This window comes from Nycticebus coucang, chromosome 15 (assembly GCF_027406575.1).
Source record: "Nycticebus coucang isolate mNycCou1 chromosome 15, mNycCou1.pri, whole genome shotgun sequence".
In the NCBI taxonomy this organism is placed as follows: Eukaryota; Metazoa; Chordata; class Mammalia; order Primates; family Lorisidae; genus Nycticebus; species Nycticebus coucang.
The window spans coordinates 89120395-89192483 of record NC_069794.1 but is presented as its reverse complement, the minus strand read 5'-3'; the positions used below and the strand labels follow the sequence as shown (position 1 = coordinate 89192483).

At 34.7% G+C, this 72089-nt stretch overlaps 1 protein-coding gene and 1 non-coding gene across 8 annotated transcripts; both read left to right on the top strand.

The window, feature by feature from the left end:
- The first annotated feature begins 14487 nt into the window (after nucleotides 1–14487).
- Nucleotides 14488–14592, top strand: LOC128567063 (U6 spliceosomal RNA). Its single transcript, XR_008374737.1, has one exon. It is a non-coding gene; the product is annotated as a U6 spliceosomal RNA (small nuclear RNA).
- Nucleotides 14593–24976: 10384 nt separating this feature from the next.
- On the top strand, nucleotides 24977–60621 carry POSTN (periostin). 7 transcript variants are annotated; one of them, XM_053563509.1, is made up of 23 exons: nucleotides 24977–25212; nucleotides 26490–26588; nucleotides 32634–32698; nucleotides 34302–34459; nucleotides 36817–36981; nucleotides 37928–38074; nucleotides 38585–38726; nucleotides 39846–40058; nucleotides 40321–40455; nucleotides 41577–41725; nucleotides 42861–42997; nucleotides 43572–43702; nucleotides 44199–44329; nucleotides 44435–44537; nucleotides 44645–44712; nucleotides 45427–45472; nucleotides 48714–48794; nucleotides 51878–51967; nucleotides 52661–52750; nucleotides 53471–53548; nucleotides 53905–53988; nucleotides 58663–58704; nucleotides 59809–60621. In XM_053563509.1, exons 1-23 carry the CDS (start codon nucleotides 25091–25093, stop codon nucleotides 59844–59846), a joined length of 2514 nt encoding a protein of 837 aa, XP_053419484.1. In that variant the 5' UTR covers nucleotides 24977–25090; the 3' UTR covers nucleotides 59847–60621. The 7 variants fall into 7 exon arrangements, with proteins under 7 accessions (XP_053419484.1, XP_053419485.1, XP_053419486.1 ...); XM_053563510.1 differs by lacking the exon at nucleotides 48714–48794; XM_053563511.1 differs by lacking the exon at nucleotides 53905–53988.
- Nucleotides 60622–72089: the final 11468 nt, after the last annotated feature.

Here is a 72089-nt window from a genome sequence, read left to right as displayed (position 1 = left end):
CAATTCACAGGTCATTTTGAGATGATTTTTCTAACAGTACAAGATATCTTTATGTGTTGAAAAGAATTCAAACTTACCCTTCTACAAATGTTCGAACTAGAAAGTCCATGAAAAAAAAATATATAGCAATACCTACAGACCCAAAATGACACTCCATAGGGTAAAGATGAGAGCCATATACAGAAAGATAAGCAGAACTCCAAATACTTTACAATAAGTAAAGAAATAAAGAGTGAGAATAAAGATAAAGGATTTTTTGCCTGTATGGTTAGACTATATTTAGGCCAATGATCAGATACCAAAATGTCATTTAGCATTAAACTGCACAGTGGCAAGAAAAAACTGTATGTGCCTTAGAATCACAGAAAAATTCTTTAGTTTTTACCAACGGAAGAAGCAGTTGTTAGCAAATCAAAGTCCCGCCAAACCACTTCCAAATATGTTGTCAGACTCTACTGTTTATAGTAGACACATCAGTCTAACACTCCAAGATAGAACAGGAAATTTGAATTAAAATTTCATATGCCTATTTGTAAACCCTTCTTAAGATTTGGAAATTTCAGGAGTTTATACCATTTTCTCATAATAAAGAAAACCTCATTAATCTGGATAATTCTTAAGAATTTAGTAATAAGAAACAATTGAAAGCCTGACTAACATAAGCCCTTTAAAAACCACTTTGACCTCTAAGATCTTTTCATCAGTGGGATTTTCAACAAATATGCGACCAAATTCGTGGGTGCTACCAACCCCAGTCATGGACACATGAGAAGGGACTCCAGTGCCTTAAATACTTACTTATTGGACTCTAAAGTGCCTCCTGAGCCATTCTCTTACACAGTCTAAACACATTCCTCATAAATTGCTTATGCTCTTTGCATAATCTGTAAAGATGAATCAGTCTTCAAAGTACTTTTTTATAATTGCAACTGAGGCTTTGGCATCCATAACTTGGCAATTATGGCACCGGCCATATACACAGGGGCTGGCGGGTTCTAACCCAGCCTGGGCCTGCTAAACAATAACAACTACAAGGAAAAAATAGCCAGGCATTGTGCAGATGCCTGTAGTCCCATCTACTTGGGAGGCTGAGGCAAGAGAAAAAAATCACTTAAGCCCGTGAGTTTGAGGTTCCTGTGAGCTGTGATGCCACAGCACTCTACTGAGGGTAACATAGTGAGACTCCTGTCTCAAAAAAAGAAAACAAAAATATTTGCTGGTGTAAATTTATCTTGACTTCCACAGAAAGCAAGGCAAATGTTAAAAAAAAAGAAAAGAAAAATATAATTGCAACTGAAATTAAAATATTATAAATTCAAAAGAAAAAATTTATTCTGTAAATGTAATGTAAACATGTAAAAATGTAAATGTAATATAAACATTTACTCTGTAAATCTGTATCATAGTATGAAATCTTACTCTGATGTAGAGAAGAAGCTTGAGTAAAATGTTCCTAGAATTAAGGAGTGAGTAATTCCAGGTGAATAAGTTATTTAAGAAGATACTTATAGAATTTGAACACGCATGCTGCATTAGTTTTGCTTTAACGGGCAGAAAAAAACATATTAATATGTGACTATTAGTCTTAGGCAAATGCTGTTTCTTTGCAAATCTTAAAGCCCTGCTTAAAACAAAATTCCAAGATAAATGAGATTACCTTAAATGGGGCACATGGGCCATTTGGCAACATATTTGCAGTGGAAATGCTTTTTGCTTTATTGTTTTCAAATCCTGTCTCACTAATGATACTGAAGTTAAATGTTCTATGTGTTTAATATATGTCCTTTTCTAGAATTTCACATACCCAAATGCATTAGATGACACAGTTAACTACATGATTTTCTTCATATTCTCACTGAAAAAAGAAGTAAAAATAAAATTCATCACGGATTTCCTTTAACACACATTAGGAATCGGTAACACAAAGGTCTTTGTCAATTAATTGCAACAAAAAATTCTCCAAAAGTATATTTAAAAATGCTTTTCATGAATAACTAAAATTTTTGCTTTTCTATCTAGAATATATGTGAATAAAATACTAAATTTTAGATGATTTTCAAAGTTCATATTACTCTGCCATTATATTTCATACATATGTTATTTTACTTGTCTTATGAGTTTGTAATAATACAACACCCAGTAAATAGACATCATACCTAGAATTATCACCACCTTATGTTTGAATCACCTACAGTTTGTTTGAATCACTTACAATTTAAAGAGTTTTAGACTTAACTTGCTGAGTTTCAAGTGAAGTTCAGATGCCAAAGCCAAGATCAGTTCCAGCTCTAACTCCAAATCCAAGATTATCACCCTGGGCTGAAACACCAACATTTCTTAGAGGAACTACTGAAAATGCCTCCTAGATCCATGCAATGAGGTTTTGTAATTTAAATACGAAATAGAACAAAAGTAAACTGATTTTATTTTGTTTGGAGTAGGGGAAGAGGAAAGAAATGGTTCCCTTTCTCCATCTGTCTAAATTTTGTCTTATCCCTGGGCAGCTAGCTCTGTTACAGAACTGTACAGCTAATATTCAAACAATTTAAGTAAGTAGCAGAATGAACTATTCATTGATGATCCACGTTGAAAAAAGTTCTAGAAAATGGAAATTCAGGATCACTTGAAGAACTGTTTGTATTCACTAATTTCCTCTTTGGTAGCACTCTCACTCTCTCCAACATTGGCAAAGCTGAAGAATGGTTATGGAACTGGGCAAGAGAGAGGCAGAAGAAAAATCTCCTGACTGGGGCAGCGCCTGTGGCTCAAAGGGTTGGGCGCTGACCCCATATACCGGAGGTAGTGGGTTCAAGCCCGGCCCCGGCCAAAAAAAAACTGAAAAAAAAAAAAAAAAAGAAACATTTGGGCGGCGCCTGAGGCTCAGTGGGTAGGGCGCCGGTCCCATATGCCAGAGGTGGCGGGTTCAAACCCAGCCCCGGCCAAATTAAAAAAAAAAAAAAAAAAAAATCTCCTGACTATTTCTGCAGTTCAGATGCAAGTGATTTTAAGAATGCATTGTTTCATTATAATCAATCCATGGTAAAATGCTTTCAGAACAGTGCAACAGGAATTACTTCAGATAAGAATACTCAGAAACAAATCAACATTAATAAATTCCTAATAAACATGAAGAGGCCTTTAGTTAGCTAATATTTTCACCTTTTCTTCGAGTTTCATGTGCACATAGCAAAATCTACAAAACTGCGAATCAGAGGATATCCCTGGAAAATGAGAAAGGACCAGTATTTAAGGGTAAGTAGCATTCTGAATTCATCTGTTAAGAAAGAAACTTTAAATAAAATTTCTATTATAGACCTTTTTCAAATTTTCAAGCTAGTAGAACATTTACTTCTGAAAAGATGGAAATTTTTTTCAACTTAGTATTTGTCTGAAAATTCAACTGAAGTAAAATACTGTGTACCTACTCTCCTATACATTCTGATATTTTTCCATAGTTTTCTTTTTTCCTTTTTGCCTCAACATAAGCTCTGATGTCCCAAAGATATCCATCAAAGGCTCCCTACTTGTAAACTTCCAACTGACTTACTCGTCTGACTTGTCACAGCCAGCATCTTCATTCCCATCAAGTTTGGTGTGTTCTTCTGATGTACTTTAACCACAAACAAATGCAAAAATATATCATTAGATGTTTGCTACTTGAAACAGTGATGTGACCAATTTACTTAAATAGCAAGAATTCCCTGAATCTAAAGAAAACAAGATACATACTTGGCTCCCTGGAAGATCTATCTTTTTAGAGAGAATTGTAGAATCATTGACCAGAAAACTCTTTCCTCATAGATACTTTCAACAATGAATTTGCATATTTCGCTCTTCTTCTTAATCTCTGCTTCTGTGTGTATGTGTATTTGTGGGTATAATGTAAAAGGATATATAAAAACTATATAAAGGATACATATTAAGGCATCTCTCAAAGATATTGTAAGTTCAATTCCAGAGCACTGTGATGAAGTACATATTGCCTTAAGAGAGTCACACAAAATTTTCTGTTTACCTGTGCATACAAAAGTTATATTTAAACAATATAGCAGTTTATTAAGAGTACAATAGGATTGTAAGGGAATAATGTATATACTTTAATTTAAAGAACTTTAGAGGTTGGGCACAGTGTCTCATGCCTATAATCCTAGCACTCTGGGAGGCCAAGACAGATGTATAGCTTGAGCTCAGGAGTTTGACACCAGTCTGAGAAAGAGTGAGATCCTCTCTCTACTAAAAATAGAAAAACTATCTTGATGTGGTAGCACACCCTTTCAGTTCCAGCTACCCAGGGAGGCTGAGGCAAGAGGATTGCTTGAGCCCAGGAGTTTGAGGTTGCTGTGACTCTAGCACTCTAGCCTGCGGCAACAGAGTGAGACTCTGTCTTAAAAAAAAAAAAAAAAAAGTATTGCTAAAAAATACTAAGAATGTTTTTCTTTATACCATAATTCAAAAGACAAAGAATATTACACATAGAAGCTTACTATGACAAGACATTAGAAATGGCTAGCAAAATTCTGTATCTCAATGCCCCTAATAGTGACCATCCTAAATCTCAATCTCTTTATAAGTTGTGTGGGTATGAATGCAGGTATGTGTGGGTATACAGAAGACATACGCATGTAGTAATTGATTTATATCTTATCTTACACTGGTGACTCCACTCAAGCCCTCTTATTTTAATTTACAAGAGAGATACTAAAAGGTCAAGAAGTTACACAATGAGACATCATATGACTTCCTGTTTTAGTCCAAATTGGTTATTCTTCAACTTATATATTGACCCTTAAATATTTCACATGTAAGCCAGGCATTTGGAATCTACTATGTCATATTCCCTAGAAATGATGCTTCAAAATATGTTTATTCTAAGTATTTTATACCTCTCCAGAAAGTTAATGACTCAAGATTTAAAACTGTTTCTTAATAATGAATCTGAACCAATGTATGAAAGGTTTTTATGGTGAAATTTATTTTAAATCTAACTTCATTTCATAGGAACCCATAACTCTTTTCCATCCATTTTTTGTTTCTTAAGTCTCTCTACCATCTCTTTCCTTTTTCCCACCATGGCTGTCTTTTCTATCTCCCAGATAGGGTCAAGTAGCTATAAGCCTAAGTGAGTGCTCTCTCCAATATAATGTTGCTTTTGGGTTTGGGGCAACAGTTTCTGTGGTGGCAGAGATCTGGCCACACGTGAGACACATCTAGGCTCTATTAACTATGTTAAATTTTAATGAATACTCACTTACACTCTGTCTCCTGAATACTCACTTACACTCTGTCTCCTGCTACCTTCTCCTTGCTTCAAATAGGATTATCTCCTCCCCTCACACATCTAGTAAAGTAGTGGTTCTCAACCTTCCTAATGCCACAACCCTTTAATACAGTTCCTCATGTTGTGGTGACCCCCAACCATAAAATTATTTTCATACACCTGTATTTGTGCAGGGCATATGTGATGGTTTTAGGTGACCCTTGTGAAAGGGTCATTTGGCCCCTAAAGGGGTCACAATCCACAGGTGGAGAACTGTAGTAAAGTCTCATACACAGGAATTCTGAAAATTTCCTAAGAATTTTGGTGATTACTTAGGGTGTCAAACACACGCTAAGATCCATAAAAGATAGAAAGGCAGTTATACATTCTACAGTGTGATGCCTGAGAAACAGGGTTAAGACACTGTGGATTGCCATGGACACTCTCAACAATGAACTTCTGAATCTCAATTCTTTTCTTTCTCTGTGTTTAAGTATATATGTGCACATATATGACTGTAAAGACATATATAAATAGTATATCGATATAGATGCCTATGTAATCTACTCAGATATTAGTATTGGTTTAATAATATCTCATATTTCTCTGACAGATTCACCATAGGGTGCTGGTGTGTACTCATGGGAGGCAGAGCTATAAGATTTAAGAATAAATATAGTCAGACAACATGTTACTTTCTAGAACTTTCAGCACTATGTTGAATAGTAGTGGTGATAGAGGACAACCTTGTCTTGTTCCAGTTCTAAGTGGAAAAGCTTTCAGTTTTACTCCATTTGTGCATTTGTCATAGATGGCTTCAATCAGATTAGCAAATGTGCAGCCTATGCCTACATTCTTCAGAGTTCTAATTAGAAAAGGATGTTGAATTTTATCAAGTGCTTTTTCTGCTTCTATTGAGAGCATCATTTGGTCTTTGTTTTCGCTTCTCTTGATATGGTGGATTATGTTTATGTTAAACCCACCTTATATCCCTGGGATGAAACCTAGGATGTAACACATTTTTAATGATAAGCTGTAACCTATTGGCTAGGATTTTATTGATAATTTTTGCATCTATATTCATTAGTGAAATTTGGCTGTAGTTCTCCTTTTTAGTTGGGTCTTTTCCTGGTTTTGGTATCAAGGTGATGTTTCCTTCAGAGAAACTGTTGGGGAAGATTCCTTCCTTCTCAATTTTTTGGAATAATTTCTACAGTATAAGTATAAGCTCTTCTTTGAAGGGGTGATAAATTCTGGTGTGAAGCCATTGGACCAGTGCATTTTTTTGTTGTTGTTGTCGGGAGTATTTTTGTTTTGTTTTGTTTTTGAAACAGAGTCTCACTATGCTGCCCTCAGTAGAGTGGCATGGTGTCATAGCTCACACTAACCTCAAACTCTTGGGCTTAGTATATCAATTAGGTGATTCTCTTGCCTAATCGATATTAGGCGATTCTCTTGCCTCAGCCTCCCAAGTGTCATAGCTCACAGTAACCTCAAACTCTTGGGCTTAGTATATCGATTAGGCGATTCTCTTGCCTAATCGATGTTAGGCGATTCTCTTGCCTCAGCCTCCCAAATAGCTGGGACTACAGGGGCCTGCCACAATGCCTGGCTATTTTTTTCTTGCAATTACCATTGTTGTTTAGCTGGCCCAGGCCGTGTTCAAGCCTGCCAGCCTTGGTGTATGTGGCAAACACCGTAACCACTGTGCTACGGGCGCCAAGCCAGTTGGGAGATTTTTTTATTGTTTCTTTGATCCCAGTGCTTGTAATTGGTCTGTTCGGGAAATCTATTTCTTCTTTATTTAATCTAGAGAGAGAGTGTGAATCCAGGCATTGATCTATTTCCTCCACATTGTCAAATTTCTGGGCATAGGGTCTCTTGTAGTACACAGATGATCTCTGTGTCTCTATGGCATCTATTATTATTTCCCCTTTATCATTTCTGATTGAGGTTATTAGAGATTTTACTTTTCTGTTTCTAGTTGATCTGGCCAAAGGTTTAGCAATTTTATTTATTTTTCAAAAAACAAATTTTTTTTTTTCCGAGATAGATTCTCACTATGTTGCCTTCAGTAGAGTGCCGTAGCATCACAGCTCACAGCAACCTCAAACTCTTGGGCTTACGCAGTTGTCTTGCCTCAGCCTCCCAGGAGCTGAGATTACAGATGCCTGCCACAACACCCAGCTATTTTCTGTTGCAGTTGTTATTGTTTTAGCTGGCCTGGGCTGGATTTGAACCTGCCAACCTTGGTGTATGTGGCTGGCACTGTAACCACTGTGCTATGGGTCCCGAGCCCAACTTTTTGTTCCATTATTTTTCTGAATGATTCTTTTGTTTTCAATTTCATTAACCTCTGATTTAATTTTGCCTATTCTTTTTCTGCTGTTTTTCGGATAAGGTCGTTCTTCTTTTTCCAACTTCATAAGATGGTTCATGAGTTTGTTGATGCATTCTTTTTTTTTTTCTCATATGCGGGCATTCCATGTGATAAATTTCCCTCTTAAGACTACCTGTGCTGTATCCCACAGGTTTTGTGTCTTCATTGTTATCATGCCAGAGGAATTTAATTATTTCCTCTCTTATGTCTTCCTGAACCCAACTATCATTAAACATAAGTTTATTTAGTATCCAAGACTTTGTGTGGGGATGAACATTTTTGTCAGAGTTGAGCTTCACCTTTATAGCCTTGTGGTCTGAGAAGAGACATGGTATAACTTCTATTCCTTTAATTTTGCTGAAGTTTGATTTGTGTCCTAGGATGTGATTTATTTTGGAATATATGCCAAGAACTGACAATAAAAAGTATATTCTTTTGCTTTAGTATGGTGTGTTCTGTATGTCTATTAATCCCATTTGTTCTAGCGTTACATTTAATTCCTTTGCATCCTTGTTTAGTTTCTGTTTAGAGGATCTTTCCAGTTCTGTCAGAGGTAGTTGAAGTCCCCAATTATTATGGTGTTATGGGATATCATATTTCTCAGACCCCTCAAGGTCTGTTTCATAAATCTGGGACCATTTAATTTAGTCCATAATTGTTTAAAATTGAGATGTCTTCTTGTTGTATTGTTCCCTTGACCTGTATGAAGTGTCCGTCTTTGTCTTTCTTAACTAAAGTTGCTTTGAATCTGCTTATATCTGAAAATAAGATTGCAACTCCTCCTTTCTTCTGATTTCTATTTACTTGAAATACTGTTTTCCATCCCTTAACCCTGAGTATTTGTCCTTCAGGGCTAGGTCTGTCTCCTGGAAACAGCATATGGATGGCGCGTGTCCTTTTTAATCCAATCAGCCAGCCTGTGCGTCTTCAGTGGGGAATTCAATCCATTGACATTTATTGAGAATATTAATAAGTGTGGTGGAATTCTATACGTCTTATTATGAGATAGTCTGTTGTGTAGTTTTATCCTTTGTGTCATTGTGGAAGCTAAGATCTGGCCTTTGGCTTCTAGGTGTTCACTTTGGTGGTGATCCATTGTGGTGGTCAGTATTGAGAATAGGTCTAAGTATTTCCTGTAGAGCTGGTCTTGTTGTGGCGAATTTCCTCAGTACTTATATATCCCCAGAAGATTTGATTTCTCCATCAATTTTCAAGTTAAGTTTAGCAGGATACAGGATTCTGGGCTGAAAATTATTTTGTTTAAGGATGTTGAAGATGGATGACCATGCTCTTCTGGTGTGGAAATTTTCATTTGAAAAGTCTCCTGTCATCCAAATGGCTCTGCCCCTGAAGGTCAGTTGGTGCTTACTCCTAGCTGCCTGAAGAATTTTCTCCTTCATCTTGACTTGGACAAGTTCATTACAATGTGTCTTGGAGGGACTCTGTTAGAGTTGAGATAACCCCAGCGTTTGATATCCATCTGAAAGGAGTGTGCCAGGATCTTTAGTAAGATGTGGGATGTTTTCATTTATGATAGTCTCCAGTAGGGCTTCAATGCCTTTGGGACAATCTTCTTCCCCTTCAGGTATTCCTGTTATCTGTATGTTTGAACATTTCATGGACTCCCATAGTTCTATAAGTGTCTGCTCTGATTTCTCTCCTTTTCTGACTCTGTGACTACCTGTGTTAACTCGAAGACTTTATCCTCTAACTCTGATGTTCTTTCTTCTCTGTGGTCTAATCTATTTTTGATACTTTCTACTGTATCTTTACATTCCCTGATTGCCCTTCATTTCCTTAAGCTCAGCCATGTCCTTTCTATATTCTACATATCTCTCATCTGACTTTTGGTTCTATCTTTCTATTTTCTCATCCATTCCCTTTATTGTCTAAAGCATCCATATTTTAAACTCTCTTTCTGTCAGATCCATTAATTCTTTATAGGAGAGTCTTATGTAAAAACTGCCTTGTGGTCCCTTGGAGGAGTTGCTCTATTTTGGTTTTACATGGTGCCTGAATTTTTCTGCTGGATCTTCCCCATGTGTGCTTTCTTCTTGTTCACCTCTTTGTGCACCTTTTTCCTTCTAAGTTCCTCCTTTGCTTCAAATGACCTTTTCTGGGAGTTTATGTGATGAAGAGGCCTCTTGGTGTGAGGCCAAAATGAGGAGAAAAGTAGGGAGTAGGCAGGGAGAAACAGGGGAAAAAGAAAAAAAGAATAAAAAGAAGGAAAGAGAAAGGGAAGGAGGAATAACAGAAGAAAAAAAAACCTTGGAGAACAGGAGGTCAGGAGGAGAGGCTGAGAATGATGGAAGATATGGTATTGGTCAGCACAGTGATAAAACTGCACTTGTAATTCAAGGGCTTTGAGAGGGCTGGTCTGGGAGAGTTCCTCAAAATCAGGAGGTCCTTACCAGCATATTGAAAGGCAAGGACCAATGATAGAAAAATTACTTATTCTCCTGGTGTGAAGGAAATAGCAGATAAAATATCTAAAGAGGAGATGGTAAGATGGTTAAAGATAAGTAAAATTAAGTATGTTATTTTGGACATCTACTTAAGGCAGAGTGTTCCTGTAGAAATCACATATGGCTCCACATTTTATAGCAACTTGAAAAAGCACAACAGCAAATGGCAAAGAATGGATTTAATGGAGTAGAGTAGGTGAGGAACAGTAGGGATTCCTTGGCTATTGCTCATGGGAGAGTAATTAGAAAGGTGAAGCTTAGATTTTCTAGGACTTCATATACTTCAATATAAAGAACAAGTCCATACTGCTCTCAGATTTCTTTTATTGGTACAAACATTTCTCTTTCCTTTTATATCTCGTTTCATTTTTTTTCTAGAGAAAACCTTTTTATTCTGAGAAAGGAAAATTGAAGTCTTGGTACTGAGTACTCAGGCTATCTGTTAATTTCTTGTAAGTTATTTTGAGAGGAGATTAAAAAGCTTGACTATTAACTTCTCTCTCTGCTGCTGCCATGTAGCCATGCAGTGAACTTCCATACATGAGTTAGTCATTATATAGTGAGGATAACTTTATATGTATTTGAAAATGTTTCATCTTTTCCTTCAGGGCTGTGATGGTCCCTCTGATTGTTAAAATGGTTAAAGGAGCATAGTGGCTATGGAGAATGTGAAACTGATTTATCATTCAGTTTAGATGGTCTTTATTTGGGGGCATTTTTTTCCTTCTAGGTTACATCTACCTAGATATTTATGTTGCTTGACATATTATTATTTACCTGGATGTGAGGGCTGTAAAACTTTCCTAAATTAATCATTGAAAGCTTAGGAAGTTTAAAACAAAGTACTATTATATATTGCTGCATAGCATATTTTTATAAGGGAAAAAAAGATGCTGGAAGTATTATAAATTTCATATTAAGTCATTACATTAAGTATTTGGATGTCAGGTATCAGATATTTATTATTCAGAAGGAAAGATATCTTGGAACAGATTAAATTTACTAATAGGTGGATATTTTATTAAGTTGTGAACTTATATGTATATGTTTATTAAAAACAAACTCCTGCTGTATCTAACTTATTTCATTTTATATGTTTATCTTCTCCTGACCTATTAAATTTTTAGAGAGCTACTACATTTATTGCCTCAGATTTGTTTATGTATTCCAAGAGTATTAGGTAAACATCTCTGTTGTTTGCTAAAAAACTAATTTTGTCCTCAGAACCTACATTTAAATTCTAATCATCATTTAGTTTCTTTTAGAGATATTATTTTCTCAGAGATCTTTGTTCATTTGGAGGACTCATGAATTATTAGTTTTAACTACCATATGAGTAGTAGACAGTAGTAAGGAACTTTTACTATCTATACTTTGAGAAAATTTAGTGTTTAGTCTTGGTGGAATGATTTCCATAGTACAAATATAGCATTTGTAGTACGCTTTCATTATTTTGTAGACATTTATACCTGGCAGTAATCTGGTTATACTTTTTCCTCACTTAATTTCATAATTTAAACTCCCAACTTTCCATGCACTTAGTTCTCTTCTTTTCTCTTTGTGTCTTTTTGTAAATATATATGTAGTCAAAGCATTCATCTTAAAAGTAATAAAATTTAAAAGTTAGAAGAATAGCCCTGAACACATATTCTTAGACTAACTTAGTACTTGACTGGAAGGAGTAGTCTACTGTTGGTTCTGGCATCTTGTGTAATAGAAATAAGGGGGTGATTTGTGAGAAAACGTTTCCATGGCTGATCTGAGAATTTAGTATGAAATTGAACCACGTCTTATTCAGTCATCAAGCTCTACAGCAAGAGGATATCCTTGCAGCATAAAGGACCAAAGCATAGACTTTGATCCTTAGTGGCCAGCCCTACTTGTTGCTTAGTATTTACAGCACCACCTAGTGCTCAGTGGTCACATTTCCCCTGGAATTGTATTTATTTATTTTTTAATTTTAATTTAATTTAATTTTTACTTATTTATTTATTTTTTATTAAATCATAGCTGTGTACATTAATGTAATCATGGGCAGCTTGCACTGGTTTTATATACAATTTGAAATATTTTCATCAAACTGGTTAACATAGCCTTCCTGGCATTTTCTTAGTTATTGTGTTAAGACATTTATAGTCTACATTTAGTAAGTTTTACATGTACCCTTGTAAGATGCACCACCGTAGGTGTGGTCCCACCAATTACCCTCCCTCCAACCATCCTCTCCCCTCCTGTCCCTCCTCCCCTCCCTCTTCCACTTCCCTCCCTTTCTCCTTTCCCCATATTCTTAGGTTATAGCTTTCATATGAAAGCTATAAATTAGTTTCATAGTAGAGCTGAGTACATTGGATACTTTTTCTTACATTTTTGAGATACTTCGCTAAGAAGAATATGTTCCAGCTCCATCCATGTAAACATGAAAGAGGTAAAGTCTCCATCTTTCTTTAAGGCTGCATAATATTCCATGGTGTACATATACCACAAATTATTAATCCATTCTTGGGTCAATGAGCATTGGGCTTCTTCCATGATTTAGCAATTATGAATTGGGCTGCAATAAACATTCTGGTACAAATATCTTTTTTATAATGTGATTTTTGGTCTTCTGGATATATACCTAGTAGAGGAATTGTAGGGTTGAATGGCAGGTCTATTTTTAGATCTCTAAGTATTCTCCAAACATCTTTCCAAAAGGAACGTATTAGTTTTCATTCCCACCGGCAGAGTGGAAGTGTTCCCTTTTCTCCACATCCACACCAACATCTCTGGTTTTGGGATTAATTTTAATTTTTATTTATTTATTTATTATCATTATTTTTTGGCCGGGGCTGGGTTTGAACCCGCCACCTCTGGCATATGGGGCCGGCGCCCTACTCCTTTGAGCCACAGGTGCCACCCCGATCTTCACTTTTTTTTTTTTTGAGACATAGTCCCACTGTGTTGCCCTCAGTAGAGTGCCGTGGCATCACAGCCCACAACAACCTCAAACTCTTGGGCTTAAGCAATTCTCTTGCCTTAGCCTCCCAAGTAGCTAGAACTACAGGTGCCTGCTACAATGCCCAACTATTTTTTGTTGCAGTTGTCATTATTAGAGAAAGCACAGAAGTGCTTCATTCTATACTATTTGTCACTATTTTGTTTTTACCTCCCTTTTTAGGTACATAACTTTTTGAAAAAGGAACCCTTTCCTGTACCTTCCTTCTGCTCACCACACACATGCCATTGAAGCAGTGACCTATCTATATATATTCTCTTTTACTGTGGCACAAGAACTGTTTTGTCGGATGTTATTGTTGTCATGTTGTTGTAGCTTTTCACAATGTTGAGGGATGCATCTATGACATCCTTTCTTGAATCTGTTTATACTTTTTAATTGACTATCTAAAACTATGTGAATGGAGTGGTTTAATGGCTCAGATGGAACACTAAATTGTCAACCATCCAAGAGTTTTCCTTAGGCAGATACTTTTTGTCCTAATGATTAGTCTGGTTGTACAAGTGAGACCAGAAGTTTCAACACATATTCTATTAGATTCTTCCAATAATGACCATTACATCAGGCTGGATAGGTTTTAGTTTGTTTTTCAATTTGAAACCTCATTTGTAGGAGGGGCCTCTACATTTGACCAAACTTCTGAGATGTATTTTTCATGTGTGTATGGGGAGGTATTGCTTTAATGTAATTAGAGATGATTAGAGCATTTATGAAGACAGTTAATTTTCTGAAAAATATAGTGAACATTTTGTGTAATCTTTCATGTGCAGTTCATGCAAGGTTTTCTGTAGATTTGAAGGAAATGGGAAAGCATGGGGAAAAGTGGGTAGCCTTATTCTGAATATGTTCTTAATGGTTTTAAAGCTGTGGTTGTGTTTTTAATTTTAGAGCATTGATAATGAGGAACATCTATAAGTTGTTAAACTACTGGCTAAAATGTTTGGAGCAAAGGATTCAGAATTGGCTTCTCAAGCAAACCATTTTGGCAGTGCTATCTGGGTAGGTATACGATTTGGGTTTCTTTTTCGAAAGTAAAATATGTTTATATCCACTTACTGTTCTTTAAACCGGAATTCACATTTAAGATGTTTTCTCTGAAATTATAAAAATGAAAGGTTTTTTATATATTAAAAGTTTTGAATGTTGGTAATGATTAACTGTATTTGCAATTGCCCTTGTTTCTTTTATCCTCAATGATTTTTAAAGATGGTACATTTTAAAAGCTACCTCACACAATATTACAACTGTGAAATTAAAATGTATTATTTGAAAGTAGTGATTAATTCCACCTGAAAATACCACTTATAGCTCCTCCATAAAACATTATGATGAGATTATTTGGAAATAGTAAAGGATAAGGGTATTCACAGAATGAATAAAGAAATGACTCGTGCTCACTTTAGCAACACATATAATAAAAGAGGAACAATAGAGAAGGTTAGCATGGCCCCTGTGCAAGGATGACATGCAAATTTGTGAAGCATTCCATATTTTTTGGTGGATTAAAATAAAAAAAGAAAGTAATGACTACATATGTTTCTCCTCTTAACCTTTCTTCTTTATTTCTCAGTTAAAGGAAAAGACTTGGGTTCTTTATGTGCTTTAAATGATGAACAAAATTCTTTAGATGGTTCTGGAATTTTGAGCGTGTTTGAGTACATCACTTGTCTCTGAGAGGGATTCATTTCTTTACCTTTTCTAAAGGGAACCCTGACCTTGAAAATATTAAAAACACTACAGATTCCTTTCCTGAAATCTGCTTTGATTCTGAGAATGAAGTATGAAAGATTGAGCACCTGGATTCAAAACACTCAGGAGATTATATGGGCCAGTGGGTTAAATTTTATAGCTTATATGGGGAGGGGTGTATTTCATAGAGCAAATGCTTTTTCTCTAATAGGAGACCTGTATGAGTAGTTTGGTGCTGATTTTGAAGATTTTTTTCTCCTCTTCTATAATGATAAATTTTTCTTCTTATGGTGTTGGATGATGGAAGATTCGGAACCTTTTAATTTCACAGAATTGGGACATGAAAATATTGAATGAAAACTCCTGGTTTTACTTTAATGTTTTGATATTTTAAAAGAATTTTTAAATTACTATTTTGTGTAAAACACACTAAGCATCTGTCAACTTCATAAAGTCATGCTGAATATTCACCATTTCTTAAACAGTGGTATTTAAACAATCTGCCCCTTAGGCCAGGGTAGGTTGTCTGGCAAAGAGGGAAGATTGTCTAAACGTTATGCAACAAAATCTGTTTGTAACAACAATATAAACTGATATGTAAGTGTGTGTGTGGTTGCAAATAAATAAAATATTCTCATTACAGAAATTTCTGTGAAGCCCAGAAAAATTGTGGATTCCCTTCAACCGACAGATTCAGTGCAGTCCCTATGAAAATACCAATGACATTCTTCACAGAAATAGATAAGAACAATCCTAAGATTCATATGGAACCAAACAAGTCCCCAAATAACCAAGGCACTCCTGAGCAAAAAGAACAAAGCTGGAGGCATCACATTTCCTGATTTCAGATTACACCACAGTTACCCTAAATTACTCTTCATTATTCACTAACTGAATCTTCTCTCTCCCACCTCAAAGGTATCTAAAAGTAGGTTTAGACATTCAATTTGGCCTTCCTAGTGACAGTGGAAATGTTCAGCGATTCCATTTTTTTTTTATCATTGTCATTTGTAAGGCTCTTTTTAAAAGTTGTTTTTTGCACCTAAAACATTCTTCAAATTAACTTTTGTACACAACACCTGCGAGTAAATGTTCAACATGTAAGGCATGAATCGATAAATTTCACAAGTGCTTTCTCCAAGACACATTTCACACAAGCACACCAGCATTAGCTCCTGTGGCAGCCTTGGGTCATAGGAACTGTTTCATTAAGTCACCATTTCCTAAAGTGTGTGTGTGTGTACATACATACATATATACATATTTACATATATATATAATAAAATGCTAATTGGGGGAATATTTGCAGAAATTAGCAATAATAGCAGCACCTATGTGCTAGGTGCTGTTCTAAATTAAACATATTAATTTGTTTAAACATATGTTTAAATTAAAACATATGTTCTAATTAAACATATTAATTCATCAACTCTCAGAACAATCCTGTGAGGCCCATAGTATTATTATGTCCATTTCTCAGATTAGAGAAATGAGCCACAGAGAAGGTGAATACCTCTCCCATTGTCACCAGCCTGGTATGAGGAATACCTCATTTGCATCAATCTGAGTTAAGAATCCATGTTCTTAGCCATGACAATTTCCTAAATTTCAAATATTAAATACATTTCAGAAAATGATTGCACACATTTCTCTGCTGCCGGTAAGCACTGGGAAACTCTGGGGGAGAGACAGGCTGACAGGCTGTAGTGAGGTTCCTAAACTTATCTCTCCAAAGAACCTCTTTCTCATACTGGAAATGTCTGAGGAACACATTTTGGAAAGATGTGTTAAATGGTATTTCTTTATGTCTTGAAGTAAAAGATCTCCCCTTAAGCCAATTGTAGACTGATCAATAGCTCAAAACTGTAAGCACAGATACACATTAATATTATGCTATTCTTTCAGCCTGTCTGCAAAGAAGGGTTGGAGTTTGGATTATGAAATTCTCTTGTCCTGGGCTGAGGATTTACTAACAGGAACCTCTCAAGTTCTGGGCGGGAGTTCTGATGTCCTTGAAGAGTGGCTCTTGGAAGTCCACCTAGGACTGAGAACAAAAGAGACACTTTTACAGGAAGAGAGGCATCTGTAGGTATCCGCTGCTTTGGAACAGGAAAAGGGGCCCCAAACATCCACAGATGTTACCTGAACTCCTTTCAGAAAGAGTATTACATGAAGCCTGAACTAGTACTTTGAAAAGCTGTTTGCAAATAAATAAAATATTCTCATTACAGAAATACAATACCATAAAACCCAGAGAAATTGTTTGGGGGCACAGATATACTTTCCCATTGAACATGCATTAAGTAGATAGCTGAACTGCCTTCCGAGGAAGGTGGGTGTTGTGAACTAACTTTGTCATGCACAATTCTTATGTGCTTTTTGGTAGTTAAGAGTTACCACCATAGAAGTTTGGGAGAGGAGTAGGTTAACTATTACCTTTGTAATCATGCCGCCAAGTTATAAGAAAAGTAGGTCTCAGACTAAATCTGCTCCATATACAGAAATTTATTTAACAAAATAGGAGCAAGCACATTTCTGAACAGTTTATAAACTCCTGTAAGTACAGGAGTAACTTCTGTTAGGTGCTCCAAGCATTATCTTACATGAAAGTTTCATTCCCAACAGAGATCAAAATACTCCTAAATCCATGGCTAGAGACAGGACCATATAGGGACCAAGGCTTGGGTGTCATTCCTATGTGTACACTACAGGCCTCACTCATATTCTTATATTCCATTTATGCAAGGATGGGCTGTCTCTAAAACATTTCAGCTGATTCACAGATCTTAAATTTTCATACAGTTCTAACATGCATCATGCTGATTTGTAAGCACTAATCTCACTGTAAAAGTCCACTTAGGATCTCCTTCACTGTGGTATTAACAGTTGTTTCAGCTGTTAAGATTGGGTAACTAGAGTCCTTGTGGATACCATCTCAATGGGCTGACTTCCTAGGTAGACACTAGCTCACCATTAGGGCAACACGCCATCCCTGTAGGAAACCTTAAAGGGTCTGGCATATGCGTGTCATCACTGCTTAAAATGTACTATATGTAAGGATATTAACAGATAGAATGAGGTCCTTAAATTGTGAGTTTGCCATATTTCATTTGCATATAGTTTTATTATGGAAGAAGGAACACATATTCCCTATTTCATTAACAAAGGCTAAGAATTGTGTTTAGAAATCTGTACATTTGGGTCCTGTGACTTACCTGTTTTTCCCATAGTGTACTAGTGAGAGAGATAAAGAATTCCTGAATCTTTTCATGACATGGTTGGTTATCTTAACCCACAGTTAATCTAAGAAAAGAAAAAGCACACATGAATTTTATATACAAATTGTAAAGTCATATATAGAACTCACACATGAATTTTATATACAAATCATAAAGTCATACATAGAACTCACTAAGTATAGATCACATTTCTAAATCCTTGATTCCACAAAATTTACAATGTCATGCAATTTTTTCAATCCTGTGAAACACACATTCTGTATTTTCTCTTGGTATCTTAGGTCCAGAAATGGGAAATAGAGGAAAACTTCTTTGAACAATCAATAAAACTTAAGTTTGGCTCAAGTACAAGATATTTTTAAGGTTATCTACTTACTACAAAAAAATTGAAAAGTGAAACAAAATCCATTTCAACCTAGTTTTATGTCATAATAAAAACTCATTTTTTTCTTTCTATTTAAAATATCTCAAGAATGGGTGGCACCTGTGGCTCAAAGGAGTAGGGCGCTGGCCCCATATATCGGAGGTGGCGGGTTCAAACCCAGTCCCAGCCAAAGACTGCAAAAAAGAAAAGTTAAAAAAATAAATTATCTCAAGAACAACAAAACTACTACTGCGTGTACTCACATGTGGGAACTGAATGATGAGTATACATGTCACGCAGGGTAGTATAACGGACTTTAGAAACTCAGAAGTGGGGAAGAGGTTAAGGGATTAGAAAACTACCTATGAGCTACAAAGTATATTATTCAGGTGACAGGTGCACTAAAAGCCCTGACTTACCACTGTACAATTCATTCATGGAGCAAAACATCAATGGTACCCCTAAATCTATTGAAATTATAAAAGGAAGAAAATAATTAAGGACAATTTAGTAATTTATTAGCTGTTTATATTTCACTGAAAAACCAGCTCTACGTAAAACCAAGAAAAAGTAAATAATATGACTTCTCTAGTGAAAAAAAGTAAAGTTAAAGACATATCATCCCCTGAGCCAGCCAACTATATTTTCCCGTTTACCCAATCTCACTATGTACTCTGTTCTCTTTAGATTATTATTATTTGAATTTTAAATGAAACAGTCACAACCTACATTGTGCCCACATGTTTCTGTAACATGAATGACAGAGAAAATTTTCACTAATAACTGGAAAGTAATTAAAAATATGTTCTGTGATCTTCACCAAGGATAGCCTAATGTGGGGGAGTAAAGGAAGAAGTGACCTTCTGGGGGATATTTAGAAAATAATAAAAAGCCCCTACAGCCAGGCTGTCTGCCAGTCTTACAGAGCTCTTTACTCCTCCCAGGGTGACACCTGTGTCACAGCAACCTCAAAGTCTTGGGCTCAAGCGATCCTCTTGCCTCAGCCTGCCAAGTAGCTGGGACTACAGGCACCCACCACAAGGCCCAGCTAGTTTTAGAGACCGGATCTTACTCATCAGGCTGGTCTAGGACTCTTGAGCGCTAATGATCCACCCACTTTGGTCTCCGAGAGTGCCAGGATTAGAGGCATGAGCCGCCACACCTAGCCAGAAAATTATTGAAAAAGGAGAAATAACTCAACTTTCATTGGCACTTTTCTAGGAAAGAAGCACATAAAGCTTTCCAGATGTAGAGAGAAAGCATATATAGTCCATGCATTGTGAAGACTGGAAATAGATGAAGAGAATTTGAGGACAGTGTTGCACATAGAAAAGCCAGCACAGAGAATATATTAACACAGAGAAGGAGGTCTAAGCATGGGACCTGAGAGTATTTCTATTTCAGAGGGAAAGGATCCAAGGAAAATAATAAGTGGATGAATACAAAGTATGGAGTTATCGTATTTTAGACCATTCTCTCACAAACAAAATGCACCAGATGGGATGATGAAATTCTAGTACTATAAAAGAGAGATGGCTATAGAGGTCTTTTAATTGCATCTACATCTTACATCTAAGCTGATCATCTTACATCTAAGCTGAAGGAACTATTAGAAGATATTTGTGGGGGCAGGAGACAGCTGATGACTATGACTATGCTCTCAATTGTCTCTCAACAAAAATCATCCAGATCCAAATGAGAGATAAGATGAAAGTCATAATGTCAACAGTATCAAAGTGTCAGAAGTGAGAAATAACAGGTACATAGATGTGGATGAGAACTAAGGAGCGAAATCAGAAATGATTATTTTCAATCACTTGTTTGAAATAGAAAAAATTCAGCCATAATTTCTTATCCACAGGTCACTATTCCATGTCAACATAGAAAAAAAAACATAAAAAATGAAGAAATTCACTTTTCAGCACATGCATGCAAAAAATATAGGACCAGATTTTTCCATTTTTATCCAGATTTGAGATCACTTATTGGCCCAATCTGTACCAACTTTAAAAGATTTTATTTAAGAGATCACTATTAATCCTCAGTTTTTTGACATTTTTAAATACAGGTAAAATGTTTAACTTTTTATATGAATTCCATATTGATCATTTTAATCGAAATTTAGTTTACAGCTTCTGCACTTCTACATAAAGTGTATACTACACTTTCTCCACTAGATGTCTCCAGAGAAATACAAGTAAATAATTACTGCTCATACGCATCCATTTTTAAAATTGCAAAAGTACCCAACTCAATTAGGGTCAAATAGTTACATTGATTGAGTTCTTAAAATAAGAGGGAAACTTGTCACTTGATAGGCTTTTAAAATAAGCGAAAATATAAATTTCTACAGGGGAGATGACATACCAACCACATTCATTATAGAAAATCTTTTGTTTCTAAATGAATTAACAGTCACTTCAAGGTGTGGTTAATCATTTGTTTCTCTGACTATGATTTCATTATCTTAGAGGCGTTGGGCCAGAACTTGCTTTGAAGAATATGTCTGGTCACAAATATATGAGCTGATGTATTGTTGCTTTCGTATCCTCTTCAAGTTGGGCCTTGGTGTTCAATTTTATTTTGACAATATGCATATTTTAAAAAAAGAAAAATCATTTACAGGGCTGCTAACCCTAGGAAAGAATGAATTCTCACTAGCGGAGATGGTTGGACACTGGGGAGAGCTATACCATGTTTTATAAATAAATTCAATTACATGTTGCTTATAAATAGATCAGAAAGAAAGCAAAGTGATAAGGTTTTCAAGATCCCATGAACCATAGGTTGAAAAGCAGAGGGTTAGAAATATTTTGGTGCAAAAACTACCCTGGATCATTCAAAACCAAGGAAATAGTGATTTTTTTAAAAATCCACTATCAGCTTACATATCCAAGTTTGTTGAATCCTTGGCCCATGCTTCATCCTACACAGTTCAGGACAAGGTTAAGACTGGATATATTAAGACTGAGGCTGGGAACAGTAAACATGATGTTATAATGACTTCATAGTCTCTAGAGGCTGCAAGCCTTATTACAAAGATCTACTAGATAATGTGCAAACTGCCAGTAAGTTAGCATCCTGGTAGCTAGAAACAAATGTCCCTGTCTTTTAGAGTCATTATTTAACTTCAGTTACATAATAAACCATTTCTTTTTCATTAATGACTTACATTTTTGGGTCAGACATTGTAACCCTGCAAGTCAGACTTAATTATCATGATTTAACTGCTAGAAAAGTACGTGGCCAACCCAGAGTCAGCATCCCTTCATGGGGCAGAAGAATAAGGGTCCTGTGTGGAGGAGAGGAAGCAGAGGAGAGAGGGCAAGGGAGAGAGAGAGACAGCAAATTTTATACTTCGCAAGTGCTCCAAAAGGGATGGATTATGTTCTCCCCAAGATGTGTCAATATGTTCTCTAAACTTGGACTATCTTTTCTCCCCATTCTCTGGAACTGTTTGCTCCCCTCACTCTATCCCAAACCATCAGCTATGGAGTAGGGCTCAATCACCAGCCTTTCTGGATGAAGTATTTGCGTAGACTCTCTCTCACTATTAAGCATATAATATTGCACTTCAGGACTAGCTTCAGTTTTTTCAGTTATGCTATAAACTTTTCATATTTACCTTAAAATTTTCTTTCTCTTGGGATGTTCTCCAACCCTTAAATTTTCAGGTAGTTTATATGCACAGCCAGGCCCTCATTTTCAAGATCCTTCTGGATATCCTTACTAATCCTAACCATAAATATTTGTTGAGGGCTAAAATTTGTTGACTTCTATGTGACTTGCACAAGTCCCAAACATGATCCTCAGAAAAGATAGATTTAAGATATCCATTATTTGAAATTTTGAAAAGAAAGGTTTAACATTCCTTTTTTAATTTTTTAAGCATATCTCACACTTTCCACAACAATGTTAAACCTGTCTCATTTGTCAGAAGGAAGCAGTTATCTTTTGAAATATGAATGCATTTCCATCTTCACCACCCAATCCTTGCAATTATTTCTCCATTTAGGCCAATGAAAGAGTCAAGATAAATAGAAGTCATTGATCCCAATGGATAAAATTATAATCACAAGAAATAAGTAGATTAAAATTGTTCTTGAAAATAATCAGTATGTTTTCAATTCATTGTAGGCAGGTAATGTGGCAGGAATTTTTTTTTTTTTTTGCAGTTTTTGGCCAGGGCTGGGTTTGAACCCACCACCTATGACATATGGGGCCAGCGCCCTACTCCTTTGAGCCACAGGCATCGCCCAAAAGGTGTTTGTTTGTTTGTTTGTTTGTGTTTGTCAGACAGAGTCTCACTGTATTGATCAGGAAGGAGTGCCATGGCTTCAGCATAGCTCACAGCAACCTCAAACTTCTGGGCTCAAGCAATCCTTCTGCCTCAGTCTCAGGAATAGCTGGGACAACAGGCACCCACCACAACGCCTGGCTAATTATTCTATTTTTAGTAGATAGAGTCTTGCTCTTCCTCAGGCTGGTCTTAAAATCCTGCTTTCAAGTGATTCACCCACCTTGGCCTCCCAGAGTGCTAGGATTACAGCACCTGGCCTGTGGCTGGAATTTTCCATTCTGCCTTCACCCCTTATAATCACAATCAAATCTATTAGCATTCTGAATTATATTTTTATTTAGCTCTTGTTACATATTAGCCAAGTCTATATCTCTTTCTCTGAATGCTTCATTCTTCACTTCTGATAAAATCTCATTGGATTTTTAAAAATTTCAGCTTCCTACCAGAAAAAATTTTAAATAGTTGCAGTTGTCTAAATTTGAAAAGAGTTGCATTAATAGCAGTGAGCATACCATAAAAAGTAATGTTATGGTGTAATTCCAAAATTCTATTAATATGTTTTACAAAGTAAATAGTATATATTATAATGTATAGCAGTCAAGAATTGAAGGCTGTTATCAAACTATATTAACAAGAATGTTCTAGCAGCTAATTAATGATATTAAGTAGAATAATTTTCATAAAATGGTCCTTCGGTCCTGCCCAATAAATTACTGACTGCCTACCATTTGCACAAGTACAAATAATAGAAAGCCATTACATAAAGCAGACCAGAAACATACAGATGAAGTTAGAATGATTCCACTCCGAGAAATATAAATGATTGTAGATTAATACACTTCTTTGCACAAGGGACCAGGGAAGGAATCTAATTTAACTTTTATGCTATCTTTTCTCCATCTCTCCTTTTAAATTGTCCCTTGCTTTTCTATACCTTAACACTAAGTTTGCAAAATTGGAGGGGACTCTGAATCATATTTCAGTATTTCTTGTTTCATTGTGTGCTTTGTTAACAAACTAAGCAGTGATTTGCAGAAGTATTTTGACACCGTAAGGCAGAATCCCAAGGCAAACTTAAATGTAACTCTTCTGACATCAAGGATCCCCTCTGGCCTAACCTAGTCTCCCCTGAAAGCCTTTTCAAGCTAGACAACATGGGGAGTTCAGAAGAAATGTCTCTGAACATAGTGACAATCAAGTGATGTCTCCATATATTACCAGTGGGAATATACTGATGACGTGCCATACAAAGGGAACATTTTGCGACAAAATGTATTGAAATGGCACTTTCATTCTAGGATGGAACATAACTTGTTTATTCAAGTAGAGCGCAGTTATCATTTCAGCTTATTTCTGCCTTCTGACATGTAGATTTCTTTTATCCAAGGTTTTCTGAACATTCGACATGAGAATGCACATTCCTTTGGCTAGGGCTTGCATAGTATTATATTAAGAGGTTTTAGTTACTCTTGGTAAAACCAGAAAGCATCATTTTGGCATTGCTCCCGTTTCTTAATATGTATTTAATTATTCTATTTTTTTGTAGATTAGTAATGTTTATTTCCAATAGGGGCCACTTTTGACTGGTCTTTATCAATAGGCATGGTGCATGCAGAGGTTCAGCATCATGTGAATCATGTAATAAAATGTAACAAAGAAATGTTTTTCCTTTTTTGCTTCATTCCAAAAGTTGGAGAATCTTGCCAGAAGTGGATTTATGTTAACTCTACATATTCCTTGATGTTTGAAAAGAGAAGGGAAATGGGAGATAGCTCTTCAGTTTAGCAGGATTGCAAGTAAAATGTGGACTCTCCATGTGTTTGTCAGCAAGTTAAGTCAGAATTGCTATTTCATGTTTGTGTAAGTTTTAAGTCTGCTCAGAATTTTTTGTAATCAACAGCTATTGCTCACTTGTGATCATCAGATTAAATCTACCTTTGTATTCTTGTGAAAAATAATAACCTTTCAGTCCTGATGTGAACTGAATATGACAAGGTGTCATAAGATCAAATAATAATCTTGAGCACACAGACATGGACTCGGAAAGGGATAGACTGTGGAATATTCCCTAAAGCTCAAAAGCATTTTCCATACTACGCTTTGAAGTACAAAAGAATAAAATAGAAACATAAATATGCAATGAGTCAGTTCTTCATATGATTAAAAAATGAATAATTTCTTTGTGATGAGAAAAAAAAGCAGCTCCATGTGTTTCTGTAAAGATAACTAACCAGCACAGACTTTAGTTGGCAACCTGAAGTTGCTGGTGTTTCTTGGAGAGAGTTTGGATTTTCAGGTTGATCCAGTGTTCCCTCCCACAACTCTGACATGTATATAAACCCTGAGCTCTCCAAAGCCCATTGCCAGTTCTCTTCCAGGACTAACTGCAACGGAGAGACTGATGATGATTCCTTTCTTACCCATATTTTCTCTACTCTTGCTGTTCGCTGTTAACCCTGCAAAAGCCAATGGTCATTATGACAAGATCTTAGCTCACAGCCGTATCAGGGGTCGGGATCAGGGGTAAGTAAGTGGTTTGATTTTATAAACACTTTTTCCTTAGCTTATTATATGTGCAAGTAAGCAGGAAGTGCTTCATATATACCTTGGGGTTTCCTCCCTACCTATTACAGAGTAATAAAGAGGAAAATGTGGGTGTTCTGTGTTTTATATATGCATTTTAAACTTTCTGAATTACTGTGAAAATAACAAATATAATTGCTTTTTATGAAACATTCTATAATTTTAATCTGATTTTCAAGAACTTAAAAATTAAATAATTAGCAGGGAATTTTTTTTATGATTCCGTTTATTTGAGTTTTCATTTCCTCCCAAAAATCTAGAATGGGATTTTCAAAATTAAAGAATCTATTGTCAGAAGCTATCATTATGTAAACCACTTTAAAACATCTCACAAGATGTTAGAGGAAATTTCTTTTAAGTTATATATAAAAGTTAAATGCTGGGTAATATAACTAGTTCTTTGGATTCTTTGAAGATTTAAGTTAGTTTTAAATTCTATAGAATTTACATAAACAATTTATATTTCACAGAACAAATGCAACTACAATTTAGCCTTTTAAAAACTTATCAGACATACTCTAGTAAAAAACAAACATTTGTAATTTTTTTGAAGTGGATCTTGGCATTTCTTTGTATGCTTCAGAGGATTTTCATGATGTTCAAAAGCTTCTTTGCCTTAGAGTAAAATAAGACTTCTATCTCTTTAAGAGAGAGAGAGAAAAAAAAAACTCTTAAAATTTTGACAGAGGATATTGTAATCTATTACTTCTATTCAAAAAGATAAATTTTCCCTTGTATAACTATATTGCTAAAAGGTTAATTTTGGCATTCATTTACTTCTGGGATTTCTTTTCCTGAAAATTACAGAATACTGTGTCTTTGGAGTTGCTAAATCTTGCCTCTTTTACTCTCTGATCTCTCATTGCTCCAGAAAGCCTGATAGCAATGGCAATCCTCCAAGTAAGCATATGTTTGCTTTTAAAGGATCAGTGGATTATCTACATAGAAAGAAAATTATGTTAAACCTAATGCTATTTGTGTATTCCTGTTAGGTTAACGTTTTGAAATATTTGTATTTTATTCTCAAGGATATATAATTCTCTCTCTTTCTCATAGACTTTAAAGTTTTTCCAACAATTTGGTAGGATTGGGTCAAAAGTCAGATTTGTGCATGACTGGAATCCCATCTCTGAATATCAAATCTATGTCTTAACTTTTTTTTATCAGTTGACCTAGTTGTCATTAGGACATTAACATTCCTTCACTCTATTCTCCAGACCAAATGTCTGCGCTCTTCAACAGATTTTGGGCACCAAAAAGAAATACTTCAGCACTTGTAGAAACTGGTATCAAGGTGCCATCTGTGGAAAGAAAACGTAAGTTCTCTCTCTCTTTTTTTTTTTTTTTCATAAAATACCAGTTCCAAAGCAATACCATGATGTATATCATTTCCCTTGGGTGTACACACCATTCTTCTGAAAATGCTATCCAAAATTGTGGGAGGGATTTAAAGAAAAGGAGGTAACACATATGTAAATGAAGAAATTCTCCTCACATCACTGTTACTGCTGGAAGTCAGATTTGTGCCTAAATCCATGTGGAGGCCAGAGAAAAGTAGATTGTATGGGCATGTGATTTGGTTTAGAATCCACCTGTGTGAGCGACCAATGATGTCATTTCTGGTCTTGGTTTGCCCCTTTTTGGCAAGACAGCTAACTTCTGTGCCTCAGTTTCTTCATTTTGCTAAAGCAAAGTGGGCCAAAAATAAAACTGATTTGAAATATCAAGGTTTCTGATGGCAAATTAAATTTTGCTTCCAGTTACTTGGCTATGACCTAAAGTACTCTAGTTTACCTAAAGGTTTTCATCAAAGGTAAAAATTGGAAAAAACTTGAGTTTCATTTCTTCACTTAATTCAGTGATTCCCAGCTCAAGCTACTAAATCACTAGAGGATCACAGAGGTGATAATGAAAACCCACCATAATATTTAATATTTCAATAGCTGTGAGGTTGATTATTATTTAAGTTATTAGCTTAAGCTTAAAAACACATTATTTATTCATTAATAGACATGCTTTGCTGTTTATTCTACCAATATGTATTGACAGAAAAAGACAAAAATTCTGTACATACAAAGGTTAAGAACTGGCTGGGTGTGGCAGCCTGTAATCCTAATACTCTGGGAAACTGAGGCGGGAAGATCACCTAAGCTCAGGAATTTGGGACCAGCCTGCAAAAAAGTAAGACCCCGTATCTACTAAAAATAGAGAAACTAGCCTGCTTTTGTGGTAGGTGCCTGTAGTTCCAGCTAAATGGGAGGCTGAGTCAATAGGATCAATTGAGCCCAAGAGTTTGAGATTGCTATAAAGTGAGACCCTGTCTCAAAAAAATTCCCCAAACACCACCACCAACAAAAAACATACAAACAAACAAAATAACAAAGGCTGAGAACCACTCATGTGGTCCAAATTCTTTATTTTTACAAAGAAGTAGCTAAGTCATGGATCAGAAAGATTTTAGATGCCATCTGTAGTCAAGAAAACAGTGGAAATAGCTACTCCTGTCTCCCAGTTAATTTGTCCTTCACTCCTAGTGATGGGTGCCCTGAGAACCAAAAGATCTAAAGAACCTGTTTCGTACATCATCTTTACAATTCAGTTACCCTAAGTAGGGTAAAGGGATTGGTTACCAATGTATATCTAAGCAAACAATATTGGTGTAACTACTAAATATAAAATCATTTCACTTCTTGGAGACTTCATCTGTGAAACATGGATTTAATACCTTTATTAGAGGTTTTCTGACAAGACAAAATGAATTGATGAATGTGAAATTACTGTATAACTAACACTCACAATATTAGTTGTCCTTAAATTATTTTAAACAAATACATATAAGTAGGTGGGAAGAGGAGTTGTGAGCACATTCCCATTTGAAATGTATAGCCTTACCTTTATTTCAAAGTAAGAGCCATGTATTTAAGGCATACAACCTTAGCTGGGCTGTATCTCCCCATGGTAACCAGATCTACACCACCCTGGCCATTCCCTGTTCATTTGCTTAATAGAGTTTTAACTTAATGTTATTTTTTTACCTGAATGTTATTCCTGTTAATTTGCAAATGTCTATTAGACTTATGAGTCATTCATGCAATTATGATGCAAGTCAATGGCTGTAGTGGTTTCTGCCATGCTGCAAGCCAGGCCTCAGTTGGGAACTCAGAATCAGTTCTCATGTCTTTGTTCTGTATGTTCCTGGATACCATGTGGCATATTTGATACGGACACTAACTAGATAAGGAAGAACTCGCTCACTGAAATATTTATGGAAATCTGTATTATATCCTTCCTGGAAGTTAGAAAAGTGTGCTCTCATCTTTCTTTAACTGTCTAAATGTATTCGAGATGCCAAGACTTACACAGACCATATGCCAAGATTATTTCTTGCTTTTCATTGAAAAAAAAAAATCCTACTTTGAAGCCTAGCTTTTTATCAGAAATGTAACAGTGTCTCCAATGTTCAATCACATTAGCTTATCTTCCCCAAATAGCTTCATTTCCACAACCCATTTACATCTGCATCCTGACCTGCTGGTTTCAAATAACCAAAGAAATCGATAACATTGGCAGGAAGAATGCCTGGTTTGCCGCCTGCTTGCTTCTGCTAAAATTTCTAAAGATATCTTTGGGACTTCATCTGTCAGTTGACAGAAATGTTTGCTTTCTGGTTTACCAGTTGCTTTGGGATTTGGGAGAAGTAATTTGGGCAGGCCTAATTAGACACGTGAACTTTCCTAGATTGAAGACATTGCCCACAATGCAACACAAGTACTCTGCAGACTCCCTTTAGAGAATGTCAGTGGCTTTAGTTGGCACCCTATGAAATTTTAGAGCCTATTCAGAAGAGAAAGATGAATTTCCCATGTGTAGCACTATACATACAAATAATGTTTCTTTGTTCTTATTCTGTCCTGCTGATCATAAGAGAACACTGAGTTTTTCTGCAGCATAAATTTCTCCGGAAAAAAGTACTTTTTCTTTAGTTTTCAAAATATTTACTCAGATAACCATACTATTCAGTCATCAGCTGAAATTACACTCAGCTGTTCTGGTATTTTATCTTACCTGGTACATCTCTACATGAAGACTCAAGTATGGGCTTATTAGTATGTGTTAGAGAATTTTTGTTTTATTAACAATTTTCTTTTATTCACCTCTTCGTATCTAAATATTCATAATTATTTATATGGGGATGAATGTAAATAAAATTGTTTTAGGGGCCCTATTAGGTTTTGTATGAGGTCCTATAAAGTTTGTATATGTTTCTCATACCAACTATTCTTAAAATTATATTAAAATTAGAGAATAACTTGGAATTGACATTTCCCAATTAGTTTTGTCTATTTTTTAATCTATTACTCTTAAGCCAATATTCCATGCTAGAAATTTTTCTTATTTTTTTTTTGGAAAATTTATTTATTTATTTATTTTTATTAATATTAAATCATAGCTGTGTACATTAATGCGATCATGGGGCACCACACACTGGTTTTATAAACAGTTTGACACATTTTCATCACACTGATTAACATACCTTCCTGGCATTTTCTTAGTTATTGTGTTGAGACAATTATATTCTACATTTACTAAGTTTCACATGTACCCTTGTAAGATGCACCGCAGGTGTAATCCCACCAATCACCCTCCCTCTGCCCATCCTCTGCCCTCCCTCCCCTCCCTCTGCCCCTTCCCCATATTCTTAGGTTATAACTGGGTTATAGCAAAGCTATAAATTAGTTTCATAGTAGGGCTGAGTACATTGTATACTTTTTCTTCCATTCTTTTTTTTTATTATTATTAAATCATAGCTGTGTACATTAATATGATCATGGGGCACCATACACTTAGTTTATAGACCGTTTGACACATTTTCATCACACTAGTTAACATAGTTTTCCTGGCATTTTCTTAGTTATTTTGCTAAGACATTTACATTCCACATTTACTAAGTTTCACATATACCCTTGTAAGATGCACCGCAGGTGTAATCCCACCAATCACCATCCCTCTACCCACCTCTCCCCTCCCTCCCCACCCTTTCCCCCTTCCCCCTATTCTCAGGTTGCAACTGGGTTATAGCTTTCATGTGAAGGTCCTAAATTAGTTTCATAGTAGGGGCGAGTACATTGGGTACTTTTTCTTCTATTCCTGAGATACTTTACTAAGAAGAATATGTTCCAGCTCCATCCATGTAAACATGAAAGAGGTAAAGTCTCCATCTTTCTTTAAGGCTGCATAATTTTCCATGGTGTACATATACCATAATTTATTAATCCATTCGTGGATAGATGGGCACTTGGGCTTTTTCCATGACTTAGCAATTGTAAATTGGGCTGCAATAAACATTCTGGTACAAATATCTTTGTTATGATGTGATTTTTGGTCTTCTGGGTATATAACTAGTAGGGGAGTTATAGGATTGAATGGCAGATCTATTTTTAGCTCTCTAAGTGTTCTCCAAATATCTTTCCAAAAGGAATATATTAATTTGCATTCCCACCAGCAGTGTAGAAGTGTTCTCTTTTCTCCACATCCACGCCAACATCTCTGGTCTTGGGATTTTATGATATGGGCTAATTTTACTGGAGTTAGATGGTATCTCAAGGTAGTTTTGATTTGCATTTCTCTGATGATTAAAGATGATGAGCATTTATTCATATGTCTGTAGGCCATGAGCCTATCTTCTTCAGAGAAGTTTCTCTTCAAGTCCCTTGCCTAGCCTGTGATGGGATCACTTGTTCTTTTCTTGCTTATACGTTTGAGTTCTCTGTGGATTTTGGTTATTAAACCTTTGTCGGAGACATAACCTGCAAATATCTTCTCCCATTCTGAGGGCTGTCTGCTTGATTTACTTACCGTGTTCTTGGCTATGCAGAAGCTTTTTAGTTTGATCAGGTCCCAGTAGTGTATTTTTGAAGCTGCTTCAATTGCCCGGGGGGTCTTGCTAAAAATTTTTCATTAAAAATAGAGAAATAGAAATTCAACGTTATAAGTAGGACCTCAAATCATATATAATTAATAGACCTTTATTAAATTTGAAAACATTTATTTACTTTTATTTAACTGTATAAAATCATCTCATAACATTAAAATTTTTGCTTGTTGGAAATTTGCTCTTATTATTGTTTTTATCAAACTAAGAAAAGGTTTTCATTATTATAGTTGGCAATTTTTCCCCCAACTATGTCTAAATTCTTTCATTCATTCTTGCTTCTTGACTACAGTTATCACAACTAGGTAAAAAAGCAGAAAAGAAATAGCACTTAAATTGTCTAATTTTTGTTCAGAAACATCACAAAATAACCATTCTTTGAGTTACTATCATAATCTGTATGACATGGAATTTATCAATTAAAAATTATACAATGGTATATATTTACTTTTTGCTTATAATAGCATCCCTATTTCCAACTATTGTTTGATAACATTTATGCTCATATTTCTATTGAAAGCAACATAAATCATTACATAAAATTTTAATTAAGAAATGCTACCTATGTTAGATCCTGAAGAAGTCCAGAAAATGTTCAATGGAATTTGATAAAATGAAAATCAAGGTTATATCATTAATAAAGTAAAAAATAGAAGCTATTACATAGATAAATATAAATTATAACTTTCCCTCAACATACTGGAAATTAAATTTATTCTGTGTATACTTTGCTTGACTTCTCTGGTCTGTTGATTTGCTCATGAACCGTAGAACACTGCACACTTTAACTGAACAGTATGGCGTTTTCTTTAATTTGGTACTCTAATAACTTGAAACAAAGTTATTTAATTTGTTTGTTCAAACTTGACAAAAATGGAAATAGATTTTAAAGTTTATGTTTAATATGATCACATTAATAAGTCTACTGAAAATTCAAACCAAAAATAGCAATGAGATAGCATTTTATTGATTAGAATGAGTTATTATATTTCTGATGTTTCTAATAACTTTATATTAATGACCATTTCTAGCAATTTGTAGTTTACAAAATGATTTCAAAAGCCTTATTTTATTTGATATTCATGATTACCCTTTGAGTAGGTATTACAGTTACTACATCCATATTAAATACTTGGGGAAACTTAGACTCGGATTTATTAAATGTCTTGTTTAAGGTTCACATGTCTGTTAAATAGTAGAATAGGAACCCAAATTTCATTCTTTTGGATCAATATCCTAGAATTTTTCCATAGTACCATGAGGCTATAGAGAGAAATCAAATTAATATAAATACTTAGTGCCAGGAAACAAGCCCATGATTTCTCAACTCTGAATAAATTTTGGTGATAAGTGATATGTTTGCCAAGTTCATGTTAAAATCCATTGTATATAGTCTTCATTTTAATAATATTTTTCTTCCAATGTACAGGACTGTGTTGTATGAATGTTGCCCTGGTTATATGAGAATGGAAGGAATGAAAGGCTGCCCAGCAGGTAAAAATCTTAGTTTCCTGAATTAAATGAAGAAATTGTTTTCAGCTTCTTCATTTGCAAGATAAAAGTTGAGGTTGCTATAGAGAAGCTCTGTGTGTGTGTATTTAGCATCATGATAAATCCAAGATACATCCCTGATATCTTTGTGTTAATCATGAATTGATCATGGTGGTAAAATATTAGAAAACACTTCTCAGGCACTGGATTATGAGCAATATAACAAACAGAAGCTTAGTTATAAATTTAAATTAATTCAGCTTTCCTATGAGAACAAAAGTCCTCTCTCAAAATTCCTTTCTTTGAACTCGTCTAAGAATAAGAAACTTACTACCTGGCAAGGGATCATTTCCTCCAGTTAAACAGCTCGGATTTTATAATGTTCCTTTTATTGAAATTTGGTTTGCTATAAATCTGCCAACTTTTTCTGCCAAGAGAAAAAAAAATAGTTCATCTAGTTCCTCTTTGAGATGACAGCCATTCGGATATTAAATGCCAATCAGTATGCCCAAGTTCCAGCTACCCCCTCATCCCCAAAAGGATCCTTCTCTTCTCTGGGCAGATCATCTCCAGTTCTTTTATGTGACATAGACTCTGGACCCCTCCCACTTCATAGACACTGGAGCCAACCCATAGAAAGTCCCCACTGCTGTAGCATTTTTCTGATTATAATCCCAGACTGATATCTATAATGCATATGGGTCTGAGCAGCTGAGAGAATATCAAGACAAGTACCTCATTCGGGGAGACCTTGTCATTGGTAACCTTGTCATATCATTAGCTCATACTGAATCGGTAATCAATTAAAGTTCATTATAGATTACTTTACTGAACACTATTAAGTTAGGTCTCCCTATGATTTGTCTTTTCAACTTAGACATAGGAATTATATGGACCATTGGTAAATTTATCCTTGTTTATTTCAACTCAATTCCTCCATCTTTTGGGGCCTTTTAAAGTCTTAATAATTTAATTTATATATTCTATTATATTATGTCACTTATCTTGGAATATTCACAAATGCAGTAGCCATTTCTCCTATGCTATTATCCAAATTACACTAATTTTAAAATCATATACAGTCAGAAAAAATAAATTGGCTGCACATTGCTGGATAAATCCTATCTGTTGACATTCATATGTGAATCTTTCTTCTGATGCTCAGGAGAAATATCATGGAAGTGTTAGATAGTTTGATCTACTTTATTCTCAAAATTTTAATGCGAACAATCAGGTCTAAATATTTATTTTAGGAACCCAAATGTACATAAATTATATCTTCAAAAACATTTAATATTTAATTTAACTGAATTATTATCGACATAGCAGAATTGAGACCTAAAGAGACAAAATGTTAAACCAGAATGATAATTTAATGTTTATTTTTAATCAACAAAAAGAATATATGAAGTAGTAGTTTTCAATAGCATTTTATTATTTAACACTCAAAAAGAAACTTACATATACAGTTGATGATTCATAGACTGTTATTACAAAAATTGTTAGCTAAATGTTTCGAGGGAATTAAATGTAAAGTTTAAATGATTATGAAATAATATTACCAAAATATCATCCTCAGTATTTGTTCATTTCTTGATTATTTCAGTTTTGCCTATTGACCATGTTTATGGTACTTTGGGCATCGTGGGAGCCACCACAACACAGAGCTATTCTGATGTCTCAAAACTGAGGGAAGAGATCGAAGGAAAGGGATCATTCACTTATTTCGCACCGAGTAATGACGCATGGGACAATTTGGATTCTGTAATTCATTTTTTTGATCAATATATTTATTATTGCTATTATTATTATTTCATTTTAATTGATTTATTATTTTGGACATTAATAGAAATTTTATGTCTTTCTGTTGTACATATATGAAAAGGATGAGTTACTGATGGAGGTAAAACGTTTCAATACATTGATAAATAAGGTAACTCCCAGCAGACTTACAGACCAATTTTAAAAAAGAGCAAACTAAGAATGGACTAAAAAGAGCATTTATTGTTATTCTATTTTCTTTCCTTTTTATTTATGAGGAAATATATCTAGTTTCAGATGACATATCGAATACAAAGTTAAGAAAGTTAAGAAGCCTAGTAGATTTAAACTCTATCATAAGCTATATTATATGTGCACAGCTATATTTTATTGTGTACATTTAATTATATGTAAACATACGTGTCTATCCAGAAATTGTCAGATTTGTAAATATGTGTGGATAGTTAAATGAAATGTTGTAAACAATACATTCGATTTTCAGACTTTTGTGCAGTCTAGTTTACAACACTCTCTAAATTATGACTCAATGGCCAAATATGTAAAACTGGTATAGAAATATGTCCTATACCGTCTCCTTAGTATGAAGTTGAATTGATGATTATTACTAGAGTCAAACACACTTAAAATGTAGGCATAGTCTACAGACATTCTCTTGTTACACTAGCTGTGCAGTTAGTTGCTCGCATTCCGGAGATTTCTCTTCTGATGGGGCTGTTTTTCACCTCTCTAATCACCTTCCTGATTTCTTTGGTGACTACTACTCTTCTTCCTTGCCTTAAGATGAAACTTATAAAAATCTCTTCTAGGAACTCAACTCTGATATTTAAATCCACTTCCGATGCTTTCTCCTGTCCGTTTAGAGTGAATAGCTAGGAAATCTGTGCTTCTTGTGCTTGCTTCTCCTTGGAACTCTCCTTGGAATGCCTGTCTTCATCCTTCTCCTTGGGTAGACCATCTGCACCTTTTGTTTATTTTTAAAATTTTAGAATATTACAAGGGTACATACATTTTGATTACATAATTTGGTTTATACATTTTTAGTTAATGTTATAAGTGTGCCTCTGACCCAGAAAATGTGCACTGCACCCATTAGGTGTGAATTTACCCAACCTCCTCCCCACCCCACCTACCCGTGCCACCTACTTGATTTCTACTGAGTTTTACTTCTCTATGTGCACAAAAGTGTTGATTGACTAGTTATCTAAACTGTATGTCATTTTCTTTCTGTCCAAAAATAATCGCTTTTCTGTGACCTTTTCCACAATTGGCAGTACCAGTCTCAAAGTTCAGACTTGAAAATTGTGAGCTCTCCTTACTTCCCCTCTTCAATTCTTACAAATTGCTATTGGTCATCCACATATCATGTTTCATCTAAAGTAGTCCTTCTAACTAATACTTTCCTTTCTGCTGTGCATCACCATTCAATTCACTTTCCTGAAGCCTGGTTCTGATGATTAAATTCCAACACCATATCTTCAGTGATTCCTCATTGCCAGCTTCATTTTACTTTTTAAAGTTCTCTACACTATTGTCCAACATACCTTTTTAAACTTCTTAATATTATGTGAGAAACATAGTATATATTAACCACACTGAACAACTTTTACTCTCTCAATATTCATCCTGTGTCAGAAACTTAACTTAGAATGACCACCTCACCATCCCTACTCATTTAAATCTTATTTAGTCTTCAAGATCTATTTTCAAACTACTTTCCAAATAGCTGGGGATCTCCTCATTTGATCCCTAAAAGCATTTTTTTTTCTCTGTCCTGTGTCTTATTATGTGTCCTTTTACCTGCTACTATATGATAAGTATCTCAATGGTGAAACTATGCTTTACCTATCATTGTATTTCCTGTAGCGTGGAGTATAGAATTATATAATATATGTATTGGACAGATAAAAGGGTACAGGATTGTCGAATTCTTGAATTTTATATGGGATAAATGTAAAACCCTTGCTAAAACTTGTGTTATATACAAATACAATGTAATTTTTGTTTTGTTTGCCACTTAAAATATCTGATGATTTCATACCCTCCAAGTCTTATCATCTAATCACTTATCACTTATATCAAGATTGCCCCTTCCTCAACATATTAATTTTAAAAAATTGTTCTGTCCAAGCACTTTATCAAAGTCAGGATGCTTCACTAAGTAATTTAACTTAGAAAGTTCCTTAACCAATTGTAATAATATGATGTTAAGTTATTTATTTCAATTTTGTATGATCGTCTGATTATGCAATAAGAAAATAAAGAGTAAGAATAGTGTGATCATAAGATTTTTAATAATGACTCACAATAACTTAAACTTCTATCATTTCAATTTTTTCTAGGATATCCGTAGAGGTTTGGAGAGCAATGTAAATGTTGAATTATTGAATGCTTTACACAGCCACATGGTTAATAAGAGAATGTTGACCAAGGACTTAAAAAATGGCATGATTATTCCTTCTATGTATAACAATTTGGGACTTTTCATTAACCATTACCCTAATGGGGTAAGTTTCACTAATTGAAAGTAAATTTCAGAGAATTCTTTCCTTTAATTTTGCCAGTTCATTTTATATAATGTTCATAACGATAATAAAATGTTAGTGAAAAGTGCTATATTATGATTTTCCCCCAAATCTAGGTCATGTAAATTTTCAATACAGTTACTAATTTTCACTGAAAAATGATTATGAAGGACAAATTACATTAATAGTTCATTTAAAGTTGACTTAGGTATTCTTAAAAAGGAAAGTTTAATAGTTGGTGTTTTTAAAACAATTTTTTATAGATAGGCAAAAAAATAATCAGAGAATGAGAGTTCTTTCATTCACATTCTGTATACTGTAGTAATGGAGTTTCTTTTATGTTTGTATTAAATATTTGTGTAAAACTGCCAGTAGGGTCATAGGACTCTTTCAATATTCAGATTCTCTAAGGACAAAATAGGTCATTGATGAAGAAACATTTAGGAATTACATTTAGGAACATTTAGGAAATACAGTCGGTTCTATTACAGTTGTAATTCAGTTCTAATACAGTTGTAATAGAACCGACTGTATTTATGCAATAAATGGGTTTATCTCTGTCACACTTACTTTAGAATTAATTAAACTTCTGTATATAATTCATTGGTCTATATCAAAAATAGTTTGACCTCTGCATAAAAGAAAAAGAAGAATAAAAGTAATAATCTGAATGAAAAGAACACATTCACCTTATGTTTCCAGAAATGTTAAATGCGATTTGACTTGGGTTCTGAACTGGTTCTATTTTCTTTTCGTTTCTTTTTAAGATGTAGCAGTATGTAAGTCAGCATCCACAGAATTTCATTTAGAATGTAGGTTCCTTTATGTTACACTTACTGATAAGAATGTGAAACTGGGATGGGCTTTCAGTGTCAGTGGTTAATGGATGCTCTGATTTCAGCACTTTGATTTTTTCAAATAATTGTAGGTTGTCACTGTTAATTGTGCTCGAATCATTCATGGGAATCAGATTGCAACAAATGGCGTTGTGCATGTCATTGACCGTGTCCTTACACAAATTGGCACCTCAATTCAAGACTTCATTGAAGCAGAAGATGATCTTTCATCTTTCAGAGTAAGTCGAAGAGCAGCAGATTGTCTTGGATCATTGAAATCCTTCCTCTTCTCCTGTCAATAAAAATGCTATTAATCACATATGGCCGAAATGTAATAAACTTATTGCTTGAAATTAAACCATTTTCATTTATATAAGAGAATTTATCTGCTCATATGAAATAGTAATATTTTTGTGGACATGGTAGGTAAAGAATGATCAGTCATGTGAGTATCACGTATTCAGTGCATTTTAGAATGTGTTCACAACAGTTATATATAGATATGCACTATTGAATATTGCTACAGTCACACAAACATGGGCAGAATTCCCATTCTTGAAAACATAATTTGAGGAAAGTTAGAAAAGACATTGTCGATTATGCACAAGAGTAATGTTTTAAAGATCTAATAAGAACAAACATCTATGGTGAAGGAATCAACTCCCTCACGTCAGCCTAGGCTTAGAATGTTGTAATTTTCTTTTGGATTTGCCATGCACAAGCCTCTGTAAAGCACATTTGTGTTTCAGGCAGCTGCCATCACATCGGACATATTGGAAACCCTTGGACGAGATGGTCACTTCACACTCTTTGCTCCTACCAATGAGGCTTTTGAGAAACTCCCACGAGGTGTTCTAGAAAGGATCATGGGAGACAAAGTGGCTTCTGAAGGTAGTATAGTTTTTTTCCCTAATAAGTTTCCCAGCATTCTGAGAAGAAAAAGAAATGAAAAAGAGACTAGTTCTTGGCAATAACATAAGCTTTATTATGCAAAAGTGAAAAAAAAACCATATTCTGGGGTGCTTTTTGAAAGTCTTTTTTTAAGAATCTTTGAAAAGGCAGAGTATAATTCTTAAATAATAAGAACATCCTCATTCTTACTAAGAATAATAATTCATGTAATAAGTAGCAGATAATTAGAAGGAATAGCAAGTGTTGAAAAGAAATATTAGATCACCAAATTTTAATATCGTATACGAATTATGCAATGCTTTTGATTCTATGCCAAAAGATATAATCGAGTCAAGACAATTGTATGGTTCTCTTGGGCCACTAGTTACTGATTCACAGACAATGTGGCTGCTTTCCTAGCTCCTTTTCTATTGTCAGATAGAAATGCTGGCATGTTCCATGTACTCGGCCTAACCCCAGATACTCTTAACCAAATTAAGAAGAGATATTTTTAGGATATATGATAGATATAATTTGGTTGAAGCATAGTTTCTTCCAGATGTATTTTGAGAAATCATCTTTATTTTGACTACTTTCTAAATGTTCTCTTTAGAAAATTATTTGTCCAACTTACACCCTCTTTCAACCTCATTACAAGTATGTACAGATATTCTGCTGTGAGCAGGTAACACAAGATACTGCTTGGGTGTTTTGGAACAAGTGTCACTAAAAAATAACTTTATAGGCCTTCTGCAAAGGCCAATTTTTTTTTTTTTTTTTGCAGTTTTCTGACCAGGGCTGGGTTTGAACCCGCCACCTACATTCTTATGATAGCTGGAACTTAATCTCTGACATTTTCTAGTACTGCACAAATTATTTCCTGAAATGGATCTTCTCTTATTTACTACCAGGATGAGCAGTTTCTATGGTGTAGTTAATGGGGGAAAAGAAAAGCTTTTCTAGACATGAACAGTTAGGATTGTAAAACCTTCAGTCAGTCCTTAGGTTTATATCTGCATTATATTTCTTAGGAATACGTTCACAGTAAAACACATCTTTTAAGCGTCAAGTGTTATTTTCTATTATCTGAAAGCTTTCTTTCTTCATTTTGTCCTCCAGCTCTCATGAAATATCACATCTTAAATACTCTCCAGTGTTCTGAGGCTATCATGGGGGGAGCAGTCTTTGAGACCCTCGAAGGAAACACAATTGAAATAGGATGTGATGGTGACAGCATAACAGTAAATGGAATAAAAATGGTGAACAAAAAAGATATTGTGACAAATAATGGCGTGATCCATTTGATTGATCAGGTCCTAATTCCTGATTCTGGTAAGTAGCAGTTTGTATTTGTTATGTACTATTATTTACCAATTACAGTGTCTTATGAAAAATGCATATGCAATATAATGAAAAGTAGGTGAATCACAAACTCCACGAACACTGAGCTAACAGGCAGCCTGCACCGCCATGGGCACTCCATGGGTAGAACTTTGACTTTTCAGGGTTTCTAAAAAAATAGCCAAGAATTGATTTACTAATTTTGGTATGAAGTTAAGAGCAGTGGTGTGAATGGTGATGGTTTATTTTGCAGCCAAACAAGTCATTGAGCTGGCTGGAAATCAGCAAACCACTTTCACAGACCTTGTGGCCCAATTAGGCTTGGCATCTGCTCTGAGGCCAGATGGAGAATACACTCTTCTGGCACCTGTGAATAATGCATTTTCTGGTACGTACTGGATGGTGTTGTTCTGTTCTCTCCTTACAAACATGTTTTTTTCTTTACCACGGTTGTTTGCAGTGAGAAATAATAACTGTTTTGCAAGATGTTGATTAGTTTCTGCCGTGGCTACACATATAATGTGTTAGCACTGTGTTGTCTCTGCTAAAATAGTCTTCATTTCAGAACATTTCATTGTTGTGAATAATACCTTGGGAGGATAATTTTGTAATAAGGAATAATTCAGTTATTCTCTGAAACTAATGCTATTTCTAGCACACCTAAGTTTGCATTAGTAGATCATAAGAAAAACAAATCTGTTTGACACCAACATAATAATATTTAGAAATAAATAGGTATATTTTGAATCTCAAAATTTAAACAATAAAAATGTCAAGTTATAAATAAGTAAGAGGCTACTATACAATGCCATACCCTGATGTAAAATATTATCCAAGAATTTCTTTCACCCACTAGGTTCTATTCACATACAGTGTTTAGATTAAAGTAATCAATCACCATTTTCCGAAAAATGATCTCAAAAAGACATACTTAAATCATTAGACAAAGTTTAATTTAGCAGTCTAAAAATAAGTAGCATACTGCTTTAAGATTTTCTCAATACTAAATTGTGATATAGGAAATTATTAATCAGAAAATATTCAAATTCCTAGAAATGCTGGTTTTCTTCTTTGTAATAATCATGCTCATATTTAAGAGCATTTAATCATGCCCAACTTTAAGAGGTTGTGTGTTTGATTACCTTTCCAGGACTAAAGATGAATTTACAAATGATTCATCAGTAGTCTTTCATGTGACTAATGGACATCTAACTGTCACATAAAACGCTGGCCATCATTAGAATTTAGCTTTTGATCACCATAAAACCTAGTACTTGAACTGCTTGAAACTATGCTGTAGTCATTTGATGCAACAGGTCACAGAGTTTCTACTTGGTGAATTGAATTGCTGGTTTAGAGCACTTAGGTCAATTCATTTATTATATGAATGTAAGATCCATAAATATCAATAGTATTAGGTATTTTCCATTTTCATGGTTTCTCTTGTCAGGAGAAACTTTAATATTTTCTTCTTAAAATAATGCTCTTTCTTAATGAAATTATTTGTAGATGATACTCTGAGTATGGATCAGCGCCTTCTGAAATTAATTCTGCAGAATCACATATTGAAAGTAAAAGTTGGCCTTGGTGAACTTTACAATGGACAAAAACTTGAGACCATTGGAGGCAAACAGCTCAGAGTCTTTGTGTATCGTACAGTAAGTAAATCAGAATGAGATAAAAACTTAACAATGACCTAAATGTCCAATGGCATACATGTGTCAAAAAAATGTTATTACAACAAATCTTTTTCAGAATTTTATGAATGTGGTTTTAATAGTGAGTATTTATAGGAGGCTTTGGGAACTGATCATTTGGGTGAAAAGATTATGAAGTATAAAGACTACTCAGAAAATTTGCATGTGTTTCATTATAAATGATTTCATGGTCTAAAATATTAATTATTTTAAAATACAGAACGTAATAAAACCCTGCTAAGTAAGTTTGTAGAGTACTTTACACTTCAATGTATAGAATGATTCCTTTTGAATGACTTTCAAGATAAACTTGTATGGACACAGAGATTTATGGACTCTATAAAATATACTAATGTACCTTTATCAATAAGGAAATTTCTAGAAATATTTTTTACCCAAATTACGATTCATTGAGTGATACTATTCACTGTCCAGCTAACACACACAGCTGCAACTAAAAGGTTTCAGAGCAATCAAGAATTATCTAGAACTGAACATAGCATGCAGCAGCTGCTCACTGTAGCTTCACATTTCCAAGGCACAGAGATTTTTAATTGTATACTAAATAGACCTCACTTTAAATTATACATTTACATATATTACATTTGTTCAAAAAGCTATAAATATATCAATGATTTGACTTGCTATATTATAGTCAAGGAAATACAGTAATTATTTGTGAAGATCATAAGAAGCACTAAAGTCAGGAAATTTTACAGTTAACATTAACCAAAAAGAGGATCTGGAGGAATAGCTAAAACCTGGAGAGAAATGATAGAAAGTGTAGAACTGTGATTCTATAGAAATTATGTAATTTATTCACAAAATGACTTGCTTCATGCACAGCATAGCTTGACTTATAGTAGAGAACCTGACTGAATAAGAACTCTGAATAAGAAGTATCTCCCACTGTTCAGATATCTGAATAGTGTGAGATACTGAAAACAGAGGACAGAAGCTGTTTCCCTGGCCTCTGTGGCTAGGTGACCCCTCAGAAGGGCCAATTCAGAAATGTAAGTATGCAGCTTAAATTTAAGCATGCACGTGGGAAATTTTGAGCAAGGAAATGGACCCCACATCTTTCTTTTTTTCCCAGGCTGTCTGCATTGAAAATTCATGCATGGTTAGAGGAAGCAAACAAGGAAGAAATGGTGCTATTCATATATTCCGAGAGATCATCAAACCAGCAGAGAAATCCCTCCATGAAAAACTAAAACAAGATAAGCGCTTTAGGTAAGCCTATCAGTTGCACTCCACACAAGAATGAGAACTTGTGGCATATTTTTTGTTTCACAGTTAGTATCCCAAAAGGCATTCAGTCTCCAGTATTGCCGAGAATAGAATTTATAATAAGAAGTCCATATGAACATTCTCAAAACATTATGTATAATATAAATGCTTCTTGGTAAACCATATTATTTGGTGGGTGAACAAAAAATCCAATAGGCTGAACTACTCCTTGAAATTTTTCTTGTAATTAGTTTTTACAACATAATATACCAGCAAAGACAATTTTATGGGGGCACTAAATGAAAAATAAATACTTTAATTCTGTTATAAAGTGTGACCTTGTCAAATTTTATAAATTTAAAACTGAGACGAAGAAATTTAAACATTAAATTGTATATTTCAGTCCTTTTCCCATGATAAAACTTCCTTAGCAGATAAACTACATTTAAAACATGAAAATATGTGAGGAGTTTTTTCACGCTTTCCACAGTACACAGATTTTATTCTATGATATGTGTTTTAGGTGAATATGCCTAAACCTAATCTAACCAAATAAATGCGTATCCTTCCTGCTTAGCATCTTCCTCAGCCTCCTTGAAGCTGCAGACTTGAAAGAGCTCCTGACACAGCCTGGAGACTGGACCTTGTTTGTGCCAACTAATGATGCCTTTAAGGGGATGACTAGTGATGAAAAGGAGATTCTGATTAGTGAGTAGAAGTGAATACCAGATATGTGCCCCTTGATTTCAGGATCTCACTTCTTCCTCAAGCTTTCCTATGCAGATGTCAGCCTAAAAAGACGTCCCTTCTTTGTATTAACTAGGTTTAGTTTGCTTTAATTCCATTTGGAACCTGTGGAGGGTCTCTCAGAAATGTTCTTCAACATCTTATTATCATGTTGTTGAGCTACACAGTTGCTTTTCTCACTTCTATTAAAGTCCACATAATGGGGTGCCAAAGAAGAAAACAGTCATAATTTCAAAAATAATTTGATGTTTTCTCCCAGTAAGTTGGGTAATATTTCTATGGAACTGATTGAAAAAATTGTATCTTTTAACATAGCATTGATAATCAACTTGAGAGAACAAGGACATTTTGAGAAAATCTAATGTGGAATGAAAAAACAAAAGAAAAGTTTTAATTTTTAGTTTTTGTACTATCAAAATGTCACATTATTAAATAAATTTATATCTTTTTCTTCTAGGGGACAAAAACGCTCTTCAAAACATCATTCTTTATCACTTGACACCAGGAGTTTTCATTGGAAAGGGATTTGAACCTGGTGTTACTAACATTTTAAAGACCACACAAGGAAGCAAAATCTATCTGAAAGGAGTAAGTGTCTAGAATAAATATAGAATAGTGTTCACCCAACATTTAATTATCTCAGTGTTCAGCCTTCACTAAATCTCTCTTTGGCATTACCCCCTGTTTTGACAGGTAAATGACACACTTCTGGTGAATGAATTGAAATCAAAAGAATCTGACATCATGACAACAAATGGTGTCATTCATGTTGTAGATAAGCTCCTCTACCCAGCAGGTTGGTTGGTACTGAATTCACTAATAGGTTAAGTCTTTTTAAATAAGAACCTAGGATTTTCATTTTACCCTTTCTTACTAATGTGCATTTAATATTCCTCTTCATAGACACACCTGTTGGAAATGACCAGCTGCTGGAAATACTTAATAAACTCATCAAATACATTCAAATTAAGGTATAGGACATTATTGCTTTTATTTCTTATGTGGAACAGATACTGAAGGCTTACTATAAGAGACTAGAAATGTATGCACTGATAAGTAAACATACACTGGACATGGATTGTTCTTTTTTGCTGATGTGCCAATGGTCCACCTTGAAAGAATTGATAAGACTGCATGGTTTTATTTTAACAAATACTTACTAAAAGCTACTTGGGGCCAAGTAGTAAATTAAGTGTTATGGAAAATATGAAGTTGAACCAGATATGGTCTTTATTCAAAAATTTTAGCCTACTTAGGAAAATAAGACATACATAAATAATTACTATCTTTCTGTCATCAAATACCTTCACTGCTGAATACAAACAAAGACAAGAAATTCATTTATAAAAAATTATCAGTAATCCCATGTGAAAGGCAAACAAATATTTTATTCTTTTGTCATTGTAGGAATAAAATAGCCAAAAAATGCAATAGTATTTAATAAATATATTTAACCTTGAATTAATTATTCCATTATTTTTTAAACTCTGAGTAAAAAGCCTATGACTTATGCTATCTGGCCTGATAGGAAGGAATCGGAAGATAATTTATATGCAGGCTTCATTTCTCTTTAAGTGTAACAATAGCTGTACTGTTTTTACTTCAGTAAGAATTAAAGTGGTGCTATAGTTATGTTGACACAACTACCAGTTTTTATGTTACTAAATATAAACATTTCTTTCCAGTTTGTTCGTGGTAGCACCTTCAAAGAAATCCCCTTGACTGTCTATAGTAAGTATATGATGAATATTTGTCACATAGGTGGCAAGATGCAAAAAAAAAAAAAAATCACTTTTTTTGTATTTACAGATATTGATAATCTGGTATTTAGAATTTCAAGCAATGTCAAATGCTATTCCACTTGAAATAGGGCTTGAGGTCTGGGTGAGGCCTCTCAGGCTTGGCTGTATCATTAAACTCTGATGAACCCTTTCTCCACACTGGAAAACACAGGCGTGATACACCTTGGGAAAGGCAATAAAATATAATACTACTGTGATGAAGAGTCAGAAAAAAAATGACCTACAAAGGGAAGAGTCACTATGAGGCTCTCCAGAGGTCTCTGAAAATTCAGAAGTGTGGACACACAAATGACATTGCCGAAAATTTGTTTCTCACTCTGCCCTTGAGCCCTGATCTGTTTTAAGGGGAGGTGGGAAGTGTGTGCCAAAGAATCCTAATGTTTATGAGTTAGTGCTGCAAAAACTCTCCCCATCCAAAACTGGACAAAGGAACAAAATTCTGCCAAGTGATAACTCTAAAGTTTCCAAATCCCAAGATTGTTTTTTAATCCCTGACATTACCAGATTATCAAAATTAACTATCTGCTACTTAACAATTCTAAAGGGCATTTCATTCTCATAAATGTATTTCATAAGATATTGTTTTCATGGGGGGCTTTTTCTTCCTTTATCTTTTTGTCTCTTTCTTTCATTGTAGTTTTTAAAGCAGAAATTCTTTTCATTTTGTTTTGGCTCCGCAATTTAAACACTCAAAATATATCGGTAGCTAACACATTTCTTTAATCCTCACATTTATTCTGGCTAGAATATTATTCTGTTTTATACCATGAGCATCGAGTTATTTGGTAAGAAAACTTCTGTTAAAATTTACAGTAGATATGGAAAAAGAGTAAAGCCAGTGTAAGGAGCAAAACAAAATGTCTTGCTGCTTCTCTTGTTGATTTCAATCATATAATAACATGTACAATTTCAGTATGAGGCCAGCTCAGCACTGTTTTAAAGATTTCATGGGAAGACTTATGATTCAGCATGGTAAACATTCCAGCCTGGAAGAATAAAATCTTCTTAAAAATACATTTTATAACAAAGTGAAGAATCCTTATGGCTCTATTCATCAGACGTGTTATGTCATCTTTATACATCAAAAATATATGTATGATATATGTATATCTACACTACTTTCCTTTAACTTTTTTACTTTATCCATGTTAATTCCACTATTTTCTACACATGTTAATTCAATATTTTGTTTACAATCAGCTGAAATACTATTATAATCCCTTTATTCTTTCCTACTAAGTTGTATCCTCACTCAGCATAAACTACATTTTCTGAAATTATGCAAGTCTAATGACTTCTCTATCTACTTAGAGCCCTCGAGACAGCTCTAATATTTACATTCTAATGGGAAATGTTTCTTTTATTCCTCCCAAGATGGATATTCTGTTATTAAGAAGCATCTTCAAATAGAGTAGAGACAAATTAAACCAAAGTTTCTATTTTTATGATCCTTTATTGATTTGGCTCTGAAATTCCCTTAATCTCCTTGCTACATATTTTTCTTATTCACAAAATAACATGCCCTTTAAATTGTATCTTTGGGAGAAAGGATATTCTTTAGTGTCAGTTGTCAAATATAGAATAGTTGAGCTGGAGAAGACCAAAATTAGTATTCAATCTTCAGATATGACCTATCAAAACTATTGAAGTGTTCAAGAAAGCACGATTGAAACAGGGCTGACAACCAACGAAACATCATAAACTTCAAGCTCCTTAACATAATATACAAAAATTAAACTAAAAGTAATTAATCCATTTTGATAGTAGCAGCAGAGACCTCTGTGCCAAGACCATCTGTGGGATCAATAATTGAAGACACAGATTTGATGTATTTTTGAGCTTCATAATTTGAGATCTCAAAATATAAAATCTAGTATGATGGAAACATAGGTTCTACTAAGGCCTAAAACACACTTTAATTCAAAAAGTTGACACGGCTAGAAACCTTAGAAACAGAATGGGAGAGCTGACAGAAACCAGTCTATGCAAACCTCTTGCCTCTCATGTGTCAACTCAGTATGTTGTCAGTGCACAGCTGGCTATAATGCTGTTCATTGTTTAATGGAACCACCTTTTATGACATCTTGTTAAAAAGGACAAAAAGCCAATAGTCCTGGTTGTATGGCTCCAGAGACACATTTATTTAAAATAGAAAGCCAGGCTTGGAGCCTATATCTCAGCTGCTAGGGCACCAGCCACATACACTGGAGATCCTGGGTTCAAACCCAGCTCGGGCCTGCCAAACAACAATGACAACTACAAGCAAAAAATACCGGGGTGTTGTGGAGGGCGCCTATAGTCCCAGCTACTTGGGAGGCTGACGCAAGAGAATAGCTTATGCCCAAGAGTTGGAGGTTGCTGTGAGCTGTGACATCACAGCACTCTACTGAGGGTGACATAGTGAGACTCTGTCTCAAAAATAATAATAATAAAAAAGAAAACCAAATAGTTGATTTCTGTTTTAAATAAATTTCACACAGTATTATCTTTCTTGGGTAGATGGCATACACTTAAAATATGTACCTTTAAGTTTTTAAAGAAAATTATGATGATAATGAAGCTGAAAATTATAGACATTTAGGATGGTAACTTAAATACTGACCATACCATATTTGTTGAATAGAGCTCATGTCTGGCTGGCTGAAATATATTCTTACTTTTAAGTATTCTGAACTATTTGGCATTTTTTCCTTTCTATGTCACTTTTATCAAATGCATGAAAAACATTTTAGGTCTTTTTCTTTCAATTTTTCTTTTAATTGAAAAAGAATCCAACAATGCAATTTAAGATATTATGAATTGCATGACATTAATCATGTTTGTCTTTTGTTGCTATGCAGCCAATATTTTCAAGAAGTACAAATGAAGGTAAAGAGCTTTAGTGGTATAGTTCAAAACTATAAGTTTCTAGATGGAATTTCTCACGTAGTGATATAATATTCCACTGGAACAAATTCAGCTCACTGGACTTCAGAGTTCAACATCTGGACATGAGAAGATATTAGATTATGTACCATGAATATTTCCTGTATCTGACTGCCTGAATATATATACCATATCCGCTACCTTAGCACCCTGAAAAGACAAAAAAAAAAGAAAGAAAGAAAGAAAATTTTGTTCAGGTTGTTTTTCTTTAAACATCATTCATCTTCCACTTTCTATACTTTCAGCAACTAAAATTATAACCAAATTTGTGGAACCAAAAATTAAAGTGATTGAAGGCAGTCTTCAGCCTATTATCAAAACTGAAGGTAAAAGTCAATGTTATACATGGTTCCTTTTATTATGGAAAAAAAACATAAAAATACTGATTTCAATGAATGTGTCTTACATTCTTTTTGAAACTAACATGCTAAATATTTCTGTTCCAATGGCATGCTCATGTAATTGCAGAATGCGGAGTGCAAATTATTTAGCAAAGTAAATGGTGCATTCCTAATACTTTCAGTACATTTGCTTGTACTTCATTTAATTTGAATCTAATTGACTTTGTATTAGCACTAGCACCCAAATATTCACCAAAGAATTCAATCCTGAGCTCTTTTCCTCTTTTACTATGATTAGACTCTTCTTTTTTGTTGCTGTGTTTCCAATCTCTGCACATGGTCCCTTTTGTACTGTTAAACCAGCTCTTTAAAAAAAATGCTGACATTTTTCATTCTGCAAGCTAAAAGAGCATAGAAATTATACACTGATAAAAGCTTTCAAATTACAACCCTATGTGATATATTTTAAAATTAAAGCATTAGAACCAGAGAAAGAAATAAGCATTTTGTGTAGTGAGTCAACTTTAGACTAATAGTTCTGAATGTGTTCTTATATGTGACATATCACATATATGTGCATTTTACATATGTGTGTTATATACATATAGACATGTAGATGATATACATGTCTATGTATATACACTGATCTTGATGTTTCAGATGGGAACATTTAAATAAGCAGTGACTTTTCTTGCTATCCTTACTGTCTATGTTAGCCAACTTCAACATCTTTGATGTTATGCTCATTTCATGTATTTCATTTATCTCCAAAAATCAGACCTTAAGAATTTTTATTTCTATGTTTACGCATCTTAATGTAGTGATGAGAAAAGACCTTTTTATCTTCCTCATTCCATAAGGATAGAAACAGTCCTCCAAAAAAGTAACATATTATATCATTGATTAAATCTCAGAAAAACTATTCTTGTAATTAGCTTTGATTTTGACATTTCTTCTCATTCAGGGAATTGAGATGGAACCTTCCAGAATACTTTTGTCTATACCTTTTTGAATGAGCCATAACTTAAAATGCACCCATTGAGAACACATAAGGAAATGCTGATTTCCTAGCTAATTGGTTATGTACATCATTATTCATTCTTGAGATCTAAAATTAATTTATTCTTTGAAATCTGTGAGTTTTGTTAATTGTTATGCTTATACTCATTTGAATCATTTTATATATGGATGAAAAGAAAGAAATTAAATCCAGAAATTTTTGTTGAAAAACATTTCTTAATCATTTTTATGAAAAATGACACAATGGTACTTGACAATACAATTGTTTTTTAAATTCTTGTACTGCTTTGAAAAATCAGATTTCCTGACCTTTTGTATTACAATTGTATGTAGCTTCTTTACCTGAAGTCATTGACATGAGCCATTTTTCTTATTTTCAAAGATTTTTCTCTCTTCCTTCAAGTTTCTTCATTCAGCTCACTTATCTTCTCAATCTGTGTCAGCAGAATTCTATCCTATTAATCTTTCTTTGATTAGAAGCACAATGGAGTATCATCCACTGTACCTGGCTTCTTCCTATAAAGGAACATGGATTTAAAAATGGGCCATGTCACCTATTCACCAATAACTCTTGAGTTCAAAAATTCAGTAATTTTACTTTTGTAGGAAACAAATATTTGTCTTGACAGCCATTTGTAATTCTCCAGCTTCAGAGAGTGTTATTCCATCTCCTTCTTACTGTTTGAACATTTGCACATTCATTGATGACTTTCAAATTCTTACTAAATACAGTAGGCTCCAAGACATAGTTTTAAAATGTTCCTTATAGAAGCTACTTAGCCAAATTTTATAATTAAGAATCAATCAACTGACATTCAATCCAAAAAATAGTTATCAAGCACCAGTTGTGCTGGGTACTCTCCTAGATGCCGGGAATAAATAGGAAAAAAATTTATAAAATGCCCATCTTCATAGAGCTTCACTATAAAAGATGTTTCTGAAATTTCAGTTTGGCTTTTCTACAGAAATATGAGTTTATATATTTTTATTAACTCATTTCTTGTTCTCAAACTCCTGAAGTATACTTTCTCTACACCTTAAAAATAGTACCTTATGTCTTGTACCCAATATCTCTTGGCCGCATAGATCAAACATTAGGGCATGAAATAGTCATTATTTGAAAGAACTGTACTCTTATTTTCATTATTTTAGATTATTATAGAATATTTAATTTTGGGAATGATATTCATTAACAATGTCTACACAGACCAAAACATTATCTCAAAGATAAGCAAATTCAGTTATGTTTGACTGTTGAAGGGTCTTATAGTATGAGTTAAATGTACTGAACCTTATTTTCTTACTTGTATATGACATAGTCTTGGTTAACTAATGTAGTAAGCAGCTTTCTAACATTCAAAATGATTTTCTCTGGGAGCAAAATCATTTTGCAAGCCAAATGCAACATTTATTTAACTTTGGCCTTTGAGGATCTGTTTACCTGTTATTTAGTTAGTTTTGTATCATTCTCACGGAGAAGGTAAGTACTCAAATCCATTTTCCTATAAGACCTCAAACGCCACATCTTAAAGGTAAGTATTAAATTGTGATTTTCTTATGTCCAGTCCTATGGTTACTAGAACAAAAATGCAAGGTACTGAGTAATTTACAAACCTGAAATGAAAATTTTTGGTAATTAAAGGGTAACATATAATATCAGTATGCTTAAAGTAAGATCCACACCAGTTATCATTAGAGCAACTCAAATGTGTACATGGTACTGCATGATTCACAAAGTTTAGCCACACACAATATTTTGTGTGATCAGACCTAATAAAACTACCAATGAATGGGTGGATTTATACATATGTTTAAACCCTGAAACAGATTATAGTAATTTTAGTAGCACACCAGTAGACAGAGTCATTTGTTCTCATAAATATTATCTAATTTGAAGACAATGAGAAATTTTAAAATGAATTTCATACATAGAGCCTGAAACTAGCTTGACATTCAAGTAACACCAAATGTTGGAATAAATTTCCTATTCTGGTAAATTTTAAAGACTGATTTAACAAGATAATTTGTCTTCTAAAATAATGTCTCAGGACCCACAATAACAAAAGTCAAAATTGAAGGTGAACCTGAATTCAGACTGATTAAAGAAGGTGAAACTGTAACTGAAGTGATCCATGGAGGTACGTTGTGTGTATTTCCTGGTGCCTACTTGGCATCACTGTGATTCTTTTAAAATACTGTCGGATTAGGAATACTGAACATCTGATACTTTCTCTTGGTTTTAACTTTACATAAATTGAGGGAGTCATTTTCTCCGGTTGTGGGTCCTTTATTAGCCAGTCAGAAATAAGATATAGTTTGCCTTTTAATGGATCTAGGTAAGATTCATTTAACCATTAAGCCACCAGATCCAACAAAGCTGTCATCTATATGTGATGATTATGAATTATGACAACACTGATGTCAGTACAAGTGGACATATTGGACTCAAAAACAGAAGAGAAATAGCCATTGTATAGGACTCTAAACACCGGTATGAGGATTTATTTTAGGATTCCCTTCCAGTGATATGTATATATGTACCCTTAGATTCTCATTGAATACACATTCCACACTCAGGAAACAAGAATAACATGAAGCGTTAGCTTGGCAGCTGGCCTTCTCCCTCACCCAAGATTTAGGACATCAATATTACCTTTTAGACCTTTAGCAACAATAATTGATATGACTTTATTTGAGATATGCTCCCAAAATGATTATGACTGATTCTGAAATGGCAATATTTTAACAAGTATACTTAATCATTAAAATGTGTAGCTAATGCAAGTATAGAAACCATATGAGGATAAATCAATGCATTTTTCAACTTTCAGAACCAATTATTAAAAAGTACACCAAAATCATTGATGGAGTACCAGTGGAAATAACAGAAAAAGAGACACGGGAAGAACGCATCATTACAGGTAGTCTTTAATTTCATACATGGAAGTATGCTCAGATGACAAAGATCAAATAATAGTTAATTCTCAATTATCTTTATATGAATCATTAAAGAAACTGGCAAAGTAATTTTAATGATTGCTACTTAAATTACTTTATTTCTTGTCTACAAATGATACTATTCTAAATAAGAAATCTGTTTTACTGTAAATTGGATATTTATAGGTAATTCTGGAAGCATGTGTTTTTGTTATTTGTTTTTATTCATATTATATGATATACCCTCTTTAGTTTACTGTTTATTAATGAGTTGTTGAATCCTAAAAGAAAAACTATTATTTTCTTGAAGCTTTCTTTACTCTTAAGGTCCATACAACTATATACAAAAGATATGAAACTTCATATAAAACAACTTACTGATAATTTTAATAAAACTTTGCATCAGTCTGTGTCTAAAATTATGAATTTAGCTGTTCCTATAAGTACTGGTTCAAACAATTATTCAGCAACTATGGCCTGTGCCACCTCTTCATGTAAATAAAGTTTTATTGGAACACAGTCATGTTCACTCATTTACATAATGTCTATGGCTGCTTTTATACTAGAACAACAGATTTGAACAGTTGCTACACAGACAACATGGTCTACAAGTGTAAAATATTTAAATACTTATCCTCTATTACTACACAAAAGAAATTTGCCTCCCTCGGTTTTTAGACCTTTTTTAATTGTATGTCTTTTAGGTCCTGAAATAAAATACACTAGAATTTCTGCTGGAGATGGAGAAACGGAAGAAACTCTGAAGAAATTGTTGCAAGAAGGTGAGTATATTTAGACAAGTAAGTTTCATAAGCAGTCTATATCCAAGCCTAAAATAATCTTTGAGGCTTTGTACATGTTTTCTACTCTAATTCTATAGTCCAAGTTTCACACAACATTAAAAAAGCCTGAAAATATGGAATGAAGCATAAATGACAGCCATATTTGTTTTATTATACAGTATAATGTTCAACAGTTTTATAAGAAAATTAGTGTATCAAAAACAACACTAAAAACTGTGGAAGAACTGACTTGGTCTGGAATTTATTATTTGGCAGCTGCCATTATTTATCACATCAAATCTGCTGTGTTTTTTGTTGTATAAACCAATTTCTGCTATACACATGTATCCTCTCAGAGGTCACCAAGGTCACCAAATTCATTGAAGGTGGTGATGGTCATTTATTTGAAGATGAAGATATTAAAAGACTGCTTCAGGGAGGTTAGTAAAAGGATGACAACTAACGCCCTTAACAGGTTTTGGAGACAGTTCTTCAACTTTTTAAAGACTGAGAAAGCAGATCTTTCTTTTAACTAGGTTATAAAAAAGAAAACCATCAGCTGTTGTCTTAACAGATGGATGGATTGGTTTGATGGTAGTTTGATAGTTGTGAAGAAATAATTACTAGTTTAAACAGTCTTTAAAAAGTTCTATGGTATGAAGCTTGGGGAGCAATGAATATTATTTTTGCTTTGATTCAGATAATGGTAAAGCTATTTTAAGTGTACAAAAGAGGAATAATCTTTACATTTCTAGTTGTTAAGCCCAAATTTGACTACATTTTAAATTTTTAAAAAATGTATTCACTGCCCCCATAGCAACAATAAAAGGCATGTTTTTGGATTCTGTAAGTGCATAGATAACCCCCAAAACAGTGCATTTAGTAACTTTCTTTCCAAAACTACCTTCTTGGGAATGAGTATCTATTTCTTCTAACAGTTTGAGTAATAATCTATATCTGGATGTATAAATTGTTTTCCATATAAAATTAATCTTAATTTTTATGGAATGTTCTGTCTTGCATTAAATAGACTTACTTTTGAAAGCAGAAAAAAAAAGAATTCAAAATCTTACACAAATTCTACAAGGTAATTAGTTGGCATTTAAATAAATGGATTTTTACTTCATTTTTCTAACAACAAAAATATTTTAAGCTAAAAAATATTTAACAGAAATAAGTATTTAAATTTTTTATAAAATAACGCTCTTTGAAATACACTGTGAATTGAGAGACACATCAGAAACACTGTATTTGTCCAAAATACAATTCAGGTGGCTTTTCCACTTAGATTTTAAAAATTGCATCACTGTGTCCAGGAAGATAATAAATTCTTAAGACCTGTGTATTTTTTGGCAACTATTATTTCTATATTCTGTATTTCAATATATATAAAATCTCTTACATAGTATGTAGAGACTTGTCAGTGATGTTTAAAGTACAGTTTTTATTTAACTGATGACAAATTTTCCCTCACTTGAAATATGTATGTCTGAAAAATACAATATTTCCTTTCAGAACACAAAGAATAAATAGCATGCCCAAGGCTTAATGGAGCGAAGGATTCTTGTAGGATCTAATCCAGAATTTGTTATCTACCCTCAAATGTTTAACTGTCTTACAGGAAAACATCTAAGGATCTGAGGGAACACACTATGAAGATTAAATTGAATTCTTTTTTTTTTTTAAGTCTTTGCCATAGTAAGCAGCTTTGTAGAATGATAGTGCTTTTTAGGAAATGAAACAGGTGTACCTGCTTATTTGCTTTCATTCATTTAGGCTCAAACTTCAGGTAAGTATGTTTTCTTCCCCTTTAATAAGCCCCTGTTAATAAGTTATCATATACAATGCAGCTAAGTACTGAAGTATTACTCGGGGCCAAGAAAAGATATAACTGCTACAAGTTAAGAATATGATACTCGGTTTTTAGTTAGTGGACTACTTTCTTAACTCTTGTTTTTTTTCTTCTCAAAGATTTATGCTTTTAGCTCCCACTGTAGGATCTTTCTACATATCTATAAGGCATCAGTTCTCACAATGCCACATCATAAATGTTCATCGAAATATTTCCAAGGTTTTGCTTTTCACAGGAAAGACCGTATACACAGTAGAGTTACTAGTATCAGCATTCATTGAACATGCTAGTTTTTTTTGTTTTTTCCCTATATAAACCCCCAGGTCATCACTGAGTCACAAGTGATCCCCTGTCTAGATCCTGAGGGACACTGATTTACAAAGAAGCTGGTGTAAATTACATTATACAGGACCTTTCCCCTAGAGTCTGGGTAATTAATATGTACATATCCCAAACATTGTCTTCATTTTGATAAGTTCTATCTGAAACTGAATTTACATCTGTTCAGATTGTCAATATCGTGGTGCATGTAGTACATTTTGATGATCTGAGTATATTTCACAATCACTTGAGTCCTGACTATTAACATGGCTAAGTGGACTTTTCATTACTGATATTGTGATTTGCCACTGAAATACTTTCATGCCCCTAACTGGAAAATGCTCTCATGAAACACATAGAATTTTTTATGCTTATCTTAGATAGAACTATTTATTCTGAAGCTACCCAAGCAATTAAAGGAGAATAACAGACTATGAAAAAGGAAGAACAAAAAAAAATTATTTGAGAAGGTTGTGGCAAATCTGCCAATATAACATGTTAAGATTTATAGCCTACATAGAGAATAGTACATCAGGTATAGGTCTGCCTTCAGTATGAACTTGGACTTGAAAGTTAGTTGGCTCTTTTCTACCTTACTCTTTTCATTTGAAAAATGTTAGTACTGTACTTACATCTCAATGAATTAACATGTGAAAACTCTCAATGTTCAGCTCATAGTAAGCTGTCAGTGAATGTTACTATCAATATTGTGTAGTATCATCAATTAATATTAACATGGTGAATAACGTCATATTTTACATCCCACTCAAATTTCTATAGTCATAGCTATGTACAAATGCAATAAAAAAAAACTTCCAAATAACTGGACTAAAGCAGTTTGCATGCTTTAGGCAGAGAGGGGACATTTATGCCAAATTATTCAGGTTTTATCCTATCACATTTTGCTGTTCTAAACATGAACACAACTCTCATTCATTTTGAGGTAACAGAGATACAGGAAGCACACCTGACTTCTGTACTTTAATTAAGCTTTTCTTTTCAAATATTTGTTTCCCACAATGAACTTTTTTAAAATTCTGCAATATTATCATAGAAAAATAGTACTAAGTTAGCTAAACCTCATAAAGTGAATGCTACCAAATTTATGAAAGGAAATTTTAGCATACTTGCTTGTCTTTGTTTTAAAAAGTAATTTTGCAAATGCTTCTATGACCTACCTTTCAACTGTACAATAATTTACACTTTGGAATTTAATAAATCTATTATAAACAGTGTTCTTATTATATGTGTATAAAGGTTAGATCCATCTCTCCTTCGTGTTTTTTTATAAGCTATTATTTTGTTTCCAACCAAACCTAAAGTTAAGAAAAATAGATCTATTTGAGAATATTTTGTAAGTCAGACTTCAGTGTCTGACATAGAAAGTGTCTTACACTTTCCCATTATGTAACCTAGCGAGGTTTTCTATCATTCTATATTTTACAATAGTATTGACAAAATATGACAAATGGTTATACATTTTATATTCTGGGGATAAAAAGGCATTTTGATAATGTGCTAAGTAGTATGAAACCGACTTCATAAAATTAAGAATGCTATTTCTTTATTAAAAAATTTACTTGGTAGGGTGGCGCCTGTGGCTCAAGGAGTAGGGTGCCGGTCCCATATGCCGGAGGTGGCCGGTTCAAACCCAGCCCCGGCCAAAAAAAAAAAAATTTACTTGGTTTTGGGCAGCGCCTGTGGCTCAGTGGGTGGGGCGCCGGCCCCATGTACTGAGGGTGGCAGGTTCGAGCCCGGCCCCCGCCAAACTGCAACCAAAAAGTGGCCGGGCATCGTGGCGGGCACCTTTGGTCCCAGCTGCTCAGGAGGCTGAGGCAGGAGAGTTGCTTAAGCCCAGGAATTGGAGGTTGCTGTGAGCTGTGTGATGCCATGGCACTCTACCGAGGGCCATAAAGTGAGACTCTGTCTCTACAAAAAAAAAAAAATTTACTTGGTTTCAAATAGCCCAAACTATTCACGGTGATAGTTTTTATAGGATTTCAGAGAATTGAAAACATTGTATGTAATATAAAGATGTTAACTCTATTGCTGACTATAAATGATATATATAGTAAAAACAACCAAGAAGTCAAATTTGGAGTAAAAAGCTAAGTAGAAAAGCAAAGCCGCTAGGACCACACTTACTCTTTGATCTCACATGCCCTGAAACTGAGTGAAAATGTGAGTGTAGGCCTACCAGGCCTACCGATCTTGTCAATGGGTAAAAAGAAAAACAAACAAACAAAAAAGGGAATTGAGAAAATGTCTCACTTCTAACGCTACAAAACTGTATGCACTTGTTCTTAAATATGAATGCTTTTATTATTTTTAACTAGTTATTTTTTTAGAGAATTACATAGGATTGACCTTGAATTGGGCCAAAGTGGGGGATACTGGCACATTTTTCCTGAAATGTTATTATTATATTCCTAGAGTCATCAGGTCAATGCTATTTTATTATCCTCATTTACAATAAACAATTGTAAATTGATCTACAGTGAGAATTTTGCAGAAGCATATGTTACAAGTAGGGGTGACTGCAAAGATAATATGGCTATCTCTGGAAAGATACTTGGGTTAAACTCTATATAATGTTTATCATCTTTTATCATAAAGTAACGCTTTTTACTAAAAGGGTGAGAAAATCATGTAAGTCATATACTGTGTGCAAAAATGGCATATTATGTGGGTGTGAAAAAACATAATTAAATAATGTGTTTTGCAATTAGGAAACATCCATTATCATATGTGGAAAATAAATGTCTAATTGTCCGTTGTAAATATGAAACTCTTAAGGATTGTAAAATTTACTACTCAAAAAAAAAAAAACTACCTGTTTAAGTGACACCTATTTAAAACTTTGCACTTTTCTGCTTAACCACATCTCCTGTCTGGTTTTAACCATAATTAAAAAGTGTTTCTAACTACAATTTAATTCTAGACACACCTGTGAGGAAGATACAAACCCACAGAAGGGTCCAAGGTAAGTGTGTGAACTATAGTCATGTGTATGAATGTCACATTGTGTTATGCTGAGAGAAATCAAGGGAGAGAAGAGTATTTTCACGTGTTTCATTGAATTGTGTTGTCTGTCAGAGAGAAAAGTTCATTTTAAGGCAAAGGATTTTGATGGCAAGAATAAGAAAGTTAATTCTTGTGTTCTGCACTATTAATAGAATCTACAAATAACAAATATTAAATGAAAGGCAAATGTGCTCATGTAAACTGCTAGGCATATTGAACCACTCAGGTGGATTCAAGTGTGAGATCCACACGTTTATATCAAAATTATATCAAAATTCAGTGTACACGAACAACTTTGTGTGTATACAAGTCAAAAAGAAATTTTGAATACCAGAGCTAAGCATACAGAGGTAGCAGGCAGACTTAAAACCTTAAAAATATTATTATGTAAGATGAGGCTACAGTTTGAGACACAAATAAATAAGAATTGTACATATACAGAAAACCATCAGTATACCTACTTAGAAAATTTTGATATAAATGTTCAGATTACATGTATTATATACCACACATGCACTACAATTTTCTTTATGTTACACTATGCGTTTTCTAATTCCTCCACTTAGGTTACCATACATTCTAATACATTAAAAGAGCAAAGATTTCCCTGTGGAATTCAGAGTAAATTACAATCTTAGAATTAAAAAGTTGTAATTTCTGACATAATTAAATACTAATAGTGAAAAGAAGTTGTAAGGTCTGTCAGTGCATCATAACCATATCTGATTTTGACCCAATTAAATGTATATATCTCTGAAAGTAAAGGATCAGTTGGGCAAATATGTTTTTAGCTGAAGGATTTACCATGGATTTCTTGTAAACATTCAGATCCATCCAAATTGTCTAAAAAATAATCAAATTTAAATTTTTTGTTTTCATATACCTTTGATCAAAAGATAATCTTGGTTTCATCAACATAAACTAAGAAGAGTATTAACAAAACATCTTCTAAAATATAATAGAAAATGATGTCATATGATAGGTAAATGCAGACTATCATGTTCTTAAACTCTCAAGTTTCATTACATTCAGAATCTATCCTGTCTTTCTTCTTCCTACTAAGGTTCTAGAAGACGATCAAGGGAAAGTCGTTCTCAGTGAAAGTCCAAAAACCAGACTGCAAAGTTTAAACAACCCTGAGTCAATAACCTGACCTTAAAAGAAAACGACGAGAGCCACACTGACATTGGAAACTGAAATATTAGCATAAGAAAGCAATCATCAGACAATTCTGAAGGCAAATTTAGTATTTGTTTTTCCTGAATGAGAAACCTGAGGGAAATGTGGGCCTAGCTTTCTTTGGGATAGGAACTGAAGGGAATATATCACCTAATAGGTTTTATCACCTGGACATTAAAAGTTCTGGCTAACTTCAGACTCCATCAAAGAAAATCCTTGGCATCAGATTTATTTAATTTGTACTTAATTTATTAAAGTACAAATTTAAGAGTAGTGAACTGTTGTGTAACTCGTTGAAAAGACTGGGCCTTGAATATATGTAATGGTTAAATAAAATGCATTTAAGCAGTTACCTCTCCATAGGATGCTAGTTATAAAAATAGGTGCTCAGTATAAAACAAATAAAACCCTTTACATGAGAAGGCTTTGTACATTTCTAGACAATGTGGGTTTACTGGTAAATTATGTTACTTTTACAACTAATTTTTGTACCCTTGAAATGTTTGTCATACACTTCTGGCAGTACAAATTTTTTAATCTCAAACATTTCAATAAAACTATTTTTCAGGTGTATAGAGAATTACTTCGCAGTGAGTAATTTAGAAAACTCAAGGTTTAAGTTACAAAGTGGTTTGGACTTGGGAAAAAGACTTTATACCTCTTGTAACAAGTACTCATTAAAGGAAATTGAATGAAATTAATGTTTTCTTGAATTTTTCAAACTATTACATTATATAAAGAATTGTTACATGGGACATTCTCACTGGGGTTAGGTGATATCTCAGGGTGGTTTTTATTTGCATTTCTCTGATAATTAGGGACAATGAGCATTTTTTAACAAGCTGTGGTATATGTACACCATGGAATAGTATTCAGCCATTAAAAAAATGGAGACTTTACATCTTTTGTTTTAACCTGGATGGAAGTGGAACACATTCTTCTTAGTAAAGCATTACAAGAATGGAGAAGTAAGAATCCTGTGTACTCAATTATGATACAAAGACAATTGATGACCTAATACATGTGTAGGGGAGAAGAGGGTTGCAGGGAGAGGGAAGGAGAGAAGGCAGTGGGGGAGTCACGGAGTGTGACACACCTCTTCAGGATGGGACACAATTATAAGAGAGACTTCACCTAACAAATGCAATCAGTGTAACCTGGTTCTTTGTATCCTCAATGAATCCCCAACCAAAAAAAAAAAAAAAAGAATCATTTGACAATGAAGCAGTTATAAAACATCACCTAAGTACCTGATTTTACCCTGAGATTATGCTAAGCAGAGAGGATTCAAGAAATGAATCAGATGATGCAGTTACCATGCTCAAAAGATAGAGAGGCAACCAATTATCCACACTGCACCAGAAGCTATCATTGAAGAATAAATAACACTCCACAAGCATGACTCATTGATTTTTTATTCTGGGCTAGGCATTAGGGAAGCCACAGAGATGCCCTAAACTAAGAGTAACAGAGTCCATTGCATGGCAAAGAAGTGAAAGAAAATATTTGCTTGCCTAAAATCCTAGACATTGACTTGATCAACTCAGATCTCAATAAGCGTCATCTTTATCTTAGATTGCTTGAAATAAGAACATTTAATCCTACCAATCCCCTTCCCTCTACCCACCTCCCCCCTCCCTCCCCTCCCTTTTCCCCTTCCCCCTATTCTTAGGTTGTAACTGGGTTATAGCTTTCATGTGAAAACCCTAAATTAGTTTCATAGTACGGCTGAGTACATTGGGTACTTTTTCTTCCATTCCTGCGGTGCATCTTACAAGGGTATGTGTGAAATTTGGTAAACGGTCTGTGAAGCTAGTGAATGATGCCCCATGATTATACAATGTACACAGCTATGATTTAATAAAAATAAATAAATAAATTTATTAATCCTTTCTAAAAAAAAAAAGAAAGAAATAAGAACATTTAGGAATGGAATCCATACTCCATAATAACAAAATTATACTATGGATAGGAGGGCAATCATTTTGAAACTAAAACTGAGGAAGTCCACCTAAAGATGCCAGGCTTAACCAGAGATGTCTAGCTTCTTGAGTAGCTGAAAGATTCTTTGTTTGAAAAGCTATTAGTGTGAGTGAGGAAGTGAGATATAAAATTCTGAGTGTCATTTGCTGAAATACTCGACAGCTGTACTTTTCCAGAAAACTTTCTTGTCTCAGAGAGTGGGAGATTTATTACAACCAGTGAGAGTCCCTATCATAAAAGAAAATGCCCTACTCAGTACCCAAGAAGAGAATCTCAGCTGTAAACAGTGTGGTTATGGTCATCCCAAGATGATTCAGAAGAGACAATTATGGTTCTGGGGCACACTTATAGCTGTGACTCTGCATTACAAAAGTTTCTGTTCATGCCTTTTGCCCACTTTTTTATGGGGTTGTTTGATAATTTTTCTTTTTTTTTTTTTTTTAAGAGACAGAGTCTCACTTGCCCTCGGTAGAGTGCTGTGGCGTCCCAGCTCACAGCAACCTCCAGCTCTTGGGCTTAGGTGATTCTCTTGCCTCAGCCTCCTGAGTAGCTGGAACTACAGGTGCCTGCCACAATGCCTAGCTATTTTTTGTTGCAGTTGGCCAGGACCGTGTTCGAACTCGCCACCCTCAGTATATGGGGCCGGTGCCCTATTCACTGAGCCATAGGTGCCACCTGATAATTTTTCTTGCTGATTTTCTTGAATCCTTTGTAGATTCTGGTTATGAACCCTATACTGGATGTATAGCATGCAAATATTTTTTCCCATTCTGGGAAGCTATTTACCCTATTGATCGTGTCCTTGGCTTTGCAGAAACTTTTTAATTTGATCAGGTCACACTGATTTTCATTGTTGCCATTATTGCTTTTGAAATCTTCTACCTGTAAGAATTTTTCCAACATTTCTTCTAGGATTCTTACACATTCATGCCTCAGACTTAAGTCTTTATCCATCATGAATTAATTTTTTGTGAGTGGTAGGAGGTGGATCCTGTTTCCATCTTTTACAGGCGGTAATCCAGCTTTCTAAGCACTATTTATTGAATAGAGATTCTTGTCCCTGGTCTATGTTTTTATCTGTTTTGTCAAAAATCACAGGGGTATATGAATATGATTTCACCTCTAGGTTCTCTGTTCCGATCTATAGGTCTGTGTCTCTGTTTCTGTGCCAATACCAAGATGTTTTGGATACTGTAGCCTTGTAGTATAGCTTGGAAGTCTGGTGAGGTCATGCTGCCTGCTTTGTTCATATTTCATAAGGTTGCACTGGATATTCAGCATCTTCTCTGGTTCCATACACAGTATAAAACTATTTTTTCTAGATCTGGGAAAAATGGCATTGGGATTTTAATGGGGAGTGAATTGAATCTATGAATCACTTTGGGTAGTATAATCATTTCAACATGATGTTTTTCCTTTTGTTCACATCCTCTGTGATATCTTTCCTTAGTGTTCCATAGTTTTGCTTATAGAGGTTTTCACTTCCTTAATTATTTTATTTTATTTTAAAGTATTTTATTTTCTTTGTTGCTACTGAGAAAGTTATTACATCTTCTATTTGATTCTCAGCTTGACTGTTGTTCGCATATAGGAAGACCATATGGTGCTGGCTTGTGCATCTATTTATGTGGTGGATTACCTTTATACATTTGCATATGTTGAACCATTGTTGCATCTATGAGATGAATCCCACTTGGTATTGATTGATTTTTTTTTTTTTTTTTATGTAAGCTGAATTTGGTTTGCCAAGATTTTTTTTTTTTTTTTTTTGCAGTTTTTGGCCGCGGCTGGATTTGAACCCACCACCTCCAGCATATGGGGCCAGTGCCCTACTCCTTTGAGCCACAGGTGCCACCCAGATTTTTTTTTTAATTGTTGGGGATTTGTTCAAGGTATAAGAAACCAGATTGTGTCACTTTGTCAATATTTTATTGAGAATTTTTGCATCTGCATTCATAAGGAATATTGATCTGTATTTTTCTTTTTAGTTATGTCCTTTCCTGGCTTTGGTATCAAGGTAATAATGGCTTCATAGATTGAGTTAGTGAGGATTCTTTCCTTCTCAATATTAAGGAATAAATTCTGTAGAATGCGTACTAGCTCTCCTTTGTATATATGGTGAAATTTGGGGTGAAACTGTCTAGTCAGGAACTATTTTTTATTGCTGCTTCAATTTCACTACTTGATATAGGTCTGTTGAGGAATTCTGTATCTTCCTGATTGAGACTAGGGAGGTTCATGTCTTACATATCCCATGGCTTGTGTGACATAAAACACAGACTTGTTATACCCTTATCAAGACATCATCCATGTTTCATTCACATGTGTGCTCCCATTGCCCTGCAGATGCTGCACATAAACAATACAATTACAAAAAAAGCACAAATTGGGCAGTAACTTCTAGTATAATCTCCCTGAACATATGCAAAATTTTAAGTAAGAACTCATCCAGTCCTCCTTAAAGAAGGCAGACATGCTCTAGCACACAAGAGATAAACTTCAAAAGTGGAAAATGAAATGCCTTATCATTAATTCATAGATTTGGTTTCCTAAAATGAGCTGGAACACTTGTTCCAAACAAATTCTTTTTTTAAAAATTCTTCTGGTTTTCCTAGTCATATATTCACTATCTCCACTGTCAGGTCTTCATGTTACTTTGTTCTAGTGTTTGTTTTCCATTTTTCTTGTGCATCACTTGGGAGTTTTTTGTTTATTTTCTGTTTCTTTGTGTTTTTGTGGTTTTATTCTGGCTCAGTGAACTCACACTGGTAGGTAGCTTTCCTGTTGACCTTCCTTTTCATACTTGTAATCATCCCCATCCAAACCATGTGACATTTCCAGTGGAATCAGATGTAACAATAGTGAGAATGTGTCTAAATACAGGTACCATCTATTGTGTAGACATTACTTGACAAAACCAGTTAAGCACTTTGTACGAATTCTCAAGACAATTCTATAAGGTAGATGTGATTTTCATCTATATTTTAGATAAGGGGAAACTGTCACGGTTTAAATAATTTGTCCAGGTTAGCAAGAGACAGAAATAGAATCTGCACAGTATGGCTTCATGGTCTGAGCTCATTAATAATATGCTAGAACACTCTTTAAAATTAATGCTTTGAATAAAAGAGATCCAATTCTGACAACAGAAGGTAGCCAGTGGGTGGAGAGAGTGGTCTTGAGTATCAGAGTTATTTTTATGCTCAGGAGATGTCACTAATTAGGTGATAAAAGGTTGGGTTCTGGTTGTCATGGAAAATAAGTTATAAAATTCTATTCATTTGAAGACACCACTTTGAAAATGATAGTGCAATGTAATATAAACATACAATTGGGGAGCAAGATGGAAGACAAGAAAGATCATTCAGCTGAGCCTTCCTAGTACAACTGGGGAAAAAGGAAAGATCCCAGCCCTACCTGCCAGAGAAACCACACTTGGAGTCGTAGCTCAGGGAGCACAGGAAAGTGGTCATGAGCTAGATGTGGCGTATGATCTGGAGTAGTGGAAATCTGACTCATTAGGAAAGTGATTGAGAGCCACTGGGATGAGCCAGCTCCTCCTCCCCCCAAGCCCCCATGGAGGTCTGGGGTGAGCAGAAGCCTTTCCAGAGTTTTCAGTTTTGGGGGGAAAGCCGTGTGTTGAGTGGAAAGCTTGGAGGAGTGGGTAGACTTGAACAGTATACAGCAACCAGATTTGAATACCAGTTGGAGTGGATTTGCCATTGGTTTGGTGGCCTAGTGAGACAGCCATACTGGGAAGATCTCAGCAGCCAGGTGGCTGCCAATTGTGGGAAGTCACAAGAAGATCTTACCAAGGGCCTAAAGTACAGCCATCTTAATTCCACCTGCTGGGATCTGAACTCTAAGACAGGCTGAGGGACTACTGTACCCCACAGAAACTGGTGTCAGGGGAAACTCTCACAGCTTCCCCTTAAAATCCCAGCGTGGTGGGGTCTGAATGCAGAGGAAGCAATCAGGCAATCACCTAGGGAAACGAAGTTAGAAATAAAAACCAGAGAGGTTGCCTGCTATGCTCTCTGTCTCCTAAAAAACACAATACCACCTGGTGGTTGCAAAATATATATTCAACATACTACAAAATATATATTCCTATTACAGTTGGTCCCTTCCAAAATTTTTAAGAAATTTTTTAATTTATTTTTATATTTTACTCTTCTTTTCTGTGTTGCTGAGTTTTGCTCCTGTTTTGGGCTATTTGACCTTTTCTTTTTTTTTTTTTTTTCCTTTTTTAAATTAAATCATAACTGTGTACATTTATTGGGTACAATGTGCTGATTTTATATACAATTTTGAATGCTTACATCAAACTGGTTAAAATAGCCTTCACTTCTCTAATTTTTTTTTTATTAAATCATAGCTGTATACATTAATGCATTTATGGGGTACAATGTGCTAATTTTATATACAATTTGGAATGCTTACATCAAACTGGTTAACATAGCCTTAACCTCGCTACTTAATTATTGTCTTAAGAAATTTATACTCTACATTTAATAGATTTGACATGTACCCTTGCAAAATGCACCACAGGTGTGGTAACACCAATTATCCTCCCTCTGTCCAACTTCCCCTTCTCCTTCCTCCCTTTCCACTCCTAGTTGAGCTTTTTTTGTTTTGTTTTGTTTCGGTCAGTTTGGTTGGTTCTATTCTTAACATCTATTTTTACTTTCATCAAGAGCAAGAACTCCTGTATGTTTGATCACAGCAAAGGAAGACTTTGGCTTTGTTTAGACTGGTAAAGAGCTCTTGATTTCAAGGAACCCACCCAACCCAACCACAGACAATCCTTGAATTGCAGGCATGGCCTTAACACCATGCTGATCAATACCATTTCTTCTATAACTCTCATTCTATCTTCCTGTCCTCATTCTCTCCTGTCCTTCAATTCCTTTCTTGCATCCCCCTTTCATTTTTTTCTTTTTCTTTTCTTTTTCTCTCTCCTTATTTTTTCTTCTTTCTTTCATTCCCTCTTGTTTCTACATGTTTCTGTTTTATCCTTCCCTTCCTTTCGGCCTTATACCAAGAGGCCATTTCAAGAACTAAGCACTGTGACCAGGTAATTTAAGCCGAAAGAGGATGAGAGAAGGAAAAAGGAGAACAAGGTGGTGAACAACAAAAAAGAAAACATGAGATCTCAAGGAAGTAGCCAACTAGAGGCAGCTTTGGCCAGAGCCTCCTGTCCAGAGGGAGAAATACTAGACAGAAGTGGACTCAGTGAAGCCAAAGATGGGAAGCCAAGCTAAGAAGAAAGATAAAAAAGTATACATCATCTCTACTGAAGCAAGCTATGATTCCAAGAAAGAAGATCCAAGAAAACAATTTCCAGCTACAAAGTCCATCACCAAGAGGATGAAATATCCCTCCTCTAAGTCAGAGGCTCCCTTTGGGCTCTCTTCAAGCAAGAAAGGAACAAAACTCCTCTCATTTTACCCCATGTGAGACAGCTGCTAGACTCTGGGCCTCCTTCTTCAGGGAGGTCCCACTTGTGAACCTAAGCATCATCCTGCCTGGCATAAAATTAAACAAATATTTTCCCCGTAATTCTGAACTCCCAATCCACACTTACCCACTCACCTGGCAGTCTGAAAGTCTTCCCCCTACAGAGCCTAGAGTGTTTGGCAATTCTGAGAGGCCTGGGCATTGTGTGAGCTTTTGGGGAAAAGCATGGAAACAGTGACTTGGTGGAAGCTGAGGGTGTGGGAAGAGAAAGACACGAGAGAGAGAGAGTGATGTACCATGACTATGCATGGTGGGTAATATTTTCTGACGAGGTGGGTCGCCAGTGGGGTCCAGGCTCCATTGCCTCAGGATTTTGGGATGGAACTGCCTGTGGATTTCTACTATCAGGCCACTGGAGACCATTTGAACTCTCCCTGTTGAACAATGATTATACTGCCCAGGACAATCTGATTAGACCTCTCAACCTGGGCTGTCTACCTGGGGAACCTCCAAGGTTTGGCAGTGGTTATTTAGTAACAGAAAAGGACTGATCCTTCTCCTCCAGCTGTCAATGGTGGGGGATGGGGGTGCCAAAGTTGCTTGTATCTCTCCCCAGCTGAAATATCAGACTAATACCGTGTCTCATTTGGATTGGGTAGAGCCTGGCTGACTTCAAGACAGAGCAAGCTTGCTCTATATTACCAACCAGATCCTCAGAGTCACTGGGTACAACTCTGAAAGGGAACTTTGTAAGGCTGTAGGGGGAGAGCCACAATCACAACCCCTAGCTCATTAGTAAAGGACTGCTTAAATCTACTTCCTGGGGCCCCCAATCCAATCTCACCCTACCAGTTTTAATTGCCAAATTGTGGAAAATACTCATGGGATGGAACCAGCAGAAGAACTGGCAACATGAATAATCAGAGTAGATCAACTTCCCCCAAGGAATGACAAAGAAGTTAAACAGACAATGCCATTCATAGGAAAATGGCTGAATTGTCAGAAATAGAATTCAGAATATGGATGGCAGATAAAATGAATAGAATGGAGGGATTTAATTAAAAAATTAATAATAAAAAAAAGAATGGAGGGAAAGATGGAAATAAAAATCCAAAGAGTGGTTCAAAAGTTATCTCAAGAAGTTAATGAATTCAAAGACAAAGTCCCCAAGGATATGGACATAATGAGAAAAGATATAGCAGAGTGCAAGGAATTGAAAAATTTATTTAAGGAGCTTTGAGAAACAGTATAATCCCTTAATATGGAGTTGAGCAAGCAGAAGAAAGAATCTCAAAAATTGAAGGCAAAGGTTTTGAATAATCCCTAGCATTCAGTGAGGCAAAAATATGGAAAACAAGAACAGAACATTCCCTGAGAGAATTGTGGGATCATTCCAAAAGCACAAACATCTGATTTATAGGAATTCCTGCAGGAGAAGAAGATAGTCCTAAAGGAACAGATGCTCTACATCAAGATAATTTGGAGGAGAATTTCCCAAGCACTGCAAGAGACACAGAAATTCAAATAGCAGATAGTTTCAGAACCCCAGCAAGATTCAATCCAAATAAAGCATCTCCTAGGCACATTGTAATTAAATTTCCCAAAGTTAATATGAAGGAGAAAATTCTACAAGCAGCCAGACATACTAAAAGCATTACCTACAAAGGGAGAAATATTAGGATGACTGAAGATCTTTCAGGAAAAACTTTAGAAGCCAGAAGAGGATGATCATTGACCTTCCAACTTCTAAAACAAAACTACTTTCAGCCCAGGATCCTGAATCCAGCTAAACTGAGCTTTATTTGTGATTGAGAAATCAAATACTTTACTGACATACACATGTTGAGGAAATGCCATAAATAAACCAATTCACTAGAAAATTTTTCATAATGACCAGCACAATGGTCTACCACCAACTTAAATTCACCCAGAATTTATCAAACAAAATCGAACTACCACAATGGTGAAAGATTAAACATATCTAATGGACATTTAAAAGACATGACACCCAAAACATTACCATACCTATCAATTCTCCCAATGGAAGTTGTTTAAATTGTCCTCTAAAGAGGCACAAGTTGGCTGACGGGATATGAAAACTCAGGCCAGGTCTGTTGCTTACAAGAGACTCATCTTACTTCAAAAGATAAAAAAAAGACTCAGGGTGAAGGGATGGACATCTGTAATACAGGCAAATTGAAACAGAAAAAAAAACAGAGGTTTCCATTTTATTTGTAGATACAATCAGATTTAAACTGACAAAGATAATGAAATATAAGGATATACACCATGTATTTGTCAAGGTAAACACTCAACATGAAGAGATTTCAATAATTAACATTTATATGCCCTACCTGAATGATCCTCAATTTATAAAGCAAACCCTAATGGATATGAACAATTTGATATCGTCCTGCCCTATAATAGTTAGAAATTTTAATGCCCCTTTGTCAGTTCTGGATAGATCCTCCAAGAAGAAACTAAACAAATAAATAATAGACTTAAACATGACTCTAGAAGAAATGGACTTAACAGACATCTACAGAACATTTCATCCTAATAAAACTGAATACATATTCTTCTCATCAGCCCATGGATCCTCCAAAATTGATCTTATGACACAAGTCTCACCTCAACAATTTAAAAGAATAGAAATTGATCCATGTATTTTCTCAGACTATCATGGAATAAATGTTTAACTCAACAGCAACAGAAATCTTCATACTCAAACAAAGTCATGGAAACTAAATGACCTTAGGCTGAATGATACCTGGGTCAAAAACAAGATTAAGAAGGAAATCATCAAATTATTGGAACAACATGATAATGAAGACACAAATTATCAAAAACTATGGAATACTGCAAAGGCAGTCCTAGGAGGGAAATTTATAGCATTAGAATCCTTTATGAAGAAAACAGACACAGAGACAGCAACCTAATGGGTCATCTTAAACAACTGGAAAAGGAAAAAAAAAATACAAGTCCAAACCCAGCAGAAGAAAAGGAATAACCAATATTAGAACAGAATTAAATGAAAATGAAAACAAAAGATTCATGCAGAAGATCAATGAAACAAAAAATTGGTTCTTTGAAAAGATTAATAAAATTGATAAACCTTTGGCTAGCCTAAGCAGAAACAGAAAAGTAAAATCTCTAATAACATCAATCAGAAACAATAAAGGAGAAATAACAACAGACACTACAGAAATTTAAAAAATTCTCAATGATAACTACAAAAATCTCTATTCTCAGAAATATGAAAATCTAGAGGAATATTTACATCCATTTTTACTTACATCAAAAGCAAGGGCTCCTGTATTTTTTTTTTTTTACTGTATTTTAACTTCATTTATTGTCTCTCCCTACTTCACTCCTGTACATTCTCTCTTTGGATAGAGTTTCTTCTACCTTTCTCATCTCTCCTTAATCACCTCTGCAACAGCTAAGATATCCCTTCCTTTTTCTTCTCCTTTTATTTTTACTCTAATTCCCTCTCTCTCCTGGATTAGATACAACAGGATTGTTAAATATCCTTTATTTATTCTTATCATATTATTTTTTTTTCTTTTATTTATTTCTTTGCTAAGAAGTGGAGGGACACAGCTGTGGTCTCGCAGATAAGCCACAGCATTGATCTGGCTCTAGGAGGCTAAGAGACCTTTCTACCTCTGCCCCTAGGAAGATAATATTGGCAAGAGCATGCTGTAGAATTTTTCTTTTTTATTTTTTTTCTTAGTGTTTTTTGTTTTAGCTATTTTACTTCCCTTCCTAGTTTTGGCAGAGGAAGAGTCTGGCTCCACTCAGGCTGGCAAGGTTCACCTGATTTCAAAGAACCCTCCCAGTCCAAGCCCCTCACAACCCTTGAGTTACAAGCATATGCTTCAAAAATCTTAGCACTATGCTGATCAATAGCATTTCTTGCTTCACTCTCACGCTCTCTTCCTGACCTCTTTCTCTTCTGTACTCCAAGTTTTTTTACTTTGTTACTCCCCCTACCCTTTTTCTTTAAAAAAAATCTTTTCTTCTTTTTGTTTTCTTTTACTTTTTTCTTTTTTTTTTTCATTCTGCCTGATCATTACCTTTCTCCTGATTTTGATCTCACACCAAGAGGCCTCTTCATCACATAAACTCTGAGACAAGGTAATTTGAAGCAAAGGAGAAATTTAGAAGGAAAGAGGTGTGCAAAGAGGTGAACAAGAAGAAAGCACACATGAGGAGAAACCTACAGAAAAATTCAGGAACCATGAAAAACCAAAATAGAGCAACTCCTCCAAAGGACCATGAGGCAGCTTTTACAGAAGACTCATCCTATAAATAAATAGATCTGACCTAAAGGGAATTTAAAATATGGATGATTAAGACAAAGAAATGGAAGAGAAAATAGAAAGACAGAACTAAAAGTCAGATGAGAGACACATAGAATAAAGAAAGGACATGGCAGAACTTAAGGAAATGAAAGAGACAATCGGGAAATGTAAAGATGCAGTAGAAAGTATCAAAAATAGATTAGACCATGGAGAAGAAAGAACATCAGAGTTAAAAGAACATCAGTCTTTGTTTTAACACAGGTAGTTACACAGAAAAGAAGAGAGAGAATGCACAGCAAGCATTTAGAGAAGTAAGACACTCCATGAAGCATTCAAACATACAAATAATAGGAATCACTGAAGTGCAAGAAGATTGTCCTAAAGATATGGAAGCCCTACTGGAGATTATCATAAA

Excerpts from the sequence above, each read along its gene's own strand:
- POSTN (XM_053563509.1), top strand. The coding sequence starts at position 25,091 with ATGATGATTCCTTTCTTACCCATATTTTCTCTACTCTTGCTGTTCGCT. Across the intron at positions 48,795-51,877 it reads GCCTATTATCAAAACTGAAG|GACCCACAATAACAAAAGTC; the intron begins GTAAAAGTCAAT and ends ATAATGTCTCAG. Across the intron at positions 53,549-53,904 it reads GAAGAAATTGTTGCAAGAAG|AGGTCACCAAGGTCACCAAA; the intron begins GTGAGTATATTT and ends GTATCCTCTCAG.